Source organism: Bos mutus, chromosome 5 (assembly GCF_027580195.1).
Source record: "Bos mutus isolate GX-2022 chromosome 5, NWIPB_WYAK_1.1, whole genome shotgun sequence".
NCBI classification, from domain to species: domain Eukaryota; kingdom Metazoa; phylum Chordata; class Mammalia; order Artiodactyla; family Bovidae; genus Bos; species Bos mutus.
Window position 1 is genome coordinate 44,750,798 of NC_091621.1, and position 69,719 is coordinate 44,820,516.

Below are 69,719 nucleotides of genomic sequence, written 5' to 3' on the forward strand. Positions count from 1 at the left end.
ATCTTAGTTTTCTGAATGTTGAGTTTTAAGCCAGCTTTTTCACTCTCCTCTTTCATCTTCAAGAGGCTCTTCAGTTCCTCTTCACTTTCTGCCATAAGGGTAGTGTCATCTGCATATCTGAGGTTATTGATATTTCTCCCGGCAATCTTGATTCCAGCTTGTGCTTCCTCCAGCCCAGCGTTTCTCATGATGTACTCTGCAGATAAGTTAAATAAGCAGGGTGACAATATATAGCCTTGACATACTCCATTTCCTATTTGGAACCAGTCTGTTGTTCCATGTCCAGTTCTAACTGTTGCTTCCTGACCTGCATACAGGTTTTTCAAGAGGCAGGTCAGGTGGTCTGGTATTCCCATCTCTTTCAGAATCTTCCACAGTTTATTGTGATCCACACAGTCAAAGGCTTTGGCGTAGTCAATAAAGCAGAAATAGATGTTTTTCTGGAACTCTCTTGCTTTTTCAATGATCCAGCAGATGTTGGCAATTTGATCTCTGGTTCCTCTGCCTTTTCTAAAACCAGCTTGAACATCTGGAATTTCATGGTTCATGTATTGCTGAAGCCTGGCTTGGAGAATTTTGAGCATTACTTTACTAGCATGTGAGATGAGTGCAATTTTGCAGTAGTTTGAGCATGCTTTGGCATTGCCTTTCTTTGGGATTAGGATGAAAACTGACCTTTTCCAGTCCTGTGACCACTGCTGAGTTTTCCAGATTTGCTAGAATAGTGAGTGCAGCACTTTCACAGCATCATCTTTTAGGATTGAAATAGCTCAACTGGAATTCCATCACCTCCACTACTTTTGTTCGCAGTGATGCTTCCTAAGGCCCACTTAACTTCACATTCCAGGATGTCTGGGTGAGTGATCACATCATTGTGGTTATCTGGGTCATGAAAATCTTTTTTGTATAGTTCTTCTGTGTATTCTTGTCACCTCTTCTCAACATCTTCTGCTTCTGTTGGGTCCATACCATTTCTGTCCTTTATTGAGCCTATCTCTAATTTTCTTGAAGAGATCTCTAGTCTTTCCCATTCTATTGTTTTCCTCTATTTCTTTGCATTGATCGCTGAGTAAGGCTTTCTTATCTCTCCTTGCTATTCTTTGGAACTCTGCATTCAAATGGGTATATCTTTCCTTTTCTTCTTTGCCTTTAGCTTCTCTTTTCTCATCTATTTGTGCCTTAGCTCCAATGTGGAGTCAAGACCTGGTTTTTCAAGCTCGCTCTGTTAGGACCTGCCAGTAGGGGGCGCCAGAGGGAACCTGCACGGTGCATTCTGTGGCCTTCCGGTCCGCACGCAATGCTCCAGTAATGTGTCTTCATGCTGACAGAAGCTTTGTCTTCCTGTAGTTGTAGCTGAATCTAGTTGGCAGTTTTCCCAACACTTGAAGAATCAATCAACTTCATTGTGCCTCCTACTAGAGGTACCAGCGCCAGCCAAGCAGCGCCTCCTCCCCAGAGTTCTTTGTTCCAGGGGCCCCTTTTCTAAGGTTCTGAGTTTTAACGCTTCTAACCTCATTCCTTTATTCCTTCAACCCTAGTTACACCTCCTACGTCTGTCAGTGCCAGTTCCGTGATATCCTAGGGCACTGTTTCAGTCTCCCAGTTAACAACTCTACATTTAGTTAACAATTTTTTACATTAAATTCTTTCTGTATAGGTTTTCAGATTTCTGTCAGAATTCTTTCTGTTCAAAAAACTAGTGTGACTCTTTTCTCCCTATTGGAACCTGACTGACAAAGGGCAGGCCTTGAGCTCCTGAAGTTCAGAGGCCCTTGCTGTGCCTACGTGATTTCTTTTAAATTCTGTGTACACAGAGATATGAGGAAGCGATAGTTCTCCGGCCAGTCGCTTCAGTCATGTCCGACTCTGTGCAACCTCATAGACGGCAGCCCACTAGGCTCCCCCATCCCTGGGATTCTCCAGGCAAGAAAGTGAAAAGTGAAAGTGAAGTTGCTCAGTCGTGTCCGACTCCTGGCTCCTACAACCATGGGATTTTCCAGGCAAGAGTACTGGAGTTGGGTGCCATCGCCTTCTCCGTGGGAGCTATAGTGTTGGCTGAAAGAAAGTGGCCCCTTCCGGAACATTGTTGCTCTCTCTTGACAAGTTTCAAAGAAGAAGTGTCTAGCTGCATTGAGGAATTGCTGGCTGGAGAAATTCCAGTTAGAATGTTTGGCTGCTATATGTTCCATGGAGTTAAGGCATTTCCTGGAGATGAGAATCTATTTTAAATTGTCTTCATAAATTCACAGAAATATTTCGTCTGTTTGATGTATTAAATGGCCAAAGAACAACTTTCATTTGAACTCTATTCAACTAACATTAGTGAACACCTAGTTAGTTGACTCATTGGAAAAGACCCTGATGCTGGGAGGGATTGGGGGCAGGAGCAGAAGAGTTCGACAGAGGATGAGATGGCTGGGTGGCATCACCAACTCGATAGATGTTAGTTTGGGTGAACTCCGGGAGCTGGTGATGGACAGGGAGGCCTGGCGTGCTGCGATTCATGGGGTCGCAAAGAGTTGGACACGACTGAGTGACTGAACTGAACTGAATGAGGGTTGGGGGGCTTCCCTGGTGGCTCAGTGGTAAAGAATCCACCTGCCTGTGGAGAGGTACAAGAGACACAGGCTCGATCCTTGGGTTTGGAAGACCCCTTGGAGAAGGAAGTGGCAACCCACTCCAGTACTTTTGTCTGGAAAATCCCATGGAGAGAGGAGCATGGTGGGCTACAGTCCATGGGGCTGCAAAAAACTGAGCAACTCAGCAACAACAGTGAGAGTCAGATCCTGGGCTAGAGACTGGGAAAATGGATATAGAGTTACTAGTCCTTATCCTGGCAGGTCCTACTGTCCACTTGGGAAGTAATCATGTAAAGAAATAAATATGGCAGATCGAACACATGTCTTTACCTCTGTTTCCCTCTGAAACCCACAAAAACTGCAGTGAAATTTGTTTCTTTGAATACAAACACAGTTGGTTGTTTTGAAAATATATGTATATATATATATATATATATATATATAGGTCTCTGCTGCAGTCCATGGGGTCGCTAAGAGTCGGACACAACTGAGCGACTTCACTTTCACTTTCATGCATTGGAGAAGGAAATGGCAACCCACTCCAGTGTTCTTGCCTGGAGAATCCCAGGAATGGGGGAGCCTGGTGGGCTGCTGTCTATGGGGTCGCACAGAGTTGGACATGACTGAAGCGACTTAGCAGCAGTAGCAGCAGCATCCCTTTCCCGGCACAGAGCTCTTAAAACCCTTGTAATTCCCTAAGTGATAGGAGCCTTAGGAGCATCTTTTGTTGTAAAGTTTGGTCTTTGACTCTGTCTCTGACACAGGGCTCCTAAAGGCCTTGTAAATTCCCAAGTGATAAGAACAGTAGAAGTATCTTTTGTTCTTTGGAGGAGACTCTGGGTGAGCTCCTGGGTGTCAAGCCATGATTAGAAGCTTGAAATTTTTGTTTCCACCCCTCATTTCCCAGAAAGGGAAGAAGGGCTGGAAATGGAATTCATAATTGATCATGCCTATGTGAAGTTCAATACTTTGGCCACCTGATGCGAAGAACTGACTCATTGGAAAAGACCGTGATGCTGGGAAAGATTGAGGCAGGAGGAGAAGGGGACGACAGAGGATGAGATGGTTGGATGGCATCACCAACTTGATGGACATGAGTTTGAGCAAGCTCCAGGAGTTGGTGATGGACAAGGGAGGCCTGGCATGCTGCGGTCCATAGGGTCACAAAGAGTTGGACATGCCTGAGTGACTGAACTGAACTGATGTGAAGAAGTCTGCATAAGATCCCAAGAGAAGGGTGTTTGGGAAGCTTCCAAATTGCAGAAAACATCCATGGATGGGGCTGGGGAAGGTGATGCAATCTAACTTCATGGGGACAGAAGTTTCTGCTCTTGGGACCTACCCACACCTCACCCCATGTGTTTCTTCATCTGGCTGTCTACTGTGTTTTTTTTTTTTTTTATCACATGCTTTAATAAACAGGTTAATATAAATAAGTGTTTCCCTGGGTTCTGTGTATCACTCTAGTAAATTGATGGAACCTGAAGATGGAGTTGTGGGAACCTCAGATTTATAGCCAATCAATCAGAAGCATACCTGACAACCTGAACTGAAAGGAGGGGGCAATTCTGTGGGACTGAGTCCTTGATCTACAGGACCTGATCCTGTGTCTAGGTCAATTAAGTGTCAGAATTGAGTTAGACTGTAGGACCCAGATGGTGTTGCAGAATTGCTTGGTGTAGGGAAAATTTCCCACACATTTGGCCACCAGGATTATCAAAAATGAAGTGTCTGTGTGAGTAGCAAAGGAGACACATAGGAGGGGAACTCTAGGTTTTTTTTAATACACTATCTTAGACCCAAGAAAGTTGACTGTTAAGGCATCTGGGAGAAAGCAGAAGGGATCTACTGAGAAAGAGCCTCAGAAATCTGCAGGAATTCTCCTTGAGTACATGGTTAAATAACCATTCTTGTATATGTAGAGTGATGATCCATGAGATTAGGCAAAGAATGACTGGGAAGTTGTAAGCTGAACAATTTTCAGAGCTCATTCAAGTTAGAACCAGTCAGAGAGGAGACTCCTTAATAAGCACCCTGGGCACTCGGTGGAGACCCCAGAAGCATGACACACTAGTGGAAAGCCTAAACTAGTCCATAGTAAAGACTACCCTAAACTTACCCTTAATACTGAGCTTAACACTGGGGGACTCGTGCTACCAAATTCCAAGACTTAATATAAAGCCACAGTAATTAAGGCAGTATGATATTGGCAAAAGGATAGACACACAGACCGATGGAATGGAATAGAATCTAAAAACAGGCCCATACATGTATGGTCGATTGATATTTGACAAAGACAAAAAGGCAATTAATTTGGGAAAGAACAGTCTTTTCAACAAATGGTCCTAAAAGAACAGGGTATCTGTTAGAAAAAAAGGAGCTCAATGCATTACACAAGAATGAACTATAAATGGATCATAAACATTATCATAAAAGCTAAAACTATATAGCTTCTAAAGAAAACATAAGATAAAATCTTTACAGTCTTGGAATAGAGAGAATTCTTTGATAAGGCACAAAAAGCATGAATCATAAAGGAAAACGTTTGATAAATTAGACTTCCTAAAAATAAAACTTTCTGTTTTTCAAAAGATGCATTAAGAAAATTAAAAGTCAAGTCATCCTTGCAAATATAAACTATTCATAATCCACACATTTAACAGTGGGCTTGAATGTAAAATACAGAAAGAACACTTATTAATACAATTCAGTAAGAAGACAAATGTGTGTGTGCTTAGTCGCTCAGTTGTGTCCTACTCTTTGCGACCTCATTGGACTGTAGCCCTCTAGGCTCCTCTGTCCATGGGATTTCCCAGGCAAGAATACTGGAGTGGGGTGCCATTTCCTTCTCCAGGGAGTCTTCGAAACCCAGTGATTGAAACTGTGTCTCCTGTGTTTCCTGCATTGCAAGCAGATTCTTTACCTGCTGAGAACAAGTAGCTCAATTTAAAAATGGGTAAAATATTTGATCACACACGTCACAGAATAAGCTGCATGAATGGCCAATAAGCACATGAAAATATGTTTTGTGTTGTTAATTATTAGGGAAATAAAATTAAAACCACCATTAGACCCGCCAAACCCCAGTACCACTAGAATTAGTGATGCTGTCAAGTGTTAGTGAGTATGTGGAGCAACTAGAATGTTCATGTGTTGCTGGCAGAAAAGGAAAATTGCATAACCACTTTGGAAAACCACATTGCAGTTTCTTATAAAGTTAAACATCGATTTACTTATGATCCAGTAATTCGACTTCTAGGTATTCATTCACCTAACTGAAATGAAAATGTATGTCCATAAAAATGTATATACAAGTGCTCATGTCAGGTATTCAAAATAGCCCCAAATTGGGAAGAACTCATATGTCCGTGAAAATTATGGATTGTGCTCTATTCATATGATATAATGCTGTGTGTGTGCATGCTTAGCTGTGTCAGACTCTGCGACCCTGTGGACTGTAGCCTCTGGGCTTCTCTGTCCATGGGATTTTCCAGGCAAGAATCCTGGAGTGGGTTGCCATTTCTTCCACCAGGGCATCTTCCTGACCCAGGAATCAAACCTGTGTCTCCTGTATCTCCTGCATTGGCAGGTGGATTCCTCACTACTGTGCCATGATGTAATGCTACTCAGAAATAAAAAGAAATGAAGATTTATCCACGCAACAGCATGGACGAGTCTCAAAAAATTTATGTTGAACAAAAGAGGCTAGATACTAAAAAGTACCTACTGTAGGATTCCATTTATATGAAATCCTAGAACAGACACATCTATTCTATAGTGACAGAAAAGAGATAAGTGTTTGCTTGGGGCCTAGGGTTGTGGGGGTTGATTATAAAGAGATATAAGGAAATTCTTTGGAGGTCATGGGTATGTTCTTTATTTTGGTGGTGGTTACACGAGTAACCTTCATCAAAACAGATCCAACTTCCACTTAAAGTGGATGAATTTTATTTTACTTCAATAAAATTGATTTGAAAAATCTGGAAGATTGGTCAAAATCTATTCCATGAGCTATTGGACTTTGGAATCCCCTCTTCTGCTCAGAATGGCCAGACACTGTTCCTCCCCACCTCCACGGAAGACTTCAGGTTTATTCTCTGGAGGGTTAAACAGAGGGTCTTTATAACAAGGCACAGTAGGGCACAGACACCTTACTGAAAAAATGGTGAATGAAGGAAAGTTTACAACCAAGGGTTAAGATCCCCAGCCCTCTTTTCTCATTTGGTTTCCAGAATGCTAGAAGTCAGGCTTGTGGACTCTTAAGAGGGAATTTGTAAGATTTTTCTAACTAACTGCAAAGGAAAGACCCAAAACACTGACATTAGAATCTCTCCATGTGAATAGCTTAGCCGACACTGTATAGAGAGCCTACCATTGACATGCGTCATCCACACTCACGGAGTTGTTGGTGCTGCCCCTGGAAATGTGAGTTGTCAGCCATGGAGTAGTCACTCATTTGAGAAGAGCCTCCACATAAAAACTGAAGCTCAGATAGCAAACATGAAAAAAAAATGTGGAGGAAGCAGAGACTGCTGCTGCTGCTAAGTCACTTCAGTCGTGTCCGACTCTGTGTGACCCCATAGACGGCAGCCCACCAGGCTCCCCCGTCCCTGGGATTCTCCAGGCAATAACACTGGAGTGGGTTGCCATTTCCTCCTCCAATGCATGAAAGTGAAAAGTGAAAGTGAAGTCGCCCAGTCGTGTCCGACTCTTAGCGACCCCATGGATTGCAGCCTACCAGGCTCCTCCGTCCATGGGATTTTCCAGGCAAGAGTACTGGAGTGGGGTGCTATTGCCTTCTCCGAGCAGAGACTTAGGGAGATGAAAATATTAACATTGATTTTATTAGTATTTTCAAAAAGAAAGAGAAGATACTTTATTCCTGAAACAGGAACAGGATACAATAAAAAATGCATATTCAGAAAAGAAGCCAGCTCTTGGAGATAAAAACTGTGATAACAGAAATGAAAACTTGAGTAAATAATTTTCAAGAGAATATGAAGGAAATATAGAAAGTAGAGAAAAAGAATAAAAATATGAGAAATAGGAGATCAAAGATAAGAAAACAAGAGGACCAATTCAAGAGGTCCAGTGTTTAAATAAGAAGAGTCCCAGAAAGAGAGAACAGGGAAAATGTAAGGGGGGAAAAAAGAAGAAATATTCCCAGAAAAACTTCCAGAACTTAAGGATATGAATTTGCAGATTGAAATGGACCACGAAATCTCCAACAGATCTCAGGACATTTTACTGGGGACAGAACAGACTCTACAAACTTATAGAGTGGAGAAAAAAACTTTTGTATAAAGAATTTGGAATCAGAATGACTTCAAACTTGTCAGCAGTACTATTAGCAGCTAGAAGACAATTAAAACCTTCAAAATTTTGAGGGAAAACATTTTCCAACTCAGAATTCTATAGCTTTACAAACCATGAGTTACTCTTGAGCACAGGGAATATTCAGATGTGCATTCCTATCAACACATTGACCTCACCTTTCTCAGAAAGCTACTGGAGGATATGCTCTATCAAAACTAAGGGGCAGGACTGTATAGCACAGGAAGCTACATTCAATATCCTGCGACAAACCAAAATGGAAAAGAATATGAAAAAGAAAACATACATATGTATAACTGAGTCATTTTGTTGTATAGCAGAAATTAACACAACATTGTAAATCAACTATTTTTGAATACATTTTTTAAAAAAGAAAAAAGAGAGAAAACTAAGGGGCAAGGGACTTCCCTCGTGGTTCAGTGGCTAAGAGTCCCTGCTCCCAATGCAGGGGGCCCAGATTCCATCCCTGGTCACGGAGCTAGATCCCATATGCTGCAAACTAATTCGCATGCCACAACTAAAGATCCCACATACTGCCACAATGATCAAAGATCCCATGTGCCAAAGCTGAGAACTGGCACAGCCAAATACATAAATAATAAATAAATATTTTAAAAAAGAATAAAGAGGTAAACTTAAGAGGAAGAGACAGAATGCAGGAAACAGGGATTCAAGTGCAAGCGAGAAAATAAGAGATCCATTCATTCTTCAATTTATCTATACCTGGGGCATACTGGGAAAACAGTGGTTGGAGAAGGGTGATTTTCTTTTTCCCATTGTCCTTCTGGGAGACTCAACCAAGAGGATAAAAAGTGGACCAGCTAATGAGAGTGGATTGGGGAAGTTTGGTTTCTTGTTGGATCCCAGAGGAGATACGTCAGAAGATTTGAATTCTCTGAGTTGTTAGAATCCTAGACACTAGTGAAATTTCAGAACTTAAAAAAAAGAATGAAAATCCTAAAAATCTCCAGACATAAAAACAATTCAACAATTCACAACAAAAACGGGTTATCTGCAAAGAGAATTGTACTGGCACTGAAGTTATCACCTGCAGCTCGGCAGGCCCCAGGGCCTTGGAAAAGACTCCCGGCTTCCAGGGAAAAGGAATCTTAGCCAAAATGGTGTTTAAGTGTGAGAACAGAAGGCAGATATTTTCAGATCTGCAAGATCCATGATCCATTTCTCAGGAACCTAATCAAGAAGGTAGTTAAGACAAATGAAAGTTAAATTTGAATGAAAACAGAGACATCTCAAGAGAAGACAAAGAGCATGTCAAGCAGTGGAGAGTAACAAATCTAGTTCTAGTAAAATCTATAGCAAATAAATGGATGATGATAAACTGACTTTTAACTATGTTATAAACCAGAAAAGATCTTTGAAATAGAAGACAGAGGGAAAAATCCTTACTAGTAGGTTGAAATCAAAATGTCAGATTATTTTTAACCAAGCCCAGGATATGGGATGGAGAGACTGATGGAGTTGGGAGGAAAGAGGGGATGAAGACGAGGAGATAGAAAGTACAACAGTGTGCACTAAGCGGAGGGTATCATATAATGATATAATTTCGGTATGTTGATAGGGAAGCATGGGTTCAAATATAAATTGAAACCTTGGGCTTCCCTGGTGGTCCAGTGGTTGGCAGTCCACCTGCCAATGTGGGGGACGTGGGTTGAATCTCTGGTCTAGGAAGATTCCACATGCCATGGGGCATCTAAGCCCATATGCCACAACTACTGAGCCTGTGCTCTAGAGACCATGAGCCACAAATACTGGAGCCTGTGTGCCCTAGACCCTGTGCTCTGCAACAAGAGAAGCCACCTCAATTAGAAGCCTGCAGACTGCACCTAAAAAAAGGCTACATGCAGCAACCAACACTCAGTGCAGCCAAAAATAAATATAATCAATTACTTAATTTAAAAATAAAGAGATACTAAAATATAAATTGAAATCTAATTACTAATAAACTTGAGATACATAGGAAAAAATTCCAAACACCAGGGAGAAGAAAAATGAATTTAAAAAAGAAAAAAGCTGGAAGGACAGCCACTACCGTAGTGACCTACAGGGACAGGTCAGGCAGTGAGATTTAGGGACGTGAAGAGAGGACTTCATCTTTCTATGTGCTTCTTGAGTTTTTGGGTTGTTTTTAACAAGTAGGATGTATTGATTAACAGCCTTTATAATTAAAGACAATGAAGTATGAAACTGAAAAGTTAACAGTGATCAAAGGTGCAAGCAGATACCATCTGCAATGTTTTTGGAGAAAACTGTTCTGTCCTGATTCACCCTTTTTTAATACTTATTTTTATTTATTATTAATTAATTAGGCTGTGCGAGGTCTTAGTTGCGGCACACACGTCTTTGATCCAGTCTTCGTCATGGCATGTGGGCCCCTGCATTGGGAGCTCAGACTCTTAGCCACTGGACCACCAGTGAAGTCCCCTTGATTCGCCTTTTCTTTCTCAGCATAACTGTTCATTTTCTACAAATGACTAAGGAATTTTGCTCAAGGAAAGGGCTAGGGAATCGTATGTAGATAACTCTTGAGGCCCCAGGGTGAAAAGTGAGGACTATATACTACAAACGTAGGTGGCTACCTGTGTACTTACATGTTCTCGCTTGTCGCAGAAGGAGATGATCTGGTAGCCCTCTGGGGGATTCAGTGTTCTCAAGGTTAGGAAATCGGACTCTGATGAGACTTAGGTGACCCCAGATTGGAAGCTACTAGAAGGGTGGCTTGGTAGGGAGATCTCTAGCCCAGATCTTCTTAACCTAGAAGTTAGGGTGCCTGGATTTTTGTTGCATCTCTGCCATTTTTGTGAGCCATCTATCTTTGTGTGAGTCCCTTTACCCTTTCTGAGACTCATTTCTCACCCCGTAAATACTACATTGCTACACAGAGTCAACATTCTCTAAATGTCTATATCAGCAAATAAAGGAATGAGAGAAGTGACCTGCCCAAGGCCCATGGGAGCCGTGCCTGAAGCCCACAGGTGTCTATGCAGTCCCATGCTCTACAGGCCGAGCACACAGTAAAGATGATCCCTCCTGCTACTGAAAGTGGGGGTCCAGCCTCTCGCCACTCAAAAGCCAATAAAGAAGTCAGGTGGGTGGAAACAAAAGTTTGCTTTATTTTGGATGCCCGCAACCTGGGGGTGGGGAGGGCAGACGCCTGTCTAAAGGCTGACTTCCTCCTCCCTCTCCCACAATCATGGGGCAAGAGCTTTTATTGACAGAGTGAGGGGGTTACATGCAGAAACAGTAGTCAGCTCAGACAGTCACCTTGGAATTGGTCACCGGTGGTTTGACAAGCGTTACCTACCAAGATGATTCTGCTTTATCAGTCTGCTCCATCTTGTCTTGGCTCTCAACACTTGCAGTCCCCTTTTGGGAACTGGGGAAAGCTTTGCAAAGAAGAAGAGCTTCCAGCCAGGGAGAGGTGGGCACACATCCAAGGTACAGACTGACCCAGAGATGGAGAAAGTGACAGTGTTAGTGGCTAAGTTGTGTCCGACTCTTTTCAACCCCATGGACTGTAGTCCGCCAGGCTCCTCTGTCCATGAAATTCTCCAGGCAAGAATACTGGAGTACGTAGCCATTCCCTTTTTCCAGGGGATCTTTCTGACCCAGGGACCGAACCTGGGTCTTCCACATTGCAGGCAGATTCGGTACCATCTGAGCCACCAGATGAAGCTTCCCCCCAACCAGGGAAGCCCTGAAAGGAGGGTGCTGCTGCTGCTGCTAAGTCGCTTCAGTCGGGTCCGACTCTGTGCGACCCCATAGACGGCAGCCCACCAGGCTCCCCCGTCCCTGGGATTCTCCAGGCAAGAACACTGGAGTGGGTTGCCATTTCCCTCTCCAATGCATGAAAGTGAAAAGTGAAAGTGAAGTCACTCAGTCATGTCCAACTCTTAGCAACCCCATGGACTGCAGCCCACCAGGCTCCTCCATCCATGGGATTTTCCAGGCAAGAGTACTGGAGTGGGGTGCCATTGCCTTCTCCACTGAAGGAGGCTAGGGGGTAGAAAATGGAATAATTGGATTCAGGACTGGAAATGCTGCTGTGGCTGAAGAGTCCACCTGCTGGCAGTGGCAGCGGTATGAATGGCCCTGCAGTGTGAGGTCAGAGCTTGAGGTTTCAGAGACGGAGCAGTTTGGGGTCTTGAGAGCAGACACAGGCAGAGACAAGAGAAAAAGGATGGACATGGAAGGCACTGGAATTGGGGAGCCTGGATCAGGCTAAGATGCTGAGTGCGTCATATGCCTGGAGATGAGGTTTGTTGGGGGGAGGGGAGAGGAGCACCCAGAACCAGCATCCAGAGTCGCTGGTGCATGTGAGGGAGTGGCCAGGGGATCAGGAGGTGACTGTGGGGCCCGCTGGGACCAGCCACAGGGTAGAGGGTGGATGTGGTATAGCTGATGGTATGAGCCTCCTGAGAGTTTTTTAAAAAATCACAATGATTTGTACAATCAATATATAAAGGTAAAATTTCAATCAGTGTACAAAGGCTTTTATTCCTTTTACTAGATAACGTTTCTCTGAATGTGTACAGCTCAATGCATTGAATCAGATCCAAGTGATGGGCATTTATATTGTTCCCTGTGTCTCGCTGATATAAAATAATGACAACAGAGGCTGTGTGTGTGTGTGTGTGTGTGTATGCACTTTTGGTGAGAACATCTGTAGGATAAGTTCCTGGCAGTGAATGTGCTTGGCCGAGGACAAGCATATCCATTTCATTAGTTTTGGTTATGGAGGTAAAGGAAATGCCTTTAATTTTGATAGCTGTCGCCAACTTACCCTCTAAAGAGGATGCACCAACAGATGACACCTAAAGAGGATGTGCCAATAAAGGGCAAAACTTTGTTACCCACACACTCCCTAACACTGATAGCAAATGATTTAGTCATTTGATAACCTGACAGGTACAAATCGGTTTTTATTGCTATTCTAGTTGTGTTTCTTTAATTTGAGTGAAGTTGAACATTTTTTTTTCATATTTAGTATTTGATTTTGTTTCCTTCTCTTCTTTTTTAGAAGTAATCCAGCAGTTCAAACTGCCAAGGTTCAAATCCTGGCTTTTCTGCATACTAGCTGTGTGACCATGGGCCATTTACTCAAATTCATTCGCTTTACCTCTCTTAAAATGAGATAATAACATACACTATGCAAAGAACAGAGTTGGGCGCAGATAAAGTAAGTACGAGGTAAGCACTGGCTGATACGATACGTGTTCATTGCCCACTTTTCTTTTCCTTATGGATTTGTCTCTTTTGGAAAGTTGGCTGCCATATATGTGTTTTGTCAATTGACTTTATTTAAAAAAATTGTTTTGGCTTTATTTTTAAAGTATTACATTGCATGTGGAAATGTTAAATGGTTTTTGTTATGATTGCAATAATTGGAATTCCAAGATAATGAAAACAAATTATGCCTTAAACATTTGTTTTCTTTAGGAATCTAAGGAGGTATTTGGAGGGGATGGACAATGAGTAATGGAGCCAGAAAGAATGTCTACTCCACTTCTCACAGAGATCCAGTCTGTTCCAGCTTTGAGGGCTGTGGGACTGCGGTTTCTGGGCAGGTTTGGTAAAGCCAAGCAGGACTGTGGACCTGGGGCGGCTTGCTTGTTCACAGCTGGGTCCAGAGGTGCAGGGGAGGTCAGGTGGGCAGCGGGAGGACAAGTGATGTGCATGGTGTGTGTGTGCACATGGTGGTGTGCACGGTGTGCGTGCGTGTGTGTGTGCGACACAACACTACAGAGATGAAGCGAGCCTCTGGGGTGGGGAGGAACAACTGGGAAAAGTTTTGGAAACTAATTCAGCTCAAGATTCTACCCAGAATCTCCTAAGGGGGTCTCTGTGTGGCCAGCAGAGGCATCGGCTGATGGGAGACCGGATCGGCTGGTGGGAACCCCTGGATGGGGCACTCTTGCGGGGCAGGAATTTGACCCTTGGCCTCTTAGCGTCGATAGCTCCGTGTGAAGCCCTCCAGAAGGTGTCTGTGTGGGCAGCTGGGCACCCAGTGGGCTCATGGTGCTGGCCTGGGAATGGAGGGACAGGAAGAGATTGGGGAGGGCTGGAGCAGCCAGAACACGTGAGGGAGGAGACAGGGAGCTGAGGGGCGGGTCCAGGGCAGGTCTGGAATGGGGAAATGTGGCCAGAAGCCAGGCTGTGTCCTGGGCCTGAAAAGCCCAGAGGCCTTTCCTCCTTTGTTGTGTCCTCCCAGCTCCTTCTCCCCACTAACCTGCGGGCTTCACCTCTGGTGAAGACGCTGTGGCCCAGGGTGGGGCAGTGACTTGTTCAGGGTCACCAGCATTGTCCAGCCAGAGATTTCTCAGACCAGGAAAGAAGTGGGGGTGTGGGGTATAGGGGGAGGAATTCCTGGCATGGGTGGGGCGTAGACTCCAGAGGGCAGATCCTGGGAGTGGGGAGCTGTGTCTGGGGGGAAGGAGCGGCCAGCTGTGGAACTTGGGTGGGTTTAGGAGGTGGAGGGCGAGGGGGTTGGGGTGGGAGGTAGTGGAGAAAAGAGTTGAGGATAAACACTGAGGAATAAAGACTTTAGAGTGTGTGTGTGTGTGAGTGTATGATGTGCATGTGCTCATGTGAGTGATATGGTTTGTGTGTGTATGTGTGTCTGTAAGTGACATGATGTGCATTTAGGTGAATGTTTGTATGAATGTGTATGCGCGTGTATGTATATATGCATATATGTATGTGAGTGTGTATGTGTGTGAGTGTGTATGTGTCTCTCTTTCTGTCACACACACACCCTGCAGCAGACACACTGAAGGTCTCCTTGGGCATCCCTTGGCCTGAGCTGTCCCAACACCACTATGGAGGAGAGGGAGGGGAAGGGGCCTGGTTCTCCACTGAGATCACTGAGAAAGGGTTGCTGCTGATTAGTCCTCCTTGTCTAACTGAAATGAAAACCAGGAAGGGCATTCCATGCCCACCCTCCTCCACCCAGGATGCCCCCAAGGGCTTGGTCTGAAGTGACAACTTGGCCTGTGGGGCTAGAAGTGGCCTAAAGATGACAACAGCCCTGTCAGTTGTCTTTTCCAAAAGCTTCTCTGGCTGCCTCTCTAGCAGAGCTAAAAGCAGAGCCATGCAGAGGGCGTGGCATGTGTGGCTGGAGACTAGGAAGTGAGGCCAGTGCTTAGCTCCTTGGTCCAGTGTTCCTTGTTCCAGCACATTTATCCCCATCTTCATCCTGGGTTTGAAACAGCTGGGCATTGTTTGGTGGTGGCTTCAGCTGTGGGACCTTTAAACAGGAAAGTGGCACGGGTGGGGAAGAGGCAGAAGTGTCTGAGTGCAAATATAAGCATATTGCACAGATGTGCTTACAAAAGTGTGCAAGTGTGTATCCACAGACGCACCTATCCACCTGCTCCCCCAAAATAGACTCCCATTTGTACAAGTTCATTCCCAATCATGCAAACAATATGGAAACACAAATGCCTAGAATGTGTATACCGCCGAGCCCAGGAACCTGCAGGCACGTGCACACAAAACTCACGAAACACTAGCGCCAAGCGTCTCTCACACACACAGGTGTCCCCTTCTTCTCCTGAGACAAGTGAAGTAAGTGGACAGGAATGTGATCTGGGAGTGGGGGGAAGGGCAGGCCCAGGGTAACTATTATCAGGGGCCTCTGGGTTTCAGATGTCTCCTGGGTGGGGAGGAGAGGGGCAAGCACTGGGGTCCTGCCCCACTTGGGCTAGTCTCTGTATAGAAATGAGGTGTTGGGGCCTGTGGCCAGGGAAACCAGCACTGGTGGGCTCACCTTGGGGTTAGCTGACTCAAGAACTGGGCTGCTTGATCTCTCAAGTTGGAGATGAACTTGGGTGGGAATGATTTTCTGGCTTTCAGGAGCCTGGGGAAGGGACCCGGGTGGGGAGGCTGATTCCTGCACTAGAACATTTTGTTCACCTCTTAGCTCAATCTTTTATCGCTTGATCTTTCTGCTGTCAGAAATCTGGATATTCTTCACCTCTTCCCCATGCCTCCTCCAGGAAGCCTCCCCTGACTCTCAGATGGATTGCGCCCGCTGTCTTCCACCGCTTTTTGCATTCGCCTGCATCAAGGGGTCTGGGGGTCTACAGCCCTCCTCCCCAGTCTGGACTGGCCCAGGCTGGGACAGAAAGCCTCCCCCAGGTGGACCGCGCGGAGGGCGGAAGCGCGGTCCCGGGAGGGGCCAGCGGGCAGAGAAAGGTGGCGCGCGGCCAGCCCCGCCCCTACCTGTGTAAGCCGATCCGCTCGCGCCTAGCGGATAAAAGCGGCCCTGTTCCCCGGAGGTCAGCGAGTTCAGCCCCTTGTTTCTAGCCGCTCATTCTATCCCGACCCAGCTCAGCATGTCGCTCCACTTCGGCTCCCAGGTCTTCAGCTCGCGCTCCGCCGCCTTCCCGGGCCGCGGCACCCAGGTGCGCCTGAGCTCGGTGCGCCCCGGCGGCTTCGGCAGCAGCAGCAGTCTCTATGGCTTGGGCGCCTCTCGGCCTCGAGTGGCCGCGCGCTCATCCTACGGGGCCCCCGTGGGCACCGGCATCCGCGCGGTCACCATCAATCAGAGTCTGCTGACCCCGCTGCAGGTGGACATCGACCCCTCCATCCAGCAGGTGCGCCAGGAGGAGCGCGAGCAGATCAAGACCCTCAACAACAAGTTCGCCTCCTTCATCGACAAGGTGAGCTCCCTCACTGCCAGGAGCCAGGCTCCAGGCCCCAGCAGCCGCCCGCCGTGCCAACGTGAGCCAGGCGCTGGGAGGGCTGGTACTCTCTTTCCTCCGATATCGGGGACTGAACCCTCCCCATGAATCCTGTGGCTGTTTTGCCAACCTCAGCCTCTCTCTTCCGGCAAGCTACCCAAATCAATCTGCTTTTTCCCTCCCCGAATGTGTGCCGGGGGCTGTCCTGTGAGCTGGAGTTCTTGAGCTCAGTTTTCGAGTTCCAAACGCCTGGGGCCAGGACTTCTTTCCCTGGGCCCCTTTCTCTGAGAGGGGGCTGTGTGGAGTCGGAGATGGGGTAGGTTGAGAACCCTCCCACCTGTCCTCTCCAGTTATTATCTAGCAGTTGCTGGAAATAAAGGGCTGGAGAGAGGGAGGCTCCCAACCCTGGCTGCCCCACCTACCTGGTCTTCCAACCCTCTATTTGGTGGTGGGAAGTGAGGCTCTTCCTGCCCTTGGAGAGAGCCCATTGGGGGCACTGAGTGCCCCCTGGAAGGGCCATTTAGGAAGTGTTTTTCTTGGTTGTTCAGGTCCCAAAAGAGTGGGGGATGGAGATGGGGGCGCAGACTTGTGGGGGCTGGACCCAGGAACTAAGGGCTAGTTCCCTGGAGCAGGGCCAGGGTCTCCTCCCTGGGCATGGAGCAGGCTTTTCCTCTCCTGCCTTGTGTAACTCTCCGCTTCTCTGTTCCCCATCTCCTCCTCTCCTTCACCCTTCAGACCATACACATCCTTCAGGTTCTGGGGCAGCCTCCACAGAAAGCCCCAGGCCCAGGCTTCCTCCCCCTGCAACTTAGCTGCAGCCCCAGGGTTCTGCTGCCTGAATGGCTGGTCTTGAGGAGGCTGGCTTCCCACCACCAGTCATACTGGTGCTTCTTAGGGCTCCTTTTACACTGGCTTGATTATAGCATCCTGTCCTGAGGCCCTGTTGGACAAAGAGGAAAGAGGGGAAGGGAGAATATTGAGAGAGGAAGAGATAAGGTCCCAGCCTAAGCGAGGGGGCCCAAGTCAGGCTCAGGATGAAGACAGGAAGGAGGCAGCCCTTCCAAGTGGAGAAGGCAATGGCACCCCACTCCAGTACTCTTGCCTGGAAAATCCCATGGATGGAGGAGCCTGGTAGGTCCTGGTAGGTCCATGGGGTAGCTAAGAGTCGGATACGACTGAGCGACTTCACTTTCACTTTTCACTTTCATGCATTGGAGAAGGAAATGGCAACCCACTCCAGTGTTCTGGCCTGGAGAATCCCAGGGACAGGGGAGCCTGGTGGGCTGCCATCTATGGGGTCGCACAGAGTCGGACACAACTGAAGTGATTTAGCAGCAGCAGCAGCCCTTCCGAGAGGGTGGTGGAGACCATCACCTGGGGTGTGATGGGGAGCAGAGGAAGGAGGAGACCCTAAAGCGTAAGCACTGGGACATGTCTGTCATCTGAGCCCTGCACACACAGGAGACAGAGAGTCCTGGAGGAGAGGCTTGTTCAGGGTGGGCTTCCTGGAGAAGAGGGCCAAGGACTAGGGGCCCAGCTTGGGGGAAGAGCCAGTGGGAATGCGATTCTGCCACGTGGCTGGAGATCCTCCCAACTGCGCTGAGTGGCACAGTCTGCCCTCCATGAGTTCCCTCCTCCTGCTCCTTCTAGGTGCGGTTTCTGGAGCAGCAGAACAAGCTGCTGGAGACCAAGTGGGCGCTGCTGCAGGAGCAGAAGTCTGCCAAGAGCAACCGCCTCCCGGGCATCTTTGAGGCCCAGATTGCTGGCCTGCGGAAGCAACTAGAGGCCCTGCAGCTGGATGGGGGTCGCCTGGAGGTGGAGCTTCGGAACATGCAGGATGTCGTGGAAGACTTCAAGAATAAGTATGGTCCCCCAGTACAACCTGTGGGGATTCGTGCCCTGGCCAATGTGCCCCTGTCAGCTCACCCCCTCATAATCCTTCTGGGGTCAGAGGTCAGGGGGTGCTGCTGCTCAGTACAATACCTTCCTCAAGGGAAGGAAGGTCTTGATTCACAGGTTCCCTGCCTCTCCTCCCCTTGCTTCTCTTTGTCTCTAGGGGCTGTTTCCAAGTCATTCTGGTCCTTTCTCCCGACTTACTTCCAAAGAACTCTCTCAACCCTTTCCTGATCCACACTGTTCCCTTTGGGAGCCTGACCAGGGCCCAGGAGACAGCAGGGCAAGAAGTGTCCTATGACAGATATGCGTCAGAACTTGTATGACCCTCAGATTATTCTAGAACAACTCCATTTTGTTCTTGTGAGGATTAGAATCCAGCAAGTTGCAGGGACTTGATTGAGGTTGCAGAGTAGATCATTGGGAGTGCTGGGTCTTACTTTGGGTCCCCTGACTCCCGAGAGGAGACATACATGGAGCCAACTTGAGGAGGAAAGAAGCAGAGAGGATGATCACTGTGAGCGGTGGGCGAGGTTGCAGAGGCTGGGGTGGGGGTGGGGATGGGGGCTTCTGGCCAGAGCAGGAACCGGAAAGGAGGCTATGAGGAGGGGCAGGGAGTGTGGAGGCTGGTTTTGAGGGCAGGCCTTTGAGGTGCCCGCTGTTCTCACTGAATAGAAACCAAAACCAGAGGCTGAGTGGGCATCCCTGCCCTGTGGGCACAGGGTGGGGGGTGGGTAATGAGTGAATTCTGTGCTCTGCCTAGGGGTGTATGACTAAGCGAGCAGGGTCACTTCCTCTGACTGGAGGTAGAACAAACAAAGGCCTCAGAAGGGAGTGTCCCTTCCCCCCTCCCCCAACTTCCCTAGGGCAACAGTCAACAGGATTAATCTCACAGCAGGTGGAACCAGACAGGTACAGGGCTGGGGAGGCCCGGGACAGCCTGTGAGCCCCTGTTGTCCAGGCCTCTCCTGCCCTGTGTGTGTTCACACATGCTCCCCCCCCAGCCAAAGCCCCAGAGCACTTTCCTGGGGCCCCAGGCTGAGCTCTGGGCCAGGCTGAAGGAGGAGCTGGAAGGGAATGTGCGGAAGGGTCCTGATGCAGCTGCCCAGGGAGCCCTCGTCTGTGTGCCCTCTGGGCCCAGTGGCACAGCAAGAATGGACAGACAGCCTTGTAGATATTTTTCTAACTATTCTAGAGGCTGGGGTAGGGGGAGTGGACTTTGGGGGTCTGGGCTCCTGGAGGGCCCCTGCCTGTCTGAGCATCCTGCTCCCCACTGAAATTGCCCCACATTGCTCCTGTTGTTCTCCAGAAGCTTGTGTGCACTGCTGAGTTTCAGTTTCCGACACCTATTTTGAATCCTCCAGTAAACACTGGGTCAAGCCCAGCTGCCCTCTTGCTCTGTGCCCGGCTTTGCTGGTGTCCTTCTACGGGCAAGGGGTTGGCTCCTTGAGAGAAAGAAAGATGGGAGGGGAGCTGTAAGAGTAGGGATGGGGGCTCCCCACCTACTTGGGACCTGGTTCTTCTTCCCGAATCCACAAGGTTCCTCCTCTTCAGGCCCCTTCTTCACCCTCAGCCAATGGGATTAAGCAGGTTAAGCTCAAGCGTCAGATGACCAGGCTTCAAGTCTGGGCTTTGCACTTAGCAGCTTGATGACTGCACAGAGTACTTTGCCTCTCAGCACCTCTGTTCCTCTTCCTGTGAGTCACAGCACCATTGTTAACAGGATTGTTGTGGACATTAAATTAGCGAATGCGCAGGAAGCACATAACTGGGCAGGGCCATATGAAGCGGTCCCTAAGCATGGCTGTTCTCTGCCGTCTCACTCCCAGGATACGCAGCCTCTGTCCTTTAATTCACATACGTTCCCTGCTCCCCCACCCCCACCCCCTGCCAAGACTCAAAGTCCTAGGAATAGCCATATGGACGAGTCAGGGACACTTTGCGTCATAAGTGAAAGTGAAAGTCGCTCAGTCGTGTCTGACTCTTTGCCACCCCATGGACTATACAGTCCATGGAATTCTCCAGGCCAGAACACTGGAGTGGGTAGCCGTTCCCTTCTCCAGGGGATCTTCCCAACCCGATTGAACCCAGGTCTCCCACATTGCAGGTGGATTCTTTACCAGCTAAGCCACCAGGGAAGCCCAAGAATACGGGAATGGGTAGTCTGTCCCTTCTCCACTGGATCTTCCTGACCCAGGAATCGAACCAGGGTCTCCTGCATTTGCGGAGATTCTTTACCAACTGAGCTACTGTGTCATTAAGGAGGGAGTGAAGGTGATGCACGGCAGACCTTCACACTTGGATATGAGGAGATGGAGGCAGAGTTGCACCAACACCATGCTTCTCTTCTTTGCTGCAGGTATGAAGATGAAATTAACCGTCGCACAGCTGCTGAGAATGAGTTTGTGGTGTTGAAGAAGGTGAGGGGGCAGACAGGGAGGGTAGGGGACACTGTAGAAACAGAGGGGCCAGGGGACCACATGCCTCTCACCAAAGCAACCAATAGGAACCTGGGTCAGAGTCTGGCTGGGTCTATAAGAGGGAAATGATGGGCTTGGAGAAGGAAAGATCTGAAAGCCAGGCCCTTCATAAGGCTATATTGTGTGCATGTATGTGTGTGTGCATGTGTGTGGTGTGTGTGTGTGTCTGGCAAGTCAGTAGACTTGTTTCTGGGCTTGGAAAGGTTAGAATTAAGACTACAAGTTGGAGGTTAGAGAGGGCAATTTCAACCCCACAATAAATAAGTGTTCTATCAGTTAAAACATTCAGTTACAGATGAGGGTGGCACATGGCAGGCCTGAAATATTGAATGGATGGGCTGCCTTGAGGCAGAGTGAGCCTTCCCATACCTGGAGGTGTGCAAGTTGAGTTTGGAAGGCCTTAGGAATAAGGGCTTGACTTAAGACTATGATTTAAAGTACACATACTCAGTGTCCCAGGCCCATCCACAGAAATGTAACCTGCCCTGGAGTGCTGGGCCCTTGGAAATTCAGGGATGAGTGGAAGTGAGCGCTCCCCACAGGAGCTAACCCACAGCAGAGGATGGGGCCCAGACATTATCTGGACTTGTGGAGTTATCTGTGGCCTGCCTGCTTCAGTATCACCCAAGTTGCCAGTTACACATTTGGGCTGGAGATTTCTCATCTCTGGATGTGGTATCCTGGAGTCTGCATGATTTCATGCTCTCCTATTTGAAGCTGAGGCTCCTGGAGTTGTAGTGATTTGTTCAAGGTGACATAGCCTCTAGTGGGCAGAGCCGGGGGTGTGTCTAAACAAGCCTTTAGGAACTGGTGAAGCGCTAGGTTTGGGGCTTCAGAATGCTCTGGGCTGTCAGTGCTGAGAAGGCACTTCCAGTCCTGGGGATGAGTGGAGACAATGTCCATCTCAAAGCCTGGGCGGGTCCACTGGAGGGAACTTTCCGCTGTGGATGTGTCAGGCAGCATGGAGCTGCTGTATGTTTCTTGGTAGGGCAATGGGGTTTGGTCCTGGGGTTGGACAGTACTGGCTGCCAAATATTTACAGTACTGAGAACACGCTATCTATCTACCCCTTCTTGCCACCACCCCTCCCAGGATGTGGATGTTGCCTACATGAACAAGGTGGAGTTGGAGGCCAAGGTGGATACCCTGAATGATGAGATCAACTTCCTCAGGACCCTCTATGAGCAGGTGAAGACCTCAGGGGTGGGAAATATGCCATATTCTACATGTCCTAGCCAGGGGGCCATCTGGTCTACCCTCTACCTCTGGGTCAGTCTGGGTGTGTGTTGGGGAGATGTAGGGGAGATGACCCTGCTCTTTACTTTTTCTAGATTCAGGAATCTGTGGTGGGTGAGGAGCTCAGAAAGAGCTGAGGCAGTGCAGCAGGAGGGTGAGGAAGGGGGGTTAGGGGGTGTGTCAGTCAAAATTGGCCTTCTAGAGACATGGGATGACCATTTGTAAGGAAGGGAGGTTGAGAGGGGCTGGAAGAAACCAGGAGGATGTTGAGGGATCTGGGCTGTGACAGGGTTCATGGGTGTGCTGGGTGGGCTGGCAGGGGAGCCAGGTCAGGAGAGATTGGAGTGCCTGAGGGTTTACGCCCACCACCCAGCCTCTCCCTCTGCCTACCCCTCCCATCTCCTTTCCTGCCCTGCCCTGAGCTTCCAGATCCTTTCCCTGAAGGGGGTTAAAAAGCACTTCATCCCATTAGTGTGAGGCTCTGGCCTTAGGCAGAAGATAGTATGGCTGATCATCAGGCTGGTCTGGGACATAGTTACACAAGAGGCTAGTTACACAAGTAAGTTGAGTTTGGAAGGCCTTAAGAATAAGGGCTTACTTATTCCTACTTCTTACTTCTTCAGTTCTTACTTCTTACTTCAGTTCTTACTTCTCTTACTTCTTACTTCTTCAGTCTCGGTTTTACCTGAACATCCAGCTTCCATTTGCATCTCTGAGAGAATTTCCACGTGTGTTAATTTTGGGGGCTGGATCCTTGAAGCTGATTTTGGGCCCTCCTAGTCTCATTGTGGGCCTTTATATGTCTATCACATGTTATATATGTGTGTGTGTATGTATATACATGTATATGGAATTATTTTCCTCTTGTTATGAAATACATACTCACTGCAAAAAATCTAGAAAATTAAGTAAAGCATAAAATTGAAAACAAGCTTCCTATACTGTCTCTTATCATCTTGATAGCTACCTTTTCAGGCTCTTTCTGTATATATATATATATACATATATATATATATACACACACACATAAAGATACAGAAATATACACATTTAATAAAGTAGAATCATACCTTTTTTACATAACTGTATATCATGGATATAGTTCCCTGTCCATAAATATGGCTGTATCATCAGTGTTAAAGACTGCAGAGTGTTCCATCCATACTAGGGTGGAATATGACTTTTTTTACCCACCCCCTAGTGATCCTCTTCATAATAGAGCTCAACCTGCACAGCAACTCACAGCCAGGAGCCACCGACGTTCAGCACACTCTGCTTTTCCTCTGTGATCCCACCAGACTCTTAGATTTGACAAGCAGCTGATGGGCTCCTCCGGGAGCCAGGGCTGGCGGAGCCATTTAGTAGGTGCTGGGTCTGTTGTGCCCTCTGGCTGCCTGGTGACTCGCTCCCACTCTGGCCTCTTCTCCTTTTATCTTTCCCTAGTGCAAGGGATCCCAGGATGGGCGTGGGGACAGGAATGTGTCACCCAAGCCCTGATGCCCTGTCTGGTCCCTACAGGAGCTGAAAGAGCTGCAGTCTGAGGTCTCAGACACATCCGTGGTCCTGTCCATGGACAACAACCGCTCCCTGGACTTGGACAGCATCATTGCTGAAGTCAAGGCCCAGTATGAGGAGATCGCCAACCGCAGCCGGGCGGAGGCTGAGGCCTGTTACCAGACCAAGGTGTGTGCTCACTGGAGCCATTATTTTCTCTTCCTGGCAAGGTCCTGGGTGGTGGCTTCCCTTACTCCTCACCCTGTCTCGAGCCTTTGGGGCCTGTGTCTCACTGTGCTGACAGGCACCAGGGATTAAGTCTGTGGGGGTCTCCAGTGTCCTGGGAAGAAGAGGAAGAGAAGGCCAAGCCCCTGCCCAGGGAGAGATTCCAGCCCAATGTAGGCGGCAAGGCAGAGGAAATGGACATGGAGTAATAATTATTATAGCTGAAATTTGGCGAGTAAGCACAGTGCTAGGCAACATTTCAAGTGTTTTACCTGTATTGACTCATATAACCCACAGAACAGCCCGTTAGGTAGGCAATATTATCCCTTTTTCACAGGTGGGGAAACTGAGGCATGGAGAGGTTAAGTGATTTTTCTAGCTCCACACAGGTAGTGAATGGAAGAGCAGAGACAAGATTCTGGATCCAAGGGCTCCAGATTAGGTTTAATCATTATATGCACTGGGCAAGGGCAGGGCAGCTGACAGGCAGGAGCTGAGGGAATGGGCTGGGGTGGGGTGGGGGATGCTGGGGTAACTGAGGGAAGGAGCCTGAGGGTTTAAAAGTGGCATAGAGTGATGTCTCTGCAGATATAGGGGGTCATCCATGGTGCGTGTGAGAACACAGGTATGTCAGTAAGGACTTGCTGTGTGACTCTCAGGCAGTCCCTTCCACTCTCTGGGACTCATTCTCTTCATCTGTGAGATGGATGATGCTGATGAAGGGGTTAACAGGTGAGGATCTCAGACTTCTGTGGTTCTCCAGCGTTAGGACATGATGGAAACAGGAAGAGGACTGGTATCAGTGGGGACGGGTCCAGGGAGCCATCGTTGTCCTCCCTGTCCTGGCTGGGAGGAAGCTGAACCCCGCCCCACCCCATTGTCCAGGAGTCTGGCCTCTGGCATCAGGCAAAGTTTGCTGGGAGTCAGACTATCCCTCCCTGGCACGATAAGCTGGGAGGCCTTGTCACTCAGAACCTGGGGCCTTCTTTGGGTGGGGAGAAGACGAGCCCCCTGTAATCATAGCCCACCCCTGCCATACCCTTCTGTGTGGTCCCTCCAGTTTGAGACCCTCCAGGCCCAGGCTGGGAAGCACGGGGACGACCTCCGGAATACCCGGAATGAGATTGCAGACATGAACCGGGCTGTCCAGAGGCTGCAGGCTGAGATCGACAGCGTCAAGAACCAGGTGGGCACCAGTGCTTGTCCTTGGGGCAGGTGAAGGGCAGCCAGCTGGGACCATGCTCAGGATGAGAAGCAGGAGGCAGGGGCATCAGTCCTGCCCCTGCTGCCCTGGGGATGAGGCTGGGGCAGCTCTAGCCTCTCAGACCCTCCAGGATGAAATGTTCTTGACCAGGTGCTGGTTTGGCCGAAGGGGGAACAGGAGTCCTAGCAGGGCATAGAGCTCGTGGAGGGAGCCTCAGGCTGCTGGCCAGATGAGAACCACCATTCATTATCACATTGGTCCTGAGCCCTCTTCTTGCACCTAGCTCTGGGTGCAATGTCTACCTGGGATAGGGGCCACGGGGTCTGGGGCCAACTTGCTGTGACTCCCGAGACCCCGCCACATCCGCTGACCTCACTCCCCACCGCTCCCTCTCTGGCCGTGCTCTTGCTGCTTGCTGGAGATGATGTTTGCCAAGCATCTTCATGCTTCAGGGCCTTTGCACTCGGTGTTCCCTCCACCTGGAATGTGGTTCTCCCAGCTCTGCACATCGTGCCCCTTTCTCATCATCTTTTGTTGAGGACAAAAGACCTCTTCTCAGAGATGGCTTCCTCAGCCACCTAGCCACTCTCTTAGCAGTCTGTGGGAAGATCCCTGAAACACTTAACACTCTGAAATGTTCTGTCTTATACTGGACTGGGTAGCTATTCTCTTCTTCAGCAGATCTTCCTGACCCAGGAATCAAACCCGGGTCTCCCACATTGCAGGCAGTCTTTCTGTCTGAGCCACTAGGGAAGTCCATTGACTTACTAGGTAAGTCTTATTAATTAAGTGTAAGTAAATATTGTCCCCCACCTCCACTGGGATATTAAAAATGCCGTAGTAGCTGGGCCCCTCTTCCATCTGGTTCACTGCTCCTCCCTTCCCAGCATAGTAGGGCACAGGTCTCAGATGACAGACTGATGGGAGGAGATCCTGTGAAGCTGGGGTGGGCGGCACTGATGAGAAAGGGTCCCCTAAGATCTGATGAAGGCATGGAAGTAGGGGAGGAGGCTAAGCTTCAGCAGGCATCTGCAGTGGGAAGGGAAAGAAGCTGATGGTTGACAGCTGGGGGATGGGATGTGAGGGTGATCTACCCAGAAATGTCCTCCTCTTGGAGCCCTGCAGGCCTGTTTACATGTGGGCGAGAATGGAGGCTTCCTCCTGGCACAGAATCGGAGCCATGAGTCACTGGTGCAGTGAGCCAGCATCCAGGCCAGGAGGGGAGGCACAGAGTAACGAATGGCAGTTTCCCGAACCCCACAGCTTCTCCTATATCTGGTTCTCCTCTCACACAGCAGGGCAGGCTCAGGCCCGGAAGCTGTGGCTCAGAGGCAGTGGAATGACCCTGCCAAGGGGGCACCAATGTGATGGGGAGGATGCTGACCGGTGGATGGGGGCAAGGGCGTCAGCCAGCCTTCAGGGCAGGACTGGGAGGATCAGGCAGAGAGGCAGAGTGCATGCGCTGAGGAGAGAGGATCTGAGGGCAGAAGGTGGTTGTGAAAATGAAGGAGGAGGAGCCCTGGGCTAGGGGATGGGATGGTGGCCCTTGGAAATGAATAAGGGGCGGCTCAGGCTTCTTAGGTGGTGCAACAGTAAAGAGTCCACTTGTCAAGGTAGGAGATGCAGGTTCCATCCCTGGGTTGGGAAGATCCCCTGGAGAAGGAAATGGCAACCCACTCCAGTATTCTTGCCTGGAGAATCCCATGGACAGAGGAGCCCAGCAGGCTACAGTCCATGGGGTTGCAAAAAGTCAGACACGCCTGAGCGCGCGCACACACACACACACACAAAACATTATATAGGCTCCTCTAGTGGGGGATGGGCCACAAGAGAGGGAACACTAGGCCAGGCAGGAAGTGACAGCTGTTGTTCAGGTCCCTCTGAATCACACCACCCCTACCTGCACCTGGGGGGCTGTTGACTTGGAATCTAGGGGTTCCAGGAAGCATTTCTGTGCTCCAAGTCTCCCTGTTCTGGGCCTGTTGCAAAATGGCTCCTGTTTTCAAGGTACCTGAAAGGTGCCTGGTCATCTGCCTGAAATTTGAGTACTACACTAGAATCCCATGGCCTTGGAAATCCTCCAGCTAGGGGTCGGGTATGTGAGCATTTGTAAATCATAATCGCATTTACTCATAATAGCGTTTATTAAGTGCTTACTGAATACTAGACACTGTGCCAAGGACTTGTATATTATTTCATTTCATTACTTGAGCTATTCCCATCTATATTTATATACCGTGATTACTGTTATTTTAGAAAAGAGGAGACTTTTGGCTTAGAAGGGTTGATTCATACAAGATCACATGGCTTGTAAGAGGTAGAGCCAGAACTGAAAGCTAGGCATTGGGTATCAAAGCCCATGTTTTTAAAAATTAATTACTGGCTGTGCTGGGTCTTAGTTGCTGCACGCAAGCTTTCTCTAGTTGTGACAAGCGAGGGCTACTCTCTAGTGGTGATGGACAGGCTTCTCACTGCTGTGGCTTCTCTTGTTGCAGAGCACAGGCTCTAGAGCGCACGGGTTCAGTAGCTGTGGCACACTGGCTTAGTTGCCCCTTGGTGTGTGGGATCGTCCCAGACCAGGGAGGGAGCCTGTGTCCTCTGCACTGGCAGGTGGATTCTTAACCACTGGACCACCTGGGAAGTCCCTCAAAGCCCATGTTTTAAACCCTTGGGATTCCCTGGTGCTTGGGGAAGGAGGCTGGTGCCAGTGAAGCCACAGTAAGCAAGTTGCCCAGGCGCTCACCGCAGGATGGGGAGGCAGGAAGGCAGTGACTGATGAGGCCTGCGACCCCGGTTCAGAGCCCCGCTACTCCCCACAGCGTGCCAAGTTGGAAGCCGCCATTGCCGATGCTGAACAGCGTGGGGAACTGGCTGTCAAGGATGCACGGGCCAAGCAGGAGGATCTGGAGGCCGCCCTGCAGAAGGCCAAGCAGGACATGACCCGGCAGCTCCGGGAGTACCAGGAGCTCATGAACGTCAAGCTGGCCCTGGACATCGAGATCGCCACCTACCGCAAGCTGCTGGAGGGCGAGGAGAGCCGGTGAGGACGTACAAGCTGGCTCAGTGGGGCTTGCAGCTTGACACCCATCCACCTGCAAGCATTTCCTGTATCCCTCCTTCTGAAGGGCGCTGAGGATGGGAAGTGCAGGGAGGGTACAGATAATGCTTGCTTCTTTGCCCTTGATGGCTTTCTGGAGGGAAGACCTTGTGGTATAAGCTCAGTGGGAAAGTTGATAACAGCATTTTTGTGTGTTAACAAGGTCATCTTATTTGATTCTCAGAACACATCAGGTAAGCAAGACAGTATTATTGACTTCCGAGTGTACAGAGGGGAAACTGGTTAGTTTTATTAACTGAGGGGACAGAGCCAGTATGCAATTGAGCTCTGCTGAGTCCTGGTCCAGCCATCTTCCTTGGCAACAGTCTGCTTCTCACTACATAATTGAGGGCTAAGTCATGGGGTGTTGACTGAGCATGGTGAGGAGGTAAATTTCCCCCGTCCCCAGAGATATTTGCATGCTTACCTGCAGCCTGCGATGAAGCTGGGCTGGGTTAGTCTTACAGGAAATTCTTCACAAAAGACTAAAAACCTATGTCCGTAAAGTTGGGGTCTTCATTCATACCTTGATGGCTTGATTGACTCATTTTGTCAACAGATAAGGGGCCTGGAAGATTCCTAGTGTCTGCCTCTCTTGCCCCTGCCCTTTGCTCTATCCCCTTCCAGTACTTGGGGCTGCTGAGGTCAGCTGGGCTTCCTTCACTTGCTCCACTAAATTGAGGCCTTCTCTTCTCCCTGCAGCGTAAATTCATCCTCACGGCCAAGGGCTTGGTGACAATGGGGCTATGAGTCACAGAACAAACATACCTGTCTCGGATAGATGTTTAATTTCCAGTACAAGACCTGTTTCAGCTCCCCAGGCTGCTTAAAGCCACCGCTGCCTCCTCCTTCCCCTCGCAGTTCCCACTGTAGCTGAATTCACTCAGTCAACACTTAACACTTCATTAACCATTTCAACCCATATTAAGTAAATAGCATGTGCCAGACCTCATGCTGGTGACTGGAGATGCAGGAATCAATAAGCCACAGCCTTCTTTGAGGATTTTATGATCTGGTTAAGGGAGGCAGCCATCTACATAAACAATAAGAGCAGCTACCATTTATAGAATCTTGTGTGCCCAGGGCTTTAGGTAAGTTATGAGTTTAACCCTCACAAACAACCTTGTGAGGTTGGGACAGGTTAAGACTGCATTTACAAGTGAGGAAATGGAAGCTCTGAGACATTCCCAAGATTGTTGTAGCCAGAAATGAAAGGCTGCAGGAAGGCTGGATGTGTGGGGACACAGGAATGAACATGAGTCCTGCTTGTGGCCTGGATGGAGGGGTGCAGGAGTGCCTCCTCTAGTGCTGAGGATAGAGCAGCCCTCACAGGTCTCTCCTCTGCCCCCAGGTTGACCGGAGATGGAGTGGGAGCCGTGAACATCTGTAAGTCCTTGGCTGCGGCCCATCACCTGTGCTGTCCAGACTAGGCTGGGTCTATTAGATGGCACATTGGCCTGAAGACCTGGCCTCATGGAGGCCCGGCACCTCCTTCCCTTAAACAGTTTTCAGCAGGTGCCTGGAGATTCCATCCAGACAGGCTCAACAGCCCAGCAAAGCCATGCATGAGGGCAGGGTGGGGCTGGGGCAGTGTGGAGCAGCCCTCACCTCTGTCTGAGGCTACTTCTGGGTTGGCCCCTGGCTGTTGGTGGGGGAAGGGTGGTGGGTAGAGGGAGGGAAACAGGCAGCTATGGCAGGAGGCTGGGGGCGCAGGTAGTGGGCCTCACACTGATGGAGACCTCTTCTCTTCTCTCTCAGCTGTGGTCAGTTCCACGGGTGGCTCTGGTAGCCTGCTGACCTTTGGGGGGACCATGGGCAACAACGCCCTGAGATTCTCCAGCGGTGGAGGGCCTGGGACCCTCAAGGCCTACTCCATGAGGACCACATCCGCCATAAGCAGGAGCCCCCGCAAATGAGCCCTGGGTGTGGGGAGATACATACCCCCTCCTCCCATAGTCACAAGGAGACCCCCAACCCTGGTCCCACCCTCATCCCAAGAACTGCAAGACAGTTTGAACAAAGATATCAGAATAGCTTCCAATAAAGCAGCTGCTTTCTGAGGCCTGGATGAGCCCCTGCCTGGCACCTGGTATCCTGGCTTCATTAGGCCCGGAGGGGAAGGTGAGGCAAGGGAGGGGCTCTAGAGAGCACTGGGAGAGCACACTGGTGACGTGGGGTGCTGCTGAACGGAAACTGGCTCTTAGTTAGAGTGAGGCTGTGGCCCCTCTCAAGGCTGGGGCTGATTCCAGCTCCTCTCCTGAACAAGCCAGAAAGCCCTGGAAGTTCTGGTTCTGCCAGGAAGTGGGCACAGGACTCCTCTCCTGCTGAGGGGGTGGGAGGGCTGTTTGCACACCCCCTCCTCCTGCCAATGCCCTGTGCTGTCAGAGAACATTCCTCAGTGGTGAGAAGACCACAAACATTTAGCTGCCCCGGGCCTGGGTTTCGGGTGGACCAGCCAACTGGCAGTTCAGCCCTTCCTGGTGCTGAGTTGGCCAGGCCCTGGGCCCTGGATGGTGTGCGTCTGAGGTCCTGGAGGGGTTCTGGGATTCTGTGGGAGTGATGGCAGTGGGGGGAGGTCTGTGTGTGTTTGGGAGGACTTTATGGTGAGCGGGTCCCAGAGTCTGGATCCCTGGTAGGGGGTTGTCTCACCTGCCTCACCCAGGGACGGGCTGTGGATCTGGATCCCTGATGGGGTGGGGATCGGGGAGGGCATCAGTATGTTAAGGCTCTGCTTGATGGGACTGTATCTGTATATGTCAGGGTCTCTGACGTGGTGTGTGTGTCTGAGTGTGTGGGATGTTTGGGGGTCTGTGCTTGGGAGTATCCATCTCTGATGGACAGCAGCTCATATCTTGGGTACTGGAGGGGAGGTAGGAGGTCTCTGACTGGGATGCCCTGGAGGTGATGGAGGTGGTGGGTGTGGGGGCAGGGTTGGAGGGGACTATCTAGGAAGTATTGGTTTGTGGAAAGAGATGAAGGCTGTGTGTTTGACCCCATGGTCAGGAATTTTCATATACTGAGGTGGGAGTGGAGTGAGGGAGTAGAGGAAGGGGACCACTGGTGTTTCAGCGGCCACATGTGATGAGACCCTTCCCCTGCTGGCTCCCTGCAGCCCCTCTCACTTCCCTCCCAGCTCCCCCTTATGCCTCCGTGTGTCTGGATTTTGGGGGCAGGACACCCCCAGGCACCCTTCAGGTTGTGCAGTGTGGTCCTAGGGGCAGGGTACCTTAGAGACAGCCCTCTCTCCCTCTTTGCTTAGAACAGTTCCTCTGTTCCCTTGGAAGAGGGCAGAAACGGAGCTGGCAGTCCACATGTGTAGGGAGATTCTCAGAGAGCGTTATATTTGGGTCATGAGCTTAATTGGAAACTTGGAGACCAAGCACAAGGGAGAGAGTGGAAGGGAGGCGGGGGCATAAAGTTGTTCCCCCCACCCCCGGGGACGCAAACTCGGGCACCGTGGGAGGGTTTAGGAGGCACCCGAGGGGCCCTGGGGCCAGTCTGTCCCTTAGAAGCCAAGGGCGTCCAAGCTCCCAGAGCAGCCCGAGTCTGGATGGGCTCTTTGCCCAGGGCTGGAGGAAACCGGTCATTCTGACTCTGGGGTGTTGGGGGCTAGTAGCCCGCCCCTCTCCCTGAAAGAAATGAAGAGACAAACCGCAGGAGAGATGCAGGAGGAGAAAGCAGCCGTTGGGGCAGGTCAAGCCGGCTAGTTCCAGAAGCTCCAAGACCTGCCGCCGCCCGAGGCAGGTAGGATTGGCTTGCGGAGCGGTGAGTTTACAAAGCGGAAGGCGCTATGCAAAGCGCAACAGGCGGCTGTTTCCACTACTCTGGCCGCAGGGCGCGCACAGGCCGGTGCTCACCGCCAGGTTCCCGCTGCAGGGGGCGCTGCAGACGCTGCCCGTCACCGGCCGGGAGCCAGACATGCTGAGGTCCCCGCAGACGACCCCGCCTCGGGAGCTGCTGACACCTGCGGGGCAGAAAGATGTGGCTCAGTCCTCGTGCAAGGCTGTCGTCAGCTGCTCCTGCCTGCTAGCCAGAGTCCCCCCACCCATTCTTCTCTTGCTCAGAGCCCCTTCCCTCCATTCTATTCCCCTTCCCCCTCAAACACCATCATACCCGGACACTCCTTCCTGTAGTCCAACCTCAAGCATCCTAGAAAAACAGACCAGGCCCTCCCTATAGGCAGGAACAGCTATTTAAGTTATTACAATCATTCACTGCCACACCCCCCTCCTTCCTTTCAGGGTCTTAAGCTGTGGCCCCTTGAGGGCCTCCTGTCTTTGTATATAAAGCTTTATTGAAACCTAATCACATCTATTAAGTATTGCTATGGCTGTGGCTGCTTTCACATTACAATAAGCAGAGCAGTTGAGCAGAGACCGCGTGACCCACCAAGTCTAAAATATTTACTATTTGGCCATTTGGTAAAAAGTTTGCCCACCAGGAACCCCAGGCTCTTATTTTAGGACCCACAGTACAGATTACTTACAGACATTCAGAGTTCCGATGCCTTCACACAACCTTGTGGGGAGAAGAAAGAGACAAAAATTAGTTGGGGAGAGCAGAACCAGCAAATTCCCTCCTCCAAATAATCTTGATGCAAATTAGATATAAATAAGATGTAGACACGTTCCTGGCTCTGAACACAGGTTGGAGGGTGAAGAGACATCCTCTGCACAGATGTGGTCCTCACCTCTGCTCCTCGCCCTCCAGCAGGCGCCTGTAGGTGGCGATCTCGATGTCCAGGCCCAGCTTGGAGTTCATCACCTCCTGGTACTCCTTGAGCAGGGAGGCCATGTTCTGCTTGGCCTTCTGCAGAGCCTCCTCCAGCCCTGCTAGCTTGCAGCTGGCATCATTAAGGGCCGCCTCACCCTGCTGCTCAGCCTGGGTCACTGCAGCCTCCAGCTTGGAGTTCTGGGGGGGAGGGTAAGGTTATTAAGGCTCCTTCTTTTGGACTTAGGGTCAGAGACCAGGTATCCACTGGCCATTGACTGTCAGGGGAAGAAGGGGCCTTACTGGTTTGTTGGGTCAGGGGTTGCAAATTAGTGCTCTTGGGGAATGTCGGCACAGTGTCCTTAACTTTTTGAAATTTAACGTATAAACCCACATTCCTGGCGTCTCTTGAAAAATCTGAGGATCTGGCCACATTGGGCCTGCTTTTCCACAGGGCCTGTCTCAGTTTGATCTGATGAGCTCTGCCCATTGTGCTTTCCAGTTTACCAAACCCTAGTGCCTTTGGTATGGCCTGCTTCGCTCATTCACAAATCTCTGGGGACATCTCAGTGTGTGATCGCTGACCTAAAACAATGGGCCAGAGAGGTGAAATGGGCCCCCCAAGTCACGTGATGAGCTAGTGGCAGGGCTGGTTAGAGAGCGTAGGTTTCCGGCCCCTCAGACTGCTATTTCCCCTGCCTCATTTTGCCTCAGAGACCATGAAAGACCAGGTCACTCCATTCTCCTCCATAGCCCTGCCCCCACAACCCACATTCAGGGGGAATGGAGAACATTGTCTATGGAGGGGACCTGCCTGAAGTTTCACGTTGCTCCTTTTCCCACACTTTGGCAAGGTGTCTGACTTCAATCTCCCTGCCTCAGGCCAACCCTGTTCTCTTTCTACACTGAGGGGTGGGCCAGGACCCTGTACCTGGCACTTGGCATTCTCGACCTCAGCCGTCAGCCTCTGGATCATGCAGTTCAGCTCGTTGATCTCCTCCTTGGTGCAGCGCAGGGTCTCCCCGTGCCGGATCACTGTGGCCTTGATCTCCTCACACTGGGGAGAAGCACAGATGCTCATGAAACACAGGCTATGTCATCCGACTGAACTCCACAGCTTGCACATCTGCACCCCATCCCGAGAGCTGCCCGCCCTTCCCTTGCCCACCCAGACAAAGGTCAATGCTTTTTCAGCATCCCTCCCCACTCTGCTAATGCTTTCAGATTTTGGCATCCCTGTTCTGGGAAGGGAGTGCTGGGCCACTCACCTTGCTGCGGTACCAGGACTCAGCCTCCGCCCGGCTGCGACCGGCAGTGTCGTCATACTGAGCCTGGATCTCAGCCACAATGCTGTCCATGTTCAGGTCCCGGCTGTTGTCCATCTTGACGATGACCGAGGTGTCTGAGATGTGGGTGTGGAGAACTTGGAGCTCCTGAGGGGAAGTAGGGGAGTGTTAAGAGCCCCTTGGACCATAGCCCCCCTCCAGGCAGCCCGCTTTCTCACCTCCTTTCCTGTCCCCTGCCCCTGCTTCTTCCACAGCCTCACTGTCTGAAACCTCAGTTCAAAGGTGACATCTTCCTTCAACCCTGGAAGCTCTCAGTGCTCCTCAGGACCAGAGGCCTGAGGCTGAGAGGAGTCCAGCTCTGAGGCCTGCTTACCTGACTTCAGTCAGGGCCTCCTGTCTTGATCCTTTGGATCTAGGACTAGAACTTGAAATTTGTGATAACTGTCACCATGCTAACTGGGAGCACCAGTTTGTCTGGGCTTGGCAGGTAAGACACGAAGCTATACCTTTCACCTTCTGACAGTAAACCTGCCTCGGGTTCCTCAACTCTGCCCTATGTCCCCAAACCAAGAGTTTCAGGAGCCAAATGGTGGCGAGTACTTTCCAGTGTCTAACTGCCATCCTCCTTGGTGCCCAGCTGCTTTGTGGCCCCTCACCTCCTCATACATCTGCCGCAGGAAGTCAGTCTCCTGGGTCAGGGCCTCCACGTTGGCCTCAAGCTCTGACTTATGGAGGTAGGCTCCATCCACATCCTACAGGGAGAGGGAGGGGCAAGAGTCTCAGTGGGGAGACAGCACAGAGCTCTCCCCAGCAGGGAGGGCGCACTCCCTGGACCCTCCTTAGCTGCTCATTCTGGTGCCTGGTGTCATGGTGTTAGTGAAGTCCTTTACTCATTTTGAGGGGTCAGGAGCAGGTATGGGTGAGAGGGGGTCCCGATGTTTCCAGGCATTCCCCTTGGTACTAGGATGATCCCTCTAGAAGGCACTATCATGAAACGTAGGATCTAATGTAAAATAGCTCAGTTCTAACGCTGACCCACTTCTCCCTGCTCTGGAATGTTATGGAAAGAAATCTAGAGATGTGTGGTCAGAAGTCATCCCAGGGATCAACTCTGCTCCCAAACCAATGTGACTCAGGGCGAGACCCTTGCTTGGTCTGTGTCTCAGTGTACTGAGGGCGGTATTGCTGAGTCAAGTCCTAAGAGGTGAGGAGCAACAGCTCTGTTCATGCCAGCATTTCCCAACCATTGCTGGCCAAGGATGGAGTCATCCCCAAGCATTCAGGTGCTCTTCTGTTCACAAAAATTTATGCAGTGCCTGTTTTCTGCCAGGCTCAGAGCAGGAGGAGGTGGGAAGCCATTGGGCAGGTGGGAGTTAGCTTGGATGGTGGAAGATTGCCCTGTTTGAAGCACTGCTCTGATGTCCAGGGCCACTCAGGGAGCACTGGGACATTTGGAGAAAGAAATAGGGGAGAGGTTGGGCTGTGTGATTCCGGGGAAGTCACTTAGCTTCACTGAATCACAGAGTGCTCCCTCCACCTCTGTCCACGGTTCTGAGTTGTGGGATGTGTATTCTGGGGCCACTCACCTTCTTCAGGGCCACAAATTCATTCTCAGCAGTGGCCCTGAGGGCCACCTCCTCTTCATACCTGGGGACAAAAAGGGCACAAGTTTCAGTGGCCAGAGTTTCAATAGGCTGGGATTTGAGGAGAAGCAAAGAGGAGGAAGGCTCAGACAAACACATTCCAGGAACTGGATCTTTTGGACGTGGTCATGGAATCAAAAATTGTCCATCCCTCTCCTATGGGCACCCAAACCAGCCATGTCACCCACTGTTCTTCCTGTTTTAGAGGCAGGGTGGGTGCCATGCACATTCTTGTAGGCCTCCTTTCTGTTCCTGAAGCTAATTCCCCAGTGGTGGTGGCGGCACCCTGATCTAGTTTAGGTGTCCCCTTTTCCTGTTCTCTTGACTTTCTTATCCTTACCCCTCTTCAGGGCCCAACACAGCACCTGGAACATAGATAAATGCTTGATAAATCAAAATAAAATAAACACAGAATGATGAGGTGGCTGGAGAAGCACAGACTTGCCAGTGATTCCTCTCCCATTTCAGAAAAGAAAAAAATTTCCCCACAGTCTTTCTGTCACTCTCTACTTCCTAGTGGAAAGTTCTTCTAGGGGTCTAACCCAAATCTATCCTGCTTTGATTGCACCCCATTTCTTTTCTCCACAGCCTCCTCCCCGATGCACTCACTTCTTCTTGTAGCCCTCCAGTGCCTCCTGTATGTGGTTGGACTGTGAGGCCAGCCTCCTGCCGTCAGCCTCCACATGCTCAGCCTCCCGCTTCAGCGTTTGGATGTAGCCCTCGTAAAGGGCCTCCAGGTTGCTCTCACAGCACTCGCGGTCCTGGTGGAACTGCAGCTTGGTCTCCAGCAGCTTGTTCTGCTGCTCCAGGAAGCGCACCTGGTGTGGAGGTGGGAGAAACAGTGAGAGGAGCCAGTAAGCCCAGCCCTCCTGCAAGAGCAGGCAGAGTGAGAGAACTGGAGCTCACAGCAAGGTGTGCAGAGGCAGAGGGTGGGTGGATGGCATCATCCTTGCTGGGCTCTCCTGGCCTTAGGAGGCAGCTGGAGACTCCTTGTCCCTGATTGCTTGCTCGAATCTGAGTGAGGGTCTGTCCAGTTGGGCCTGGCTGGGGTAAGTGCGACACTGAAGGGCATATGGGTTGTGCTGGGTTGGGTTGGGGCAGAGACAGATAGGGGTTGACAGTAGTGACAATCAGGGAAGGTTTCCTGGAGGAAAGGAGTGTAGAGGAGGGTTGAGAGGGTTAGAGTAAGAGGAAAGCCTTTCACTGTGAACCTCACCAGTGCAGGGGAGCTCTGTCCTCAGTGGCCAGCCTGGGGCTTGAATGGATGGTCAGCCTGGGCAGGGCTTCCTACCTGGGGAGGGAGGTTGGAGAGGGCAGTTTCTCACCAAGTAGGAAGGCTGGGGTCTGAAGAGGCCTGGTGGAGGATGACACACACTCCTGTGTGAGGAGACACACACTCTTATGTGTCTGGAAGCCAGGCAGGTAATGTGAAGGGGGGATGATAGTAAAGCATGCAAACCAACGCTAGAAATCATTCAAACTGGACAGATGTGACAGCAGCAATCACGGTGCCGCCAGAAAGGAATCAGCAAACAGGACCAGGCTCCCTGGTCTCCAGTTTCCCCTCTCAGATTTTTTTAGCTGGATTTGGGACATTGCCTTGCCTTTTACAGGCCCGAAATCCTTTCATCCAACCCGATGAACGCAGCTAGGCAATCCCTGTGGAGCTCCCAGAAATGGGGAAAGGGCACTGCTGATATCACGTGGGATCATTTTAGGGGGTCTTAGCTGGCAGGGCTCGAGCCATGGTGGTGAGTTGCTTGCCTGTCTTGATCCCTGTGTTTCCTTTCAGAGTCGTGGCCAGCACACACACTGCACCTAGCACAGCTTTGGGGCTGAGGGGGGAAGCCACACACAGAGAAGCATCACACAGAGAATCAGTGGAGAAACGACACAGAGCCCATGCTGTCTGCTCCTGGGCCAGGACCCTTTCTGCTCCACTCCCTGTCCACCTTTCCCGGGTGTGAGCTCCAGCACACTCAGGATGGAGTGCCTGCTGAAGGGGGCCAGCTCTCGCTCGAGAGGAGTGGGGGAGCTGGGCCCCAAACTTTGAACTCCCTAGCCTCAGGGGCCTGGAGAGCCTGGAAGAGCCAGGCTTGGACCCCTGCTCTGCCACCCACTCTCAGGGAATGTGGGTGGGGGCTGGGGCCGGTCCTGCCATAATTCCCCATCTCCTTTCTCCTCTGTGTGCACTCAGAGGACTACTCTGGTGGCAGTGATTCTCAAACATGAACCCTTCACAGGCCAACTTCAGGATTTTGCCTGTTTTACTCATGATTTATCTACAAATGGATTTGTTTAGTATTTCACCAAACACTTAAATGGGGCTTAAAGGGGTAGCTTTATATTAGCATCATAGCTGTAAAACCAGTATCACTAGGCATACATAAGAGGAAAACAGAAAGCATGACATTCTAGCTGAAACTGTTGCCCCAGACAGCTTTGAAGCTGAGGCTTGCTCTCTTTCATTAAAAGCATGAGAGTAGCAAGTATTAGCAAGTATTAGACAGAGAAGGCAATGGCACCCCACTCCAGTACTCTTGCCTGGAAAATCCCATGGTTGTAGGAGCCAGGTAGGCTGCAGTCCATGGGGTCGCAAAGAGTCGGACACGACTGAGCGACTTCACTTTCACTTTTCACTTTCCTGCATTGGAGAAGGAAATGGCAACCCACTCCAGTGTTCTGGCCTGGAGAATCCCAGGGACGGGGGAGCCTGGTAGGTTGCCGTCTATGGGGTCGCACAGAGTCGGACACGACTGAAGTGGCTTAGCAGCAGCAGCAGCAACTATTACAGGGATATTAAAGACATATTAATACCTAATGAGATTTCCCCAATTTGATTTTAAGGATCAAATTAAATAAATTCAGATCAGATCAGATCAGATCAGTCGTGTCCGACTCTTTGCGACCCCATGAATTGCAGCACGCCAGGCCTCCCTGTCCATCACCAACTCCCGGAGTTCACTGAGACTCACGTTCATCGAGTCAGTGATGCCATCCAGCCATCTCATCCTCTGTCGAACCCTTCTCCTCCTGCCCCCAATGCCTCCCAGCATCACAGTCTTTTCCAATGAGTCAACTCTTCCCAGGTGGTGGCCAAAGTACTGGAGTTTCAGCTTTAGTATCATTCCTTCCAAAGAAATCCCAGGGCTGATCTCCTTCAGAATGGACTGGTTGGATCTCCTTGCAGTCCAAGGGACTCTCAAGAGTCTTCTCCAATACCACAGTTCAAAAGCATCAATTCTTTGGCGCTCAGCCTTCTTCACAGTCCAACTCTCACATCCATATATGACCACGGGAAAAACCATAGCCTTGACTAGACGAACCTTTGTTGGCAAAGTAATGTCTCTGCTTTTGACTATGCTATCTAGGTTGGTCATAACTTTCCTTCCAAGGAGTAAGTGTCTTTTAATTTCATGGCTGCAGTCACCATCTGTAGTGATTTTGGAGCCCAGAAAAATAAAGTCTGACGCTGTTTCCACTGTTTCCCCATCTATTTCCCATGAAGTGGTGGGACTGGATGCCATGATCTTCGTTTGCTGAATGTTGAGCTTTAAGCCAACTTTTTCACTCTCCACTTTCACTTTCATCAAGAGGCTTTTGAGTTCCTCTTCACTTTCTGCCATAAGGGTGGTGTCATCTGCATATCTGAAGTTACTGAGATTTCTCCCGGCAATCTTGATTCCAGCTTGTGTTTCTTCCAGTCCAGCGTTTCTCATGATGTACTCTGCATATAAGTTAAATAAGCAGGGTGACAATATACAGCCTTGACGAACTCCTTTTCCTATTTGGAACCAGTCTGTTGTTCCATGTCCAGTTCTAACTGTTGCTTCCTGACCTGCATACAAATTTCTCAAGAGGCAGATCAGGTGGTCTGGTATGCCCATCTCTTTCGGAATTTTTCACAGTTTATTGTGATCCACACAGTCAAAGGCTTTGGCATAGTCAATAAAGCAGAAATAGATGTTTTTCTGGAACTCTCTTGCTTTTTCCATGATCCAGCGGATGTTGGCAATTTGATCTCTGGTTCCTCTGCTTTTTCTAAAACCAGCTTGAACATCAGGAAGTTCACGGTTCACATATTGCTGAAGCCTGGCTTGGAGAATTTTGAGCATTACTTTACTAGCATGGGAGATGAGTGCAATTGTGTGGTAGTTTGCGCATTCTTTGGCATTGCCTTTCTTTGGGACTGGAATGAAAGCTGACCTTTTCCAGTCCTGTGGCCACTGCTGAGTTTTCCAAATTTGCTGGCATATTGAGTGCAGCACTTTCACAGCATCATCTTTCAGGATTTGGAATAGCTCAACTGGAATTCCATCACCTCCACTAGCTTTGTTCGTAGTGATGCTTTCTAAGGCCCACTTGACTTCACATTCCAGGATGTCTGGCTCTAGGTCAGTGATCACACCAGTGATTATCTGGGTCGTGAAGATCTTTTTTGCACAGTTCTTCTGTGTATTCTTGCCATCTCTTCTTAATATCTTCTGCTTCTGTTAGGTCCATACCATTTCTGTCCTTTATCGAGCTCATCTTTGCATGAAATGTTCCTTTGGTATCTCTGATTTTTTGAAGAGATCCCTAGTCTTTCCCATTCTGTTGTTTTCCTCTATTTCTTTGCATTGATTGCTGAAGAAGGCTTTCTTATCTTTTCTTGCTTTTCTTTGAAACTCTGCATTCAGATGTTTATATCTTTCCTTTTCTCCTTTGCTTTTCACTTCTCTTCTTTTCATAGCTATTTGTAAGGCCTCCCCAGACAGCCATTTTGCTTTTTTGCATTTCTTTTCTATGGGAATGGTCTTGATCCCTGTCTCCTGTACAATGTCACGAACCTCATTCCATAGTTCATCAGGCACTCTATCTATCAGATCTAGGCCCTTAAATCTATTTCTCACTTCCACTGTATAATCATAAGGGATTTGATTTAGGTCATACCTGAATGGTCTAGTGGTTTTCCCTACTTTCTTCAATTAAAGTCTGAATTTGGCAATAAGGATTTCATGATCTGAGCCACAGTCAGCTCCTGGTCTTGTTTTTGCTGACTGTATAGAGCTTCTCCATCTTTGGCTGCAAAGAATATAATCAATCTGATTTTGGTGTTGACCATCTGGTGATGTCCATGTATAGAGTCTTCTCTTGTGTTGTTGCAAGAGGGTGTTTGTTATGACCAGTGCATTTTCTTGGCAAAACTCTATCAGTCTTTGCCCTGCTTCATTCCATATTCCAAGGCCAAATTTGCCTGTTACTCCAGGTGTTTCTTGACTTCCTACTTTTGCATTCCAGTCCCCTATAATGAAAAGGACATCTTTTTTGGGTGTTAGTTCTAAAAGGTCTTGTAGGTCTTCATAGAACCGTTCAACTTCAGTTTCTTCAGCGTTACCGGTTGGGGCATAGACTCGGATTACTATGATATTGAATGGTTTGCCTTGGAAATGAACAGAGATCATTCTGTCGTTTTTGAGATTGCATCCAAGTACTGCATTTCAGACTCTCTTGTTGACCATGATGCCTACTCCATTTCTTCTGAGGGATTCCTGCCCACAGTAGTAGATATAATGGTCATCTGAGTTAAATTCACCCATTCCAGTCCATTTCAGTTCGCTGATTCCTAGAATGTCGACATTCACTCTTGCCATCTCTTGTTTGAATACTTCCAATTTGCCTTGATTCATGGACCTGACATTCCAGGTTCCTATGCAATATTGCTCTTTACAGCATCGGACCTTGCTTCTATCACCAGTCCCATCCACAACTGGGTATTGTTTTTGCTTTGGCTCCATCCCTTCATTCTTTCTGGAGTTATTTCTCCACTGATCTCCAGTAGCATATTGGGCACCTACTGACCTGGGGAGTTCCTCTTTCAGTATCCTATCATTTTGCCTTTTCATACTGTTCATGGGGTTCTTAAGGCAAGAATAAATAAATTAAATTAATAGATTAAAGAGATGAATTTTTTCATCAGGTGTTTTGATGTTATTTAATGCTTCAATGGGACATCTAAAACATCTAAATTTATACCACATAAAATATCAACAGTCCTCATTCCCCATTTCCAGGAGAGTTCAGTTCAGTCGCTCAGTTGTATCTGACTCTTTGCAACCCCATGGACTGCAGCATGCCAGGCCTCCCTGTCCATCACCAACTCCCGGAGCTTGCTTAAACTCATGTCCATCGAGTCGGTGATGCCATCCAACCATCTCATCCTCTGTCATCCCCTTCTCCTCCTGCCTTCAATCTTTCCCAGCAGGGTCTTTTCCAGTGAGTTAGTTCTTCACATCAGGTGGCCAAAGTATTGGAGCTTCAGTTTCAGCATCAGTCCTTCCAATGAATATTCCGGGCTGATTCCCTTTAGGATTGACTGGTTTGAGCTCCTTGCAGTCCAATGGACTCTCAAGAGTCTTCTCCAACACCACAGTTCAAAAGCATCAATTCTTCGGTGCTCAACTTTCTTTATAGTCCAACTCTCACATCCATATGTGACTACTGGAAAAACCATAGCTTTGACTAGACGGACGTTTGCTGGCAAAGTAATGTCTCTGCTTTTTAATATGCTTTCTAGGTTGGTCATAGCTTTTCTTCCAAGGAGTAAGCGTCTTTTAATTTCATGGCTGCAGTCACCATCTGCAGTGATTTTGGAGGGAGCCCAAGAAAATAAAGTCTCTCACTGTTTCCATTGTTCCCCAACTTTTTGCCATGAAGTGATGGGACCGGGTTCCATGATCTTTGTTTTCTGAATGTTGAGTTTTAAGCAAACTTTTTCACTCTCCTCTTTCATTTTCATCAAGAGGCTCTTCAGTTCTTCTTTGCTTTCTGCCATAAGGGTGGTGTCATCTGCGTATCTCAGGTTATTGATTTTTCTCCCTGCAATCTTGATTCCAGCTTGTGCATCATCCAGCCTGGCATTTTGCATGATGTACTCTGCATATAAGTTAAATAAGCATGTGACAGTATACAGCCTTGACACACTCCTTTCCCAATTTGGAACCAGGCTGTTGTTCCATGTCCAGTTCCAACTGTTACTTCTTGATCTGCATACAAGTTTTTCAGAAGACAGACAAAGTAGTCTGGTACTCCCATCTCTTGAATTTTCCACAGTTTGTTGTGATCCACACAGTCAAAGGCTTTGGTGTAGTCAATAAAGCAGAAGTAGATGTATTTCTGGAGTTCTCTTGCTTTTTCGATGATCCAGCGGATGTTGGCAATTTGGTCTCTGGTTCCTCTGCCTTTTCTAAATCCAGCTTGAACATCTGGAAGTTCTTGGTTCACGTACTGTTGAAACCTCGCTTGGAGAATTTTGAGCATTACTTCGCTAGTGTGTGAGATGAGTGCAATTGTGTGGTAGTTTGAACATTCTTTGGCCTTGCCTTTCTTCTGGATTGGAATGAAAACTGAACTTTTCCAGTCCTGTGGCCACTGCTGAGTTTTCCAAATTTGTTGGCATATTGAGTGCATGACTTTCACAGCATCATCTTTTAGGGTTTGAAATAGCTCAACTGGAATTCGATCACCTCCACTAGCTTTGTTCTTAGTGATGCTTCCTAAGGCCTGCTTGACTTTGGACTCCAGGATGTCTGGCTCTAGGTGAGTGATCACACCATCGTGGTTATCTGGGTCATTAAGATATTTTTTGTAGAGTTCTTCTGTGTTCTTGCTCTCCAGGCAAGAATACTGGAGTGGGTTGCCATTTCCTACTCCAGGGGATCTTGCCCACCCAGGGATTGAACCAGGGTCTTCTGCATTGCAGACGAATTCTTCACCACTGAGCCACCAGGAATGAACTTCCAGGGGAGACTAGCCTGTAAATTCTCAGGTCCTGCCAGGACTTCTGAGCTCAGAAAGGGTGGGATCTTGTCTATGGGGACCCTGCCTGTCTGGAAAGAGGTTGTATATAGTAACAGTGCTCTAATCAGGAGCCCCTGCTCTAGACTCATCTCTCTGGTCTGTCTGTGCCTTGGAAGTGTGTCCATCTCCTCCATCAGCCTGGGGGCTCACCTGGCCCACATCTCTCTTGCCCCCGTGACTAACCCTTGAGTGCCCACCCAGGAAGGGAAAGTTCAGGAAGGGTGTGATCAAGGACACTCACCTTGTCGATGAAGGCAGCGAATCTGTTGTTGAGACACTTGATCTGCTCCTTCTCCTCTTGCTTCACGCACTGCGCGTTGGGGTCGATCTCCAGGTTGAGGGGCGTGAGGAGGCTCTCATTGACTGACACGGTGGTGATGCAGGGAGGGCTGGGGCCGCTCACGCCGCCAGAACGGTACCCAAAGCTGCGGTCGCAGGACCCGGCGCGGAAGCCCCCGCAGATGCTGCGGCTACCGAAGCCCCCGGTGAGGCCGCGGTAGCAGGAGATGCCACGGTAGGGGGCGGCCGTGATGCAGCAGCGGCCGGGGCGGGGTCCGCAGGCGGAGACGCAGCTGAGGGCTCGGACCCCGCCGGGGATGCAGACGCGCGATGGGAGGCAGGACATGGTGCTGTGGCGGCGAGCGGCGGTGGGAGAGGGCAGCTGGACCCAGAAGCCCACCATGTGCCTTATATCGCGGCCCGCGGGCCGGAAGGAGGAGTGCTCGGCCCACTCGTTTATGAGCTTGGAGGTCGGGCTGAGAGCCTCTGCGAGCCGGAATTAAAGTGAACCAGGCCTCCCGGCTGCCTCTATAAAACGGCGTTCGCCTCCCGCCCGCGCGCGCTTTATGGGACCGGGTAGCGCCTGCTCAGCTTCGCCGGCCGTGCGCTGCGGGCTTGGGGCCGGCCGCCCGCGGCCCTAGGCCGGGACTGGGCCGGGAAGCGCGGGGGCATTGGTTCTAGTCCCAAACTGGGCAGCTAGGCACCCCCGGCCCCACCAGCCTGCGCCACCGCCCTGCAGGCTGGGAAGCTTTGGTCTTAGTTTTCTGTGCGGCTCTGCGAGGTCTCTGTGTGAGTGTGTATGTGTTGTGTGTCTGTGTGTGTGTTGAAGGGGAGGCATCTTAGAGGTCAGTTCTGGAGATTCTTGTCATGATCTGGGACAGGTGAATAACCTTTCCGAACCTCAGTTTCCTCATGTGCAAAATAGGGATCCTAACAGAACCCGCGTGGGCGCAATGGACAGGGTAGCATTTAGGGCCCTACTTAGCTCTTAATAACAGCTCCATAAATGTTAGTTTGTTTGTTTGTTCTGTTTATTCTATTATTAATTTGCCATTCATCCTGTTTCCCCTGGGACAAAAACTCTCTCTCCTCTCTGTCAGAACTCAGCTCATAGTTCCTCACCCAGTAAGACTGGATCCTCCACCCCCACCCCTCATACTTCTCTCCACTCTACTGGTGAGGAGAAAGGGAGTTTACATTTATGGAGTACCTACTATGTGTGGGCTTCCTGGGTGGCTCAGCAGTTAGAGAATCTGCCTGCAAGGCAGGAGACGCAACAGAAGCGAGCTCAATCCCTGGGTTGGAAAGATCCCCTGGAGGAAGGCATGGCAACCCACTCCAGTATTCTTGCTTGGAGAATCCCATGGACAGAGGAGCCTGGTGGGCTACAGTCAGTGAGGTCGGAAAGAGCAGGAGACGACTAAAGCGACTGAGGACACAAGCACATACAATGTGTGAGGAATTTATCCTGCATTATTTCATCTAACCCCGAGGGCATTCTTCTGAGGTCAGAATTACTGTGTCCATTTACTTGATTAGGAAGATGAACTCAGAGTGAATCAATGGCTTATTTACAATCAAGCACCGGGGGCTTCGCTGGTGGCTCAGTGGTAAAGAATCCACCCGCCAACGCAGGAGACACAGGTTTGATCTCTGGTCTGGGAAGATCCCACATGCTGTGAGGCAACTAAGCCTGTGTGCCACAACTGTTGAATCTGTGCTCTAGAGCCTGAGAGCCACAACTACTGAGCTTACTTGCTGCAACTAGAGAGTAGCCCCCGCTCTTCACAACTAGAGAAAGGCCCCCGCTCTTCACAACTAGAGAAAGGCCCCCGCTCTCCACAACTAGAGAAAGGCCCTCGCTCTCCACAACTAGAGAAAGGCCCCCGCTCTCCACAACTAGAGAAAGGCCCCGCTCTCCACAACTAGAGAAAGGCCCCCGCTCTCCACAACTAGAGAAAGGCCCCCGCTCTCCACAACTAGAGAAAGGCCCCCGCTCTCCACAACTAGAGAAAGGCCCCCGCTCTCCACAACTAGAGAAAGGCCCTCGCGGCAACAAGGACCCAGCACAGTCAGAAACAAACAAATAAAAATAATGATTAAAAAAAAACAAGGTAAAGCACAGAAGGGTCCATCAAGGGCAAAGTCAGAATCTGGAAGGAGGCTCCTAGCCCTTTGCCAAGATTGAAGAGTCTGAGTCTTCAGGACTGAATGAGAGTTAAGTTCCTTATGGAGGCAGGAGCCCAGACTGCTAGGCTTTGGGGTCTTAGAGAAATCAGATCCAAAGCCTTCTCCTCAACTGATGCTTGCTCATGGCCAAAACCCTAGAAGGCTACAAGCCGTCATAATGGTAGTTAATTATGTGTCCAATTATGGACAGAGGAAACCAGAGTGTGAACTCAGCAGCTTGCATTAAAGAGAAATACGCAAATCATCTTTGGCTTCCTTTGCTTTTAAATATGACTTGTTATTATGCAAGGGGGTAATTAAATCCTGGAACAGCAGAGGTCACCTTGGCCGGCCATGCCTGGCTTTGGCTGCCTGGTGTCCCATTTCTAGGGAGTGCCTCACTGCCCCCTTTGCTGTCTTTCCCAATTCTCTTGTGGGCCTGAATCCCTTTGGTCCAGCTTTGATTTTTGCAGGGGTTTCAGTGTAACCTTAGAGCCATCCTCTGTAGAAGATGGAGCCCCACCTCCAGTGTCTGTGCTTCTGCTCCCAGCTCTAGCTGTGTGTCTAATGGCTTCAGGATTATGAATTTCTACTCCAGTTTTCTTCGTTAAAAAATTATTGATTTTTGGCTCTGCTGGCTCTTCGTCACTGTGCGGATTTTTGTCTAGTTGTGGAGAGAGGGGCTACTCTTTGCGGCAAGCGGGCTCAGTAGTTTGTGACACACGGGCTTAGTTGCTCTGCATGTGGGATCTTTCCGGACCAGGGACTGAACCTGTGTGTCCTGCATTGGCAGGTGGGTTCTTTACCCCTGAGCCGCCTGGGAAGCCCTCTACTCCAATTTTCTTTAGGGAATAAATTGGTATTGAAGAAGTCTTCCTTTGGTATCTCCCTCACAAGAGGAAATGGACTTACCCCAAAGTATTTAATTTCCTTAATTTAAAGATTTAAATTAGACTTACAGAAGCACTTTCATGATGCTTGCTTGGATCTCCTGCATTTTGGTGGATGGATGGAGCAGATTTTCTGTGCTATCACAATCAATGAGGAGGTTAATAATCAGCTTTTGTTCACACTGATAATTAAGTGCATTTAAAGCCCCAAGAGACCAGAGGCCTGCAGGCTGAGTTGTACTCTCTAACATGACCTGAAGGATGGAAATGACAGGTTTGACAACTAAAGCACAGTGGTCCCCCAAGTGTCAGTACCAATCCCTGACCCAGCTCCAATTTCTGATACATTCAAGGACAGACTTCCCCATAAAGACAGTTGGTGGTCACAGTGATGGGGAAGAGGGGGGCTGCTCCATTTTCAGCCACATCTTCTAGAAATTGATCCCTTGCCCCCTTTATCTCTTGGGGCACCAGTTTAACCCACCAGTCAACAGATGGAAAGCTGGTGTCGTGTCTCTTCTTTACCCCCACCCTAGGCCCCTGGAGCAAATAGATACCCAAGGCAGGGAGCAAATAGATACCCAACAGGAGCCAGGCTCAGAGTTGGAAAGAGTCTGCAGCCCCCACAGAGGGCAGGCACATGCAAAGGACTTTAATACAAGGCTGCAGGGGATCTGACTTTAATGCCAGGGTACTCGGTGGGAGAGTCAGCCTCCAGCGCCTTGGGGCCAGAGGTCAGGGTATGGTCTTACAGGAAATGACAGCTTGGTTGGGGATGAAAAACACTGAAGAGCTGGATGTACAGGGAAGAGAGAGGGGAGGAGGGTTCAGGCAGAGGGAACCGTGTAAGCAAAGACACAAAGGGAGGGAGGCCAGAGGATGTGGGAGGAACAGCTGGCAGCGAGTCTACTTTGGTTTGGAAAATGGGGGATGGATGAGGTTAGGGGGAAAGGAGGCAGGGGGATGGTGAATATGGTGGGTGGGTAAGGTGGGCTTAGACTATCAAGCTGAGTGTGAGAGGTAGTTGACTGGGAGAAGGCCATATTCACCGTGTGTGACCAAATGGGATGTGAGGATAGTACATGGAGGGTGTGTGTGTGTGTCTACTTTTGGTAGCCCAAGGCGTCCTTATGAAACATCTTGAACATCAGCATGCCCATTTCAGAGACACACTTCTTTTTTCTCTGTGGAATAATGTCAAAGTAATTCTGGAATCAGACATACCTGGGTTCAAGCCTGGGCTCTGCACCTTGCAATCTGGATGAAAATTCCATAACCTCTCTGAGCCTCAGTTACCTTTGTATCTAGAATGAAGATAATCAAACTTATCCGGGGATGTGATATGGATAAAGTGAGTGTATATGTAAAGCATTAATACAATGCCTGGTGCCTAGTAAGTGATCAATAAATATCAGCTGTTATCATTACTGTTGTTGTTATTATTTCCCCTCTATGGCCCATTGGTTGCCCAGGTACCTTCCCTTCCAACCATCCTGGCCTCTGCACTCCCCTCACCCCCACCCTGGGCCTGCCTTGTCTTCCAGGTCTGGGAGCTGGGGCCTCCTGCCCATTGAAGTTTCTTGGAAAGGATCCCAGGTCCCACCACTCAGTCCAGGCCCAGAGCTTATTGGAGAAGCTCTTCTGAAAATGCCCCAGAAAACAGGGAGGCCTTTGAAAGAGACTGTCTGGGGAGTGTGGCCTTGCACTTAAGGTCTAGTTGAGGAAGACACTCTGTGTCAGGTGTGGGAGAGGAATCTTGAAGGCACACAAAGAGGGATGGAGGTGGGTGGACAGAGAGGGTTTTAGGGATTCAGATACTGAACTCTCACACCACTGCTCACACACATCTACCCACTTCATGGATCCCCCAGCATGAAGTGGCTGAACAAATACTTTTTTTTGGTTGTATGACTGGCTTTTCCACGTCTTGGTGGGAGTAAACACAGTTTCCTTCTGGCCATGCCAAGGGTCAAGTGTCATAGGTTGCCCTGAAGAGTTGGTCCCCAAGACCCTACCTGTGAAGCCCCTGGAAGGCTCTTGCTCTCAAAGCTGCCAGGGTCCACGGCCACCTTCCCACCATAGGCTGGCCCACCCTTTGTCCCTGGTCTTAGTGCATCTTGTGGCCCAAACTAGAAGTCAGAGGTTATGAGTCCAGCTGACCTGAAAACCATCATCCCAACCCAGCTTCCCTTCCTCTCCTCAATTATCTCGCAAAATGCAGAGTCCCCAGGCCTTGGTTGATCTAGGCTCCTTGGCACCCTCAGGCCCTGAACTATGGAAAAAATTCTGCCAAGGCTTCAGAGTTGCCTGAGTGTAGGATTTTCCAAAGCCTCATCTTGATGATATTATCCCAGGAGAGGAGAAACAACTGAGAAATTCCCCAAGCCCATAAAGGTGACAAGAAGTTTGCTCCACATGGTGACGTAGACAGCGCCAGGTGTCTGGGTTTATAAAAGGCACAGACAGTGAGGGAGAGCTCAGAACCCTTCTCTTCTTCCTCTGGCTTCATCTCCTCCAGCCTTGAATCACTATGACCTGTGGATCGGCTTGCTTTAGCTCCCGTAGCGGAGTCCGCAGTTCCAGCTCCTGTGTGACCACTCAAAGGTACGCTCCTGGTCGCACCTTCAGCTGTGTCTCGGCCTGCGGACCCAGGCCCAGCCGCTGCTGCATCACGGCTGCTCCTTACCGCGGTGTCTCCTGCTACCGTGGGCTCACTGGGGGCTTCAGCAGTCGCAGTGTCTGCGGGGGCTCCCATGCTGGTTCCAGCAGCCGCAGCTTTGGGTACCGCTCTGGTGGCCCCAGCCCTCCCTGCATCACCTCCGTGTCAGTCAACCAGAGCCTCCTCAAGCCCCTCAACCTGGGGATCGACCCCAATGCACAGTGCATAAAGCACCAGGAGAAGGAGCAGATCAAGAGCCTCAACAGCAAGTTTGCTGCCTTCATTGACAAGGTGGGTGTCCTTGATCACACCCTTCCTGAACCTTCTTTCCTGGGTAGGCACTGAAGGGTTAGTCAGGGGGTAAGAGAGATGTGGACCAGATGAATCCCAAGTCTGATGGAGGAGATGGACATATTTCCAGGGCACAGACCGACTAGAGAGATGTGAGCATTGAGCAGGGGCTCCTGGTATGATAGCACTGTTATAATGTACAAGAGAGATAAGAACAGGCTTGGAACTGCATGTCAGAGGGAAGCGGACACAGACCCCTGTCCCCCATGGGACACATACAAAATTTACGTCAGAAATAGAAACAGAAGAAAAAAAGAAATAGAAATAGGACTATAGGGTCATCCTTGCAGACATCTGGAATGCTTAGTTGTCCCCTGCCGATCTCTCTCTCCGCATCCCCGCCCCACACTCACTCACTCACACACTCTCACACTGAACTCTGGGGCCAGCTGAGGCTTCCCCAGTAATGTTCACTTCAGACAGGAATGGGCCAGCAGGAGACCTAACTGGGGAAGGTTTTCCAGGGGAAGGCTTAGTCATTTGGGAGGGGATTCTGATCCCTGGCACAGTGAAGCCAGGCATGAGAAAGGACTTTTCCGCTTGATCATGGATACTTGGACTCAGATCTGCAGCCATCTCAGTGACAGAGATCCTCATGTATGTGTTGGGGTGGGATGGGGGAAAGGGATGGGCGGAAGTTTTGGAGGGTAGATTCTGCAGGATGCTGGAATTACGGCTGTCTGGGTGACTATTCCTCTGGGCGGCAGGTGCGCTTCCTGGAGCAGCAGAACAAGCTGCTGGAGACCAAGTGGAAGTTCTACCAGAACCAGCGCTGCTGCGAGAGCAACCTGGAGCCCCTGTTCAATGGCTACATCGAGACGCTGAGGCGGGAGGCTGAGCGTGTGGAGGCCGACAGCGGGAGGCTGGCCTCAGAGCTCAACAGCCTGCAGGAGGTGCTGCAGGGCTACAAGAAGAAGTGAGTGCATTTGGGAAGGTCCACTTCTCTCAGAAGGGTTGACATGATACGAGAATTGGGGAACCACTGAGCACACTGGCCTTAGAAACTTCTTTCTTCATTAACCCACTTTTGCTTTTATCAGCTTTAAAGGCAGTGACAGGAAGACACACGAAAAGAAGAGAAGCTGAAATGTCAGCAAAGAGTCTTTCTATTGCGTTATGAACTTCTTAGGATAGGGACCATATCCCTCTTCATCCATCCATCCATCCATCCATCCATTGACCTGTCCCACAAACCTGTTCTGAACACTCACTCTTTTCTTTACTGTGCTAGGTACTGGAGGTACAAAGAAATGACACTATGTCTTCTCCACTGTTCACAATCACTGGTTCAACTTACTAGTTCCATCCACCTTTCCAGGCAGTTTATTATACTTGAGTAATAACAAAACCAGTGTCTTTAAAGTGAATCATGTCTAAGTTAGAGAAATGTGTAATTAGGGATATGGGTGAGAGGGATGTTTCAGATATCCTGGGGGGTGGATGTGATGGGTCAGGTTGAGCCCTCCTTTCCATTACTAGCTAAATCTCTTGTTTCAAATTACCTTCCCTTGTGAAGGTATGAAGAGGAGGTCGCCCTGAAGACCACGGCAGAGAATGAGTTTGTCAAAATCAAGCAGGTGAGTAGGTCTGCTTGGGGGATAGTTGCCTGGGAGTCTGGTAGCCCTCAGGGCATCGGTATGCCCTTGTTCAGTTAATAAACTTATATTTTATTCCAACCGATAGGCATATCCCTTCTCACACTCTGGGAGATCTACAGGGCAGGAATTCTTTGGCTCTCCCTTAATAGAGTGGCCCAGAGAGATGGAAGGACTTTCTAAAGTCACACAGGACGTTTTGCTAGAGTTGGTGGGAGACCTTAGTTCCCTTATTCTTGACTTACTGATATATGCCTACGACTTGCTTTGCAGGGCTGGGGATGGGGTTGGGGGAAGTGGAGCCCCCACTGGAAAGCCTCTGCAATGACCAGGGATTGCTGTGTGTTTGTATCTCCAGGAGGTTAATCGTGCCTATGTGCTCAAAGGAGATCTGGAGGCCAACGCACACAGCCTGGTAGAGGAGGTGGGCTTCCTGAAGACCTTGTATGAAGAGGTGAGCACCAGCAGAGAGGACATTACTCGGGTCTCCTGATTCCCAGGCCGGCCTGTGTACAGAGGAAATAGACAGGGGTGCCTGCAGGCGTGAGGGTTTTGGAAATTGTGGGCTTGTGTGTGTGTGTGTGTGTGTGTGTGTAAAGGTGGAAAGTGAACTCTGTTCTACTTGGCTCTGGATGGTGTATGTAATGTGAATGACTCTTGGCCCTACAGGAGTTGAGAGTCATGCAAGCCCACATCTCAGACACCTCAGTTGTCGTCAAGATGGACAATAGCCGGTACCTGAACATGGACAGCATTGTCGCCGAGATCAAGGCTCACTATGATGAAATTGCCAGCCGCAGCCGGGCCGAGGCTGAGAGCTGGTACCGCAGCAAGGTGAGTGGTCCAGGACACCTGCCTCCTAGATGTGGCGCTGGGGGGGATTCAAGGCATTTATTAAAAAAGGCTACTTTTGTCTGGGGATTCTGATCCTTAGGGACGGTAAATAAAGTATTGACATCTCTCAGGCTGGGGTAGAAAGGCAGGGCTGCCGTGTATGGTTGCACAGGCTGAGCACTGGACAACCTGCAAATCATCTACATTGTCCTGAATGTGTGGGAGGTCCTGTCCTGAGTTTCATGAGCCTCTCTGCTTCCTCTTCCAGTATGAGGAGATCAAGGCCACGGTGATCCGGCATGGGGAGACCCTGCGCCGCACCAAGGAGGAGATCAACGAGCTCAACCGTCTGATCCAGAGGCTGACAGCTGAGATTGAAAATGCTAAGAGCCAGGTAGGGTTTTTTTGAGGCCCACCCAGGGTCCCACAGGCAGTGTGTGCGCCCAGCTGGATCTCACCATTCACTCTCCAACCCATTCGTATGACTTGAGTCCTAAGTTATGGCCCTTCAGGGAGCCCCAGTTGATGAAGGGGAGAGGTCTGTTTCTGGGGTGATCTCATCTAGGTAGAGAGACTAGACACATCCAGGAAATGGACACAGAAACCCAGAGGCCATAACCCACCTTGTTCTCTCCTGGGCCCTTAGAACTCCAAGCTGGAGGCCGCAGTGACCCAGGCGGAGCAGCAGGGCGAGGCGGCCCTTAATGATGCCCGGGGCAAGCTGGCGGGGCTGGAGAAAACCCTGCAGAAGGCCAAGCAGGACATGGCCTACCTGCTCAAGGAGTACCAGGAGGTGATGAGCGCCAAGCTAGGCCTGGACATCGAGATCGCCACCTACAGGCGCCTGCTGGAGGGCGAGGAGCAGAGGTGGGTACAGTCTGCACAGCTGGGGCCTCAATTGCATAGACCTGGCCCATTTTTTTTCCTCTACTACTTCCCCATTCCTTCTTCTGCTTACATCTTGGAACCCTTTCTGGCTCCCTCTCTCCTCCAAGGAGAGGCTAAGGAGAACAGTCTCAGTTGAGCCCGCTGTCTGATTTCCAATGGGCTCCAACATCATTTGGTTAGGGACAATAGTTTGCTGGTTCTCTGAGGGAATAAAAAGTCTGTGATGTATAACATTTGCATATTTTAGTGGTATAAATACTTCTATCATGCCTGGGCTCAAGCTACCACTGTGACTTCATGCAGAGTTGGCTAGAAATGTACGAAACAGTATCTGTGAACTAACTGGTAGGAGCTGGTGCCAGAACATCCTTGCTTAAGGGACAGGATAAAAATGGCCTCAAACTGAAAGGGCAAATAGAAAAATACATTTCGATTAGAGAGATGAAAAGCTTGTGGCCCAGGGAGACTGGATTGTTCAGGATGGTAGAGCCAGTCAGTAGGAGTGGGGTCGGCAGTCTGAAGCTGGAGTCCTGGGGGCAGTCCCACTGCACTTCAGTAGGACCCTCTTCCTAGAGGGACCTGGGAGATCCTGCCCCTTGTGTTCTCTTGAAACAGAGCTGGGGAGATGCTGAGCCTCTAGGGGTGCTGGACCCCAGACCTTCTCTGACCTTCTGGGGAGGAACTTGGGTGGCTTCTTAGGTGACTGGGTTCAGAGTGGGTGACCATGTGACTTCTGGGATCGTTGTCAGAAACTAACACCCAGTCCTAATGCTCTTTTCTCTCCCACATCAGGCTGTGTGAAGGCATCAGTGCTGTGAATGTCAGTGAGTAATTCGGGCCCTGAAGGGGAGACACTGAAGTGAGACAGTGGGAAAAATGTCTTAGCTCTGAGGGTGAAAAGACCCTGGGAGAAGAGTTCCATTCATTTCCAATCACACAGTTACAAAGAGGGAGCTGGTTGACAGGTTAGGAGTGGAATAATACTTCACCCCCTGCCTGTTAGAGTGTCAGTCTTATTTTCCCCATTATAGGAAGCTCTGACTTTCTCCTTGTCCAAACACACTTGTCCATACTCCAGTTGTCTTGTTCTAGATCAAAACAGGTATTTTATTAGCATGGTTGTCCCCATGGAGGTCTTCCTGAAATCAGCTACAGAAGAATAGATTAAGAAAGATTGAGGTCATTCCTGTCCTGTGAGGATGGGAGTCCTGAGACCACACGGGAGTTCAGATTGTCTTTCTCCCTGGAGATGTGGATGATCCAGAGACATCCTGCTGGGTGTTAGGGAGGGAGTGTGCTTGGGACCAGCTCCCCACTACCCCCGAAGGTTCTGACTTACCATTATTGTCTCTGTGCAGGAGTGAGCAGCTCCCGGGGTGGAGTTGTATGTGGTGACCTCTCAGCCACCCGTACCTGTGGCATCGGTTCCTATGGGGTGGGAGCCTGTGGCAGCAGCTGTAAGAAGTGTTGAGCTGGTAGGACTTCAGGAGGCACCCAAGCCCCAGCCCATCTCACCCTCTCTGAGCCTCCCAGCTGGCCTGTTTGCCCAACCCTACCATGTGCAACCCATCATTCTGACTCACCTTCTCTACTGTCCACCTCTCAATTCTTGTGTGGGAATCCCCTCCTCCCCTCCTTGTCTCCTGCCTGCCTCTGGCTGAGAAAGGCTGCTGGGAGGAGTGATCCGTGGATGTAGTCTATTTGAGGATCCTGGGCTCTCTGATCCCACGAAGAGGGCAACACCTAAGTCCCCCTCCCACCTTTCTTTCCCTTGCATTCTTGAATGTTCGTCACTTCCTTTCCCAAATCTTTCCTCCTTGCTAACTGTGCTTAAAATAAAGTCATCTAGTTTCCATCATATGTGTGCATCTTTCTGTCCATTATTCCAGGCTTGGAACGGGTGGGTGGGATCTCCAGGAAGTGGGGGTGGGATGGGGGGTGGTGGCGGGGGGTGTTGGAGGGGCGGGCCTGATGCTCAGGCTGTGCTATTGTGTGCTCAGGGCTCTCTGAGGTAGTTCTCTAGTGCTAGGAAGTGTCTGACACAGTGTTGGCTTATAGCAGGCATTGAGCAATGTTGAGAGAATGAATGAGTTCATCTCTGAGGTTTCTGATCCACCATGGGGCACCTCCACGTGAATGTTGCACTGATAATTGAAATTCAAGCAGCCTTAAAAACATCTCATCATTTTCCTGTCTACAGATGGCCCATTCATCAACTTTCCTTCTTTCTATCAGTTCTTTCTAATATCTCCAGCTTAAAACTCTTTGACACCTATTTTCCCTATCTAACGAGTCACCAAACTTTGTGAATTGTTTTCTCTGAAGAATGCCATCAGCAACTTCTTTTCTTGCAGTAAGTCAGACTTCTGCTGCTGCTGCTAAGTCACTTCAGTCGTGTCCGACTCTGTGTGACCCCATAGACGGCAGCCCACCAGGCTCCTCCATCCCTGGGATTCTCCAGGCAAGAACACTGGAGTGGGTTGCCATTTCCTTCTCCAATGCATGAAAGTGAAAAGTGAAAGTGAAGTCACTCAGTCGTGTCCGACTCTTAGTGACCCCATGGACTGCAGCCTACCAGGCTCCTCTGTCCATAGGATTTTCCAGGCAAGAGTACTGGAGTGGGGTGCCATTGCCTTCTCCGAAGTCAGACTAGGAACTCTGAATAAACTTTTTGTCATTAAAATTCTAGATAATATATTAAAAAATATTTTAATGCATCATGAGCTAGCAAGAACACATGGGAGATGATCAGAGTTGGATAACAATAACAATAAGCATGACTCCAGGGAAGTATGTGGATGATGAAGCCTGATGGAAGGGGCATCTGTTGGTCATTGGCATTCAGTGGATGGAAGCCCACTATGGTTAGGGGACAGGACACAAAGCCTAGGCCGATAAAAGAGAATTGGACCCAAGGTCCATAATAGGCAACTGGATGATCCTCAGTGAAGGGGGAAGCAGGACGAGAATCCGCAAAAAGAGAGGAAAGAAACATGTACGTCTTGACCTTGGCTTTGGTAAAGAAAAGTTTTTCCTGATAACTTTAAACCACAAGTTTGCCCTCATCAGCTCTGGGCTGAAGTTTACTTTTTTTTTCTTTTGGTGGCAAATACCCACAGTACCACACGTGAGAACATTGTTTAAAATGAGCCCAGGTTGGTGGTTCTCCCCTGAATCTGGCAAGAGCAAATACAAATCCTTTCTAGAAGAATGCCATTCAAACCCAGGCTTCTAGGAATTCTTCCAGAGAGTGTTACAACAAATGGAAGCTCACAATTAATCAAAAATCATGAAATGTGAACCAAGATGCTATCATAAGAGGGGTGAACAGAAGCATCTCACATCAGCCTAATCCCCAGGAAGATGACTTGTGCGTGTGCTCAGATGCTTCAGTTGTGTCCAACTCTTTGCGACCCTAGGGACTGCAGCCCGGTAGGCTCCTCTGTCCATGGGATTCGCCAGGCAAAAATACTGGAGAAAGGATTGCCATGTCCTCCTCCAGGGGATCTTAATTGACTTTGATAAATTAAGGATGCTTTTTTTTTTTATCAAGTTGCATGGCTTGTAGTATCTTGGTTCCTCGACCAGGGACTGAACCTCAGCCCCACCGGTGGAATCAGAGTCCTAACCACTGAACCACCAGGGAAGTCCCAAGGATGCACAATCAGTTTTAGCTCTAGAGCAATCACTGAAACAGTGTTTATTATAAAAAAAAAAAAAAAACAGTGCTAAAAAGCCAATAGAATAAGTAATCTTGAAATATTTAAAAAATGTTTGATTAAATCAAAAGAAGGCAGGAAACGAACTTTAGAGAACAAAAAAAGCACACCAGACAAATGTGAAACAGACAACAAAATTACTGACTTAAAACCAATCATATCAATGATTACATTAAATGTAAATGTAAAGAACTCAGCTCTCAATAAGAATGAAATGGAGGAGGACCCCATAGTCCTTGCCCCCTCGTGTCCTCTGCCTGCATTTTGTCCATGGAAAAACTTTAGCCAAAGAATAAGTTTAATCAGAGAAGTCAGAAAATGCAGAAACAAAGGAAAACAATCAAAGGAGACAACATAATAATAATGTAGTCATTAAGCATAATCAGGGACATTTAGTTCCCTCTCAAGGACTGTGGATAATATGCTGAGCCATATCCTATGAACCATCTTATAGATACTGAAACCCTCACCAGGTGGAAGAAGGTAACTGTATGATGACCAGAATGTAGCCATGACATAAGCTGCTGTAATTCCAAGAATTGGCCTCAAGGAAATGAGAACAAATCGACCATGGACCTGAAGATAAACTATACCTAAAACAGTCAAGTTGACACTGGTCAGACCACTGATGACCAACCTCAAGATGACTGTCAGAGCTGACTGTGCTATTTCTGCATGTAACCCTCTCCTTCTGTCTATAAAAGCTCTTGCCCCCTGTCAGTGGTTGGGGGAGTCAGTTTTTGGACAGGTGTCCACCTCCCCCACCCCCATCCTGCCTCCTTGCTTGCTGGCATGCAAAATAAAGCAAAGTTTCTTTCCACTAGCCTGGCCTCTTTAATAGTTTTTGAGCATTGAGCAGTCAGACTTGGGTTCGGTAACAAGGAGACAAACAACTCAATCAAAATGGGTAAAAGACTTCAGTTGACACTTTACAAACCTAATACAAAGATGTATTAAGGTTCAGTAAGTATGAGAGAATCAAGATTGCTGGGAGAAATATCAATAACCTCAGATACACAGATGACACCACCCTTATGGCAGAAAGTGAAGAAGAACTAAAGAGCCTCTTGATGAAAATGAAAGAGGAGAGCGAAAGAGTTGGCTTAAAACTCAATATTCAGAAAACTAAGATCATGGCATCTGGTCCTATCACTTCATGCCAAATAGATGAGGAAACAATGGAAACGGTGAGAGACTTTATTTTTTGGGGGTCAAAAATCACTGCGGGTGGTAACTGCAGCCATGAAATTAAAAGACTCTTGCTCCTTGGAAGAAAAGCTATGACCAACATAGACAGCATATTACAAAGCACAGACATTACTTTACCAACAAAGTTCCATCTAGTCAAAGCTATGGTTTTTCCAGTAGTCATGTATGGATGTGAGAGTTGGACTATAAAGAAAGCTAAGTGCCAAAGAATTGATGCTTTTGAACTGTGGTGTTGGAGAAGACTCTTGAGAGTCCCTTGGACTGCAAGGAGATCCAACCAGCCAATCCTAAAGGAAATCAGTCCTGAATATTCATCGGAAGTGCTGATGCTGAAGCTAAAAGTCCAATACTTTGGCAACCTGATGTGAAGAGCTGACTCATTGGAAAAGACCCTGATGCTGGGAAAGATTGAAGGCGGGAGGAGAAGGGGACGACAGAGGATGAGATGGTTGGATGGCTTCACTGATGCAATGGACATGAGTTTGAGTAGGCTCTGGGAGTTGGTGATGAACAGGGAAACCTGGCATGCTGCAGTTCATGGGGTCGCAAAGAGTTGGGCATGACTGAGCAACTGAACTGAAGTATGTGAGAAGCCATTCATCATTATTAGTCATCAGAGAAACCTAAATTAAACCACAATGAGAAAAAGCTTACCCACTAGACTAATCATTTAAAAGACTAATCATTTAAAAGACTGATCTAGTAGCTGGAGTAGCTGGAATTTTCATGGAGGATAAAATGATATAATCACCTCCGAAAACAGTTTGCCAATTTCTTATAAATTTAAACATACATTTGCCAAATGGCACAGCAATTCCTCTCTTGGGTATTTATCTACAAGAAATGAAAAGAGGTCTACACAGAGACTTGTACATGAATTACTTAGGAGCTTGAATCATAACAGCCCCAAAGTAGAAACAATAAAAACATTTTATTAATAGGTAAATGGATAAACAGAGATATATTCATGTGATGATTATCATTCAGCAAGAAAAAAGAATGAACTACTGATTCATGAAATAACATGGATGATTCAAAAGCATTATGCTAAGTGAAAATAATCAGAGTATATGCTGTGTGCTTCTATTCATAGGAAGTTCTCCAACTGGCGATACTAATTTTCATTGCTAGAAATTAGTTCAGTAGTTGTCTTGGATGAGGTGGGAAGATTGCTGCAAAGGGGTATGAAGGAAACTACTGAGATGCTTTCTGGAATGTCATTTATCTTCATTCAGTGATGGTTGAATGAGAGCAAACATCTATCAAAACTTGTTGAACTGTGTGTATTTTACTGTATGTAAATTATCTCCCAATAAAATAGATAAGCTAATGACTTTAAAATCCATAAGATACTTAGAAATAAATCTAACAAATATGTGAGAGAACTATGCCTAGAGAAATACAAACATTTAACGAAATGTTATAGGAAATGAAAGTTAAAATGCAGACCTAACTAAATGAAGAGATACAGCATTGTTGAGAGAAAAGAAGACATTAATTCTCCTTAAATTGATTTACAGTATCAGTGCCACTACAATTGAATTTCAAACAAGGGTTTATATAAATCTTAACAAGCTGTTTCTAAAATTTATGGTGAAGAGAAAAGTTTGAGAATAGCTAAGGCACTGATGTAAAAGAAAGAATGAATATTTGCCCTTTCAGAAAGCTACAGAAATTCAGTGCAGTATCTATACAAGATTAGGCAAATTGACCAATGAGACAAAATAGAGAGCCCTTAAATTGATGTGTATTGTATACATACATATATAAAACATATGTATTGCATTATTTATGCTTATGACATACTGTATAATATATTGCATCATATATGTATGTATGACATTTATATAATACATATCAATTTGGGGGCTCTCTGTTTTGTTACATTGGTCAATTTATTCTTTGTGTGTATATATAATATAAATATATTAAATAAATATGACATAAATAAAATTATATAATATATAAAGCTAAATATACCTTATATCTATATCTATATAGATATATATCTATATATATCTTTGATCCACAGATCAATAGCAGAGAAAGAACTATACATTGGTTCTCCACATGGGAAAGAATGAAATTGGATCCCTGACTTCTGTGATACACAAAACCAATTTCAAGCAAATTAAAATTATACATGTCAAATGCAAAACTTTAAAACTCTAAGAAGAAAAAAAATGGAGACTACCTTTCTGATCTTGGTATAGAAAAGGACTTTTAAGCAAGTCACACAGAGTGCTTAATATAAAAGTTTGATAAGTTAGATTACATTAAAATTAAGAACTTTTATTGATAAAAATATGCCATAAAGAAAGTAAAAAGATGAACTATAAATTTGAAAGTGCTATTTGTGATACATATAAGTGATAAAATAGTAATAACTAGAAATATAAAGAACATCTGTAATTCAATAGGAATAAGGCAAACAATCCAATAGAAAAAAATGATCAAAAGAAAGCAAATCCATATGGATAATAAACATTTAAAGAGCTATTCAACCTCAACAGTAATCATGAAAATTCAAAGCAAGGTCAAAAATAAGATTGATTATACTATTTAATTGTTTTTTTAAAGATATTTATTTATGTATTTGACTGTTCTGGGTCTTAGTAGCAGCAAATGGGATCTTTAATTGCTGCATGAAAACTCTTAGTTGCAGGATGTGGGATCTAGTTCCCTGACCAGGGATTGAACCCAGTCCCCTAGCATCGGGAGCATGGAGTCTTAGTCCCTGGACCACCAGGGAAGTCCCCATTAAATTGTTGAAAATTAAGACATGTGGAGAATGTATGAATCTTTCATACAGTGCTGTCATGCCATGCCTGTTACTCAGCTGTGTCTGACTCTTTATGACCCCATGAACTGTAGCCCTGAAAGAGGAACTCCCCAGGTCAGTAGGTGCCCAATATGCTACTGGAGATCAGTGGAGAAATAACTCCAGAAAGAATGAAGGGATGGAGCCAAAGCAAAAACAATACCCAGTTGTGGAGGGACTGGTGATAGAAGCAAGGTCCGATGCTGTAAAGAGCAATATTGCATAGGAACCTGGAATGTCAGGTCCATGAATCAAGGCAAATTGGAAGTGGTCAAACAAGAGATGGCAAGAGTGAATGTCGACATTCTAGGAATCAGCAATCTGAAATGGACTGGAATGGGTGAATTTAACTCAGATGACCATTATATCTGCTACTGCGGGCAGGAATCCCTCAGAAGAAATGGAGTAGCCATCATGGTCAACAAGAGAGTCTGAAATGCAGTACTTGGATGCAATCTCAAAAACGACAGAATGATCTCTGTTCGTTTCCAAGGCAAACCATTCAATATCATAGTAATCCGAGTCTATGCCCCAACCAGTAACGCTGAAGAAGCTGAAGTTGAACAGTTCTATGAAGACCTACAAGACCTTTTAGAACTAACACCCAAAAAAGATGTCCTTTTCATTATAGGGGACTGGAATGCAAAAGTAGGGAGTCAAGAAACACCTGGAGTAACAGGCAAATTTGGCCTTGGAATATGGAATGAAGCAGGGCAAAGACTAATAGAGTTTTGCCAAGAAAATGCACTGATCATAACAAGAGTTGACTCATTGGAAAAGACTCTGATGCTGGGAGGGATTGGGGGTAGGAGGAGAAGGGGACGACAGAGGATGAGATGGCTGGATGGCATCACTGACTTGATGGATATGAGTCTGGGTGAACTCTGGGAGTTGGTGATGGACAGGGAGGCCTGGTGTGCTGCGATTCATGGGGTCGCAAAGAGTCGGACACGACTGAGCGACTGAACTGAACTGAACTGTAGCCCACCAGGCTCCTCTGTCCATGGGATTCTCCAGGCAGGAATACTGGAGTGGGTTTCCATGTTTCACTCCAGGCGATCTTCCCAACTCAGGGATTGAATCTGTGTCTCTTGATTCTCTTGCATCAGAAGGCAGGTTCTTTACCACTAACTCCACCTGGGAAGTCATATAGTGCTGACCAAGTGTAAATTCTTACTATAACAACTTTGGCGGATAATTTTTGTTTTGTCACGTTGAACATTTGACCATCCTAAGATCCCCAAGTTCCACTCCTAGATCTCAGATGTGTATCAAAGAGAAATTCTCACATATGTGCATCAGGGGTCATTTAGAAAAATGGTTGTAGAACCAACTTTGTAAAAGGAAAAAATAAAACAGAATAACATAGAAATGTAGTATATTCGCTCAAGAGAATACTATGAATGCTAGGGGAGGAATCTTAGCTATATAATGTTAAAAGACAACAACAAAAAAAGCAAGCCCTGTGTGATACCCTTTTTATTAAAAAACAAACAAGAAAACCTTACAGATATATTTTTAGAAATATGTAATGTATGTGATAAAACTTAAAAAAAAAAGCAAGGGGATGTTGACACAAATTCAAGGAAGTGGTTACCTTCAGAGTGAGAGGGAGAGGAAAGAATGGGTTCTTGTGGCAGTAAGGTAGTTCACGGATATTTCGTTTTCATTACACTATTTAACAAATAATGAGATTAATATGCTATTTATAAGAAATGAAACCTAAACATAAGGCTTGGTGAAAAAACTAAAACATATGAAAACCTGAACACGAGCCCTTACTTAAAACCTAGGTCCATAAATTGAAAGTGAAACATTAAAGTGATCAATTAGAGGATCAGAGGGCACTTTACAGTAGAAGTAATGTTTCATAAAATTTATTTCAGTTCATGTGTGTGGATATGTGTATAGGTACTGATCCATGATATAAAATATATTTTTAAAAAATTTACTTAATTTTTATTTATTTAACTGGCTGTGTTGGGTTTTAGTTATAGCACGTGAGATCATCGCTGAGTCATACAGGGTCTTTGGTTGTGGTGCGTGGGCTCCAGAGCCTGTGGGCTCAGTAATCGCAGCACTTGGGTTTAGTTGCTCCCGTGGCATGTGAGATCTTAGCCCCTGACCAGGGCTAGAATCTGTCTTCCTTGCCTTGCAACACAGATTTTTAACCACTGGACCACCAAGGAAGTCCCTAAAATGTATTTCTTATAACTTGAGCTATGGCTACAAAAAAAATTTGACAGTCAGTACCCTAAAGAAACTCTTGCCAAAGTACACTAGCAAATACAAACCCCAAAGTTCATAGCAGCATTGTTTGCTATGACCAAAAAAAAAAAAAAAAGCACACATGTGTATACCCCTAGGAGCAATAATCACACTGGGATACTCTACAGCATTGCAACACAAACTAAGCTAACACATCAGAATGGTTGAATCTCACAATTAGAATGTTGAGGAGGGAGAAGCAAGTCATAGAAGCCTGCATGTGATTCTATTTATAGAAGTCTTGCTGCTACTGCTAAGTCGCTTCAGTCGTGTCCGACTCTGTGTGACCCCAGAGACAGCAACCCACCAGGCTTCCCCGTCCCTGGGATTCTCCAGGCAAGAACACTGGAGTGGGTTGCCATTTCCTTCTCCAATGCATGAAAGTGAAAAGTGAAAGTGAAGTCGCTCAGTCGTGTCCAACTCTAGCGACCCCAGGGACTGCAGCCTACCAGGCTCCTCTGTCCATGGGATTTTCCAGGCAAGAGTACTGGAGTGGGGTGCCATTGCCTTCTCCGTATAGAAGTCTTAAAGGAAGGCAAAACTAAAACAGTTGCTTAGGGATTCATACACATATGATACAACAATAAAGAAAACGCAAGGGGGTGCTCAACGCAGAAACCCAAGATAGTGGTCACCTTGGAGACTGAATGGGGTCAGAGGGAGAGGACGCTGTAAGTAGGAAGGGTCCGTCCCACAGCGGGCTTTGGAAGTACTGGTGGGCACACAAGGGCTTGTTTTATTATGTCGCTATTTAAATCATTAAATGCATGCTATATATACTCTTGCATGTATGAGAAATTTATCAAACAAAAGAAAATGCCGATCAACTTGTGTTCTCTGGTCCCTGTTACTCCTTCAGTTTGGAGTCCTGTCTTTTCCCAGATTTCCTACCTACTAGTGGAAATGGACTCTCAGCCGTAGTCTCTCTCCCTCCTGTCTTCTGTATTGCTACCAGACAGGCCTTCCCACACTGCATCGTACATACACCAGGCTGCTGGTCTCTTCAAGTGCCTTCTGTGGCTCCCTGTGGCCCACTCCCAAAGCCCAGACTCCCCAGCTCCACCCGTTTCCCCCACCTGAAGTCATTTTCCTTCCCCTACCCCGCTTCCTCCTCCTCCTCTTATTCTTTGCAGGTCCTTTGCAGCTCAGAGACTATCATGTTCCCCTCTGGGCTCACAGGACGGCCCTTTCCACCACTCCCCTCAAAAAGAACTCTGCAAATGTAACAAGATGAAGTCACAGAGCCCCCAGGAAGAAGAGGCCTTGTCCCTCAGAGCTGAGCATTCTAGGAGCTCTCTGGGCTAGAGTTGAGCTTCAGGGCCCACGGGAGGCTTGGAGGAGAAAACAGCTCTGCTTATCATGGTGAGACTTGTCTGGACAGCTCATTAGTTCACAGAGGAGGAGGAGTCTTGAACTCCACCCAGATCTGTTGGACCCAGCCAGGCACAAGCTTGCCTGCTGTGTCTTCAGCTTTTGGGAATGAGAGCGGGTGCGGGCAGTAAGAATAGGGCAGAGATTGGTCGGAGATGAAGTTTCACAGTCTCTTTTCATCCATTCCCCACACCCTATCTATCAATACCTTGGAAGGAAATTTGCACTGGGCTGGAGTGAACGGTTCCTATTCTCTGTGTTGAAGGGCCTGTTGACTTTATCTGTTCCTTGGGAGCAGAGCAAAGTGTGTGGACTTAAGATGCAGCCAGGCTCAGCCATTGACTGGCAGGGTTGGTCATATCCCTCAGGGTCCCTACTTCTTGCACAGTGGCGGAGCATCAGCTTGCCCAAGGGAAGATAATAGAGACAAGAACATCTCCCTGGCCTACCTCACAGGTGGTCCTGAGCCCCAGGGAGATGGTGGAGGGAAAATACTGGAGAGTGTAAGGCACTGTGAAAACATTGGTCACCGTACCTGACTGGTTAGATGTTGGCATGTACAGACAGGATGCAGGAAGGGTAAAGGCCCACTGATTTTGTCCCTTGTCATCCCATAATGTTGTCCCAGAGTGGCCTGGGGTTTGGGGAAGTAGCTGGAAACTGGGTCCTTTGTCAATGATTAGTAACCTTCATCAAATTAGGAAAGTTTCTTCATATTCTTAGATTTGAAAAAGTATTTTTAAAATTCGGGAATGTTGAATTTTTTTAACTGCCTTTTGTATTCGTTTAGATGAGCCTGTGTAGTGAAGGACGAGAACTGATGTCCTAGGGTCAGCTACCCTGATTCCTGGGGTCAGCTCTGTGTGGTCTCAGTCCAAAGACTCAACAGACTGCGACGCTGTTACCCTTTGTGGCTGAGTCCACACCACCTCTGGCATCCGCAGACCTGGTGGCCCACGTGCCATGGTGCCAGCCAAGTGCCCTTCCTTCTCTCAACCACCTCTGGAGATAGAAAGGATGACCATGCCCATCTTATAGATGGAGCAGCAGAGGCTCAGAGGAGTCAAATGACCCACCCATGATAGCAAGTGGGTGGGTGGGTGCTGAAACGGTCTTGCTGGTCTCCAGTGAGTGCACCTGCTGCTTCCTCATCTTCTTGATCAACCCTCCACTCACTTGGCTGTCCCCACCTCACAGTGCGAGGAGATAAAGGCAACAGTGCAGAAACACACGCAGGACCTGCGACACAGTAAGGAGGAGCTAAACAGGCTGAACCAGGCCATCCAGCGGCTGACAGTGGAGGTGGATGGCACCAAGAGCCAGGTGAGGGGCGGGCACGGGGGTAGCTGCGTGGTGATGTTGGTGATGCATCCCAGACTAGACTAGACAGATGCCCCTCATCCTTTGGATAGAGTTTCTCTTTGTGAATGTCTGAGCAAAGAGGAGTGTGGTTATGTGTGTATATACCATGCTTCCATTTGCCCAGGACTTTGAGTTTTTTTTTAATGTGGATAAGTAATTAACATGTAGGTAAAAGTCTATGCATATGGATGCTAGTTTGTATATCATTTTTTATATATATATATTTTTAAGTCTGTATGTTTTGTGATTGTCCTACAGTGTGAAATTTGAGCCCATCTTCAGAAATGTCAAGATCTTACCTAGAAATTCAGCATCATGGATTCCCTCTACAAACATGCAGATCTGGCAATATTAAACTGGTCTCACACAGTAACATCTGGTGAGAGAAGAGAGGCCTCTGTCTTCTCTTTCATCTTCACATGAGGGTCATGCTCCTGTAGCGTGCCGCAGACTCCACCACTCCAAACTGCATCCTTTGACACTGAGGCAGAGGGATCTTTGCCATTTATCCTCACCTTGGCTAGTACTCTTGTCATCCTTGTCAAAGAGATACAGCTAGGCTCTGGATCTAGCTCTCTATCTAAGGTGAAGAAATGAAAGACTGAAACAGGAAAGACATCCTTGTGATTTCAGGAAAATTAGAGTGTCTATATTTCTTTGTGAAGCTGGGTACTATCCATATACACTTTATATTTGGCCTTTATTCCTGCTCCCCTCCCTCCCCGCCATCCCCGCTGTGTCCAGTCTTAGTTACAGCATTCCTAGTTCCCTGATCTGATCAGGGATGGAACAAGGCCCTGGGCATTGGGAGTGCAGTCTTCACCACTGAACCATCAGGAAAGTCGCTGGCCTATACTTTTTGATGTCTCCAGCCAGGCTCTGTAGGCATTTGTGTTTCTCAGGCTTTAGGCTCCAGAAAGAGAAGGCTCCCACATGAATGCCCTCTTTCTCCCCACCTCTCTCCCTCTCACCTGCTCCTCTTTCCCCTCAGCCACCCTCTTGGTCAAGCTCCTGCGTTGGCCCACGCTCCACCCCGCAAAGGGAAGAGGTTCTGCTTCCAGTCAGTTCTTGTTTTCTGCAGAGACAAGTGTCTCAGGCTCTGCAGGATATTCGTGGGGGTTCTCCCTTCTCCAGGAACCCCGACTTTGAGGAGGGGACAAACTGTTCAGGTTCCAGGGGTGACAGAGTGGTGGCTGGGTGGGCCCATTGTTGGCAGTCTCCCGGCAGCCTCAGCTGCTCTGATTCCCCGACTGGTTCTCTAAGCAGCAAGTATGCCTCACCAAGGCAGGCCTTTATTATCAATATTTTTTTCTCTAGAGACTACAAATTCCAGTCTGTTGTGAGGAAAGGATACTTTTCCTGTTCATTTCCCTGATGAAACAATAACCCCAGAATGACATGCTAAAATGTATTTGCTGCTTCCCAGACCCTAGCTCATTTTGGAAGTGTCACTATACTAGATGCGGGCTTCCCAGGTGGGCTAGAGGTAAAGAACCAGTCTGCCAAGGTGTGGCTGCAGAAGACACGGGTTCAACTCCTGGGTTGGGAAGACCCCCTGGAGGAGGGCGGGGCAACCCACTCCAGTATTCCTGCCTGGAGAATCCCATGGACAGAGGAGCCTGGTGGGCTACAGTCCATAGGATCACAAAGAGTTGGACGTGACTGAAGCGACTTAGCAGGCACATCCACATACTAGATGCAAAAGGCTCTCAGTCACCTAAGATGGCTGGTCCCCAACAACCTCCACCCTGGGAGTGGGGCAGACACACAAACACAGATTTCAGAGCAGGCACACTCATTTCTCTTAGCGATCTCTAACTTCTCTTCGGCCCTCCGGCTATGGAGAAAGGTCTGGACCCTTGAGTGGGGAGGGGCTGAGGATGTCCTCGTCTGTGGTCTTCCCTTTGCCCCCAGGCCCGTGAGCCAGAGAGAGGCAAGGACCCAGCTGCTCTGCAGGAGGAAAGTGCCTCAGGAAGCGCCAAGGGCAAGCTGGTCTGGCTGGAAGCTGCCCTGCAGAAGGCCAAGCAGGACATGGTGCGGCAGCTGCGTGAGTACCAGGAGCTCATGATAGTCAAGCTGGGCCTGGAGTTCGAGATCGCCATCTACAGGAAGCTGCTGGAGGGTGAGGAGAGCAGGTGAGGGCTAGGCGGTGCTTCAGATGTGGTCAAGGCGAGGAGTAGAGAAGCTTAAGGGAGGATACTGCCTGGGTCCTTGCCAGCTGGGGTTGGGGATAAGGTGAGGAGAGGTGAGCTGGGTATCCAGGGATCTCTTCTCCTGGAGTCAGTTTTTTCCCTCCATCTCACAGACCTTTAGACCAAGGGTCCCAGCTAACAAGTAGCTTTAGCACCTGTGATGAGTAACTCTTCCACTCAGGATCAGAAGGCAGGAGCCAGTTTGTCTTGAGACAACTGCAAGGACCAAGGCCCAGCCAGGGGGAGTAAGATCCCTGGTGTGGGTGCCTTCAACTCTGCTCCTCTCTCCTCCAGGCCTGGGGGAGGCAGGGTTTATGGCAAGAGGTAGGGCCTGGCTTTTAACATTAGGCAGGTAGAGACCCAAGGGCTTCCAGCTCCAGCTGGGTCCACTAGGCTGAGGGGAAGGAAAGGGAACCCATCATGCAGCAGACAAGCGGCATGTATTGTCTCCTTTAGAGGGAGGTTCTATTATCTCCATTTTACAGATGAGGAAACTGAGTCTCAGAGAGTAAAAGACCACCTTAGGGACCCACTGGTAGAAACAGACTGGGTGAGGCTTGAACAATATTCTCCAGACAACTGACCTATCTCCTCTGGGATCTGCCTTCAAAATGCCCCCATCCTGGGGTCTAATTTCAAGATAAGTTTAGGCTAAAGACAGGGTAGATCTTCTGCCTTCTCCCTTCTCTAAGAATTCTTTAGTAAAAGAATTATTTGAATTTAAGACAGGAAGGGTAGGGTGTAAAGGTCCAGAAGGAGTCTTTACTCAAAAGGGCTGAGTGGATCTGAGAGACCCAAGTAGCTTTCAGAAGGGAAGGATTTCTGCCTGTCTGGAGAGGGCCAGAAGTGCTTTGTTTTGAAGAATGGTGAGTATTCTGCCTGGTAGATGGGTTCACTCACCTGCTGCCTCCTTCTCCCTGCAGGCTTGATCTGGGATTTGGGGCAGGAAATGTCAGTAAGTAAATAAGAGAGTAACCTGGGGTGGAAGGGGCCACATATCATCCCCTCCCCACCCTGGGCATGTATCCTCTCTGGGAAGGAGTAGGGAGCCTCTTCCCCTGTGTGTCTCCCCTTTGTGAGAGCTGTTTTTTCTCTTGGGGGTGGTTAATTGGTGTTTGTGTGTATTGGGAAAGGGGGTTCTGTGGTCTGCTCTTTGGCAGGGGATCTATAGATGTGTCCTGGGGTGTGGGAAGAAGGTCTGTGGATTTATCCCCGTGGAAGAGACTGTTTTATTCTCGCGTGGGGGAGAATCTGGGGCTGACTCCAGGGAGGGGACATTCCCGAGTTTGTTTCTTAGGGGATCGGGTCTGTGTATCTGTCACTTTGAGGAGTTTGCACGTCTGTCTTCTGGTAGGGGGAGGTGTCTGCACATCTGTATATCTGTATGTCT

General features: G+C 48.6%; 4 protein-coding genes across 4 annotated transcripts; 2 read left to right on the plus strand and 2 right to left on the minus strand.

The window, feature by feature from the left end:
* Positions 1-16,186: 16,186 nt before the first annotated feature.
* Positions 16,187-30,310, plus strand: KRT7 (keratin 7). Its single transcript, XM_005906986.3, has 9 exons — positions 16,187-16,594; positions 18,266-18,477; positions 20,868-20,928; positions 22,081-22,176; positions 23,743-23,907; positions 25,004-25,129; positions 27,967-28,187; positions 29,596-29,630; positions 30,003-30,310. Exons 1-9 carry the CDS (start codon positions 16,268-16,270, stop codon positions 30,158-30,160), a joined length of 1,401 nt encoding a protein of 466 aa, XP_005907048.1. The 5' UTR covers positions 16,187-16,267; the 3' UTR covers positions 30,161-30,310.
* A 117-nt stretch (positions 30,311-30,427) lies between these two features.
* LOC138987937 (keratin, type II microfibrillar, component 7C-like) lies at positions 30,428-48,473 on the minus strand. The gene has a single exon (XM_070370833.1). The coding sequence runs from the start codon at positions 44,402-44,404 to the stop codon at positions 43,901-43,903; it is 504 nt and encodes a 167-aa protein (XP_070226934.1). The 5' UTR covers positions 44,405-48,473; the 3' UTR covers positions 30,428-43,900.
* LOC102272506 (keratin, type II cuticular Hb1-like) lies at positions 32,033-38,158 on the minus strand. The gene is made up of 10 exons (XM_070370116.1): positions 38,089-38,158; positions 37,209-37,237; positions 36,493-36,701; positions 35,827-35,887; positions 34,897-34,992; positions 34,223-34,387; positions 33,886-34,011; positions 32,935-33,155; positions 32,731-32,762; positions 32,033-32,208 (listed from the first exon to the last, which is right to left on the minus strand). The coding sequence occupies exons 1-10, from the start codon at positions 38,156-38,158 to the stop codon at positions 32,033-32,035; spliced, it is 1,185 nt and encodes a 394-aa protein (XP_070226217.1).
* A 1,117-nt stretch (positions 48,474-49,590) lies between the features above and the next one.
* Positions 49,591-54,858, plus strand: LOC102265553 (keratin, type II cuticular Hb1). Its single transcript, XM_005906987.2, has 9 exons — positions 49,591-50,010; positions 50,778-50,986; positions 51,587-51,647; positions 52,024-52,119; positions 52,335-52,499; positions 52,768-52,893; positions 53,146-53,366; positions 54,180-54,211; positions 54,746-54,858. Exons 1-9 carry the CDS (start codon positions 49,591-49,593, stop codon positions 54,856-54,858), a joined length of 1,443 nt encoding a protein of 480 aa, XP_005907049.2.
* Positions 54,859-69,719: the final 14,861 nt, after the last annotated feature.

Bases quoted from the DNA above. Each gene is read 5' to 3' on its own strand.
- LOC102265553 (XM_005906987.2), top strand. From the start codon at position 49,591: ATGACCTGTGGATCGGCTTGCTTTAGCTCCCGTAGCGGAGTCCGCAGT. The intron at 50,987-51,586 runs GTGAGTGCATTT...TCCCTTGTGAAG, and splicing joins CTGCAGGGCTACAAGAAGAA to GTATGAAGAGGAGGTCGCCC. The intron at 52,120-52,334 runs GTGAGCACCAGC...TTGGCCCTACAG, and splicing joins TGAAGACCTTGTATGAAGAG to GAGTTGAGAGTCATGCAAGC.
- LOC138987937 (XM_070370833.1), bottom strand. From the start codon at position 44,404: ATGGTGGGCTTCTGGGTCCAGCTGCCCTCTCCCACCGCCGCTCGCCGC.
- KRT7 (XM_005906986.3), top strand. From the start codon at position 16,268: ATGTCGCTCCACTTCGGCTCCCAGGTCTTCAGCTCGCGCTCCGCCGCC. The intron at 25,130-27,966 runs GTGGGCACCAGT...TACTCCCCACAG, and splicing joins TCGACAGCGTCAAGAACCAG to CGTGCCAAGTTGGAAGCCGC. The intron at 28,188-29,595 runs GTGAGGACGTAC...CTCTGCCCCCAG, and splicing joins CTGGAGGGCGAGGAGAGCCG to GTTGACCGGAGATGGAGTGG.
- LOC102272506 (XM_070370116.1), bottom strand. From the start codon at position 38,158: ATGAGTAAAACAGGCAAAATCCTGAAGTTGGCCTGTGAAGGGTTCATG. The intron at 36,702-37,208 runs GTGAGAAACTGC...CCTCCACACCAG, and splicing joins GACCCCAGCCTTCCTACTTG to GTGCGCTTCCTGGAGCAGCA. The intron at 34,993-35,826 runs GTGAGTGGCCCC...CTCTCCCTGTAG, and splicing joins AATTTGTGGCCCTGAAGAAG to GATGTGGATGGAGCCTACCT.